The sequence below is a fragment of the Heloderma suspectum genome, chromosome 3, assembly GCF_057233095.1.
Source record: "Heloderma suspectum isolate Gila_16-S chromosome 3, 16-S_ref, whole genome shotgun sequence".
NCBI lineage: Eukaryota > Metazoa > Chordata > Lepidosauria > Squamata > Helodermatidae > Heloderma > Heloderma suspectum.
The window spans coordinates 212,691,094-212,754,848 of NC_139460.1; the positions used below are offsets into that span (position 1 = coordinate 212,691,094).

The 63,755-nt window shown below is 45.0% G+C and overlaps 1 protein-coding gene and 1 long non-coding RNA gene across 4 annotated transcripts; one reads left to right on the top strand and one right to left on the bottom strand.

Annotated features, from left to right (window-relative positions):
• Positions 1 to 9,119: 9,119 nt before the first annotated feature.
• Positions 9,120 to 30,030, bottom strand: LOC146350714 (uncharacterized). The gene is made up of 3 exons (XR_014788871.1): positions 29,913 to 30,030; positions 16,046 to 16,179; positions 9,120 to 10,165 (listed from the first exon to the last, which is right to left on the bottom strand). It is a non-coding gene; the product is annotated as an uncharacterized LOC146350714 (long non-coding RNA).
• A 4,503-nt stretch (positions 30,031 to 34,533) lies between these two features.
• On the top strand, positions 34,534 to 63,029 carry FAM241B (family with sequence similarity 241 member B). 3 transcript variants are annotated; one of them, XM_084845457.1, is made up of 4 exons: positions 34,534 to 34,592; positions 36,181 to 36,309; positions 39,543 to 39,782; positions 62,609 to 63,029. In XM_084845457.1, the coding sequence occupies exons 2-4, from the start codon at positions 36,217 to 36,219 to the stop codon at positions 62,729 to 62,731; spliced, it is 456 nt and encodes a 151-aa protein (XP_084701583.1). In that variant the 5' UTR covers positions 34,534 to 34,592; positions 36,181 to 36,216; the 3' UTR covers positions 62,732 to 63,029. The 3 variants fall into 3 exon arrangements, with proteins under 3 accessions (XP_084701583.1, XP_084701585.1, XP_084701584.1); XM_084845459.1 differs by lacking the exon at positions 62,609 to 63,029 and adding an exon at positions 35,388 to 35,512 and having other exon boundaries at positions 39,543 to 45,890; XM_084845458.1 differs by lacking the exon at positions 62,609 to 63,029 and having other exon boundaries at positions 39,543 to 45,890.
• The last annotated feature ends 726 nt before the right edge of the window (positions 63,030 to 63,755 follow it).

Here is a 63,755-nt window from a genome sequence, read left to right on the forward strand (position 1 = left end):
TAGTGATTATCACAGTTTCTTTCCCCCCATCCCTTTTTGATGTCGAATGAACAGGTGGCCATTTGGAGCACACCCATTTCTGGAGACTTACAGAATATCATGTCCCATGCAATACTTTAGGAAGAAGACAACTTTTCTCTCACCCCTCCCCACCAAAAAAGAGAGATTTGTTTCTGAAACCAGCAAACATTAAGTAATATCCTATAAAATAAAATACAAAATTTATTGGATCCAATCCAACTAAAGTTAGTTGTGACTAAAGGTTGTATTCAATATTAGTCATACTTACTGTAGAGCCCTTGAAATGCATGGGGCTTAAGACAAACATTGGATACAACCCTAAGTCCCTTTGCTTTCCATGGCATTTAATCACAATCAACTTTCACTGGGCTTGGAAACTACTGCTACAATTCTATACCTGTCTTCCCACATTTACCTACCTGGACATTAAGATAATAGTAGGCCTTTCTTCAGTTGCCCCTGCGGGTGGCTATAACAGAGAGGACCTTTTCAGTGGTGGCAATCCCTTTGTGGAATACTCTCCCTGGAGAGGCTCAATTGGCACCTGAGTTATAGTCTTTTCGGTGCCATGTGAAGACCACTTAATTCTCCCAGCATTTTAAGAGCTGTTTTCATTGCTTTTAGTACTCTGATCTGCTGCTGGTTTTAATTTGGTTTTATGATGCTGTAATGATCTTATCCTTTGCTGCTGGTTTTGTCTTGGTTTTGTTCTGCATTGCTTTTATGTTTTGTTTTTAATATTTGTACTGTAAGTTTTTAAGGTATTGTGCATCTCCCAGAGAACTTCGGTTATTGGGTGGTTTAAATGTACAGTAAATAATAAATAAATAACACTTACCCAGGCATAATTCCCATTGAATTCAATGGGGGGGTTTACTTCTGAATAGACAAGCATAGGTTTGCACTGTATATGTATAATATACCTGTTATATGTGCAGTCTATATGGGCCAGGATCTAGAGAGACTTATGTGGATGCACAATGCACTTATGACTGCATGCGGGTGTGTGTTTGGCTGATTTTTCTCCCATCAGCAGCCTCTCACACCTGATGGAGTGCTGCTCTGGAGGGTCCCCAAAATTTGAGGAGCTTGGGGGGGGGAACTTGAGGGGATGGCACTAGAAGGGGAAGCTGAAAAGGGGAACCAGTGCACATCTGGAACACCACACAATGGTACTTTGAATCCTGGCCATACTCTATAAATAGTAACAACATTGAATGCTTTCATTACAAAACAGTTTTGTGTCACTTTTCAATGATGCAAGGATTCATCACTTTACAAATCACGGTATGTTAAGTATTTAGGAATCCTTGGTGATTAATCACAGTATAGATCAGAAGCATCATATATCCCAACTTCTTGTAGACACACAGAGCTTCCCTGTCCACCAGGTTCCTCAGTCACATGAATGGAAACAATAGGTCTCCGCACTGTTATTTGCAAAGACATGCACATTCATACCTGCTCCCTCCAGTGATGTGAATGGAGAAGCTTATTCATACTGAAGCTTTATGCACATACTGGAGCACATTTGGAGGTCTGGGTTGGGGATGTAACCTAAAGGTTGTTATGGCACTGGTATAACTTGTAAGCTGTTGAAATTCTGGACATCCCAGGCTTAAAAAACCAAAACAAAACCACTCATTATTCCTTATGGAGAGATTCCCTTGAGAGACATCCCTGGCCTAGAGGAAGGGAACAGCCCCACTGTGTAGCAGTGTTGTACATCCCCAGTCCCACCTTCTCCCCTGGCACTGGCAAGCAATGGCAAACAAAAGGACAGGTTCTGCACATGGCCATCAAGTCAAATGCCTGTTTACCACTGCGAGCTGCCACAGGTAGGCAAACACCCTGCCTTCACAAGCAGGGCCATTGTATGCAATTGTGCTTCAATGCTCATGGGTCCCCATCCAGTTCTAGATGCCTGCAAAAAGGCTCTTGTGGGAGACTCATCTCCTGAGGTGGCAGATAGGGATGTGAATTCCCTTCACTCCCATTCCGTGGTTACCTGAGGCTAACAGGGGAAGCTAATGTAATTTGAGCAAGGAGAGCCATGTGGAACAGTCAAGTCAAAGCAGGCAAAGTTATATTAGGTAGGCAGAGTCCAGCCAAGGTAAGTGCATCAGACACAGTAAACTAGGGGCTTCTTCACACAGGGCTTTTATCCTGCTATTGAGATTGGTTACTCATGGAAGTTTGCAGGTCCTTTAGATGATATTGTCAGCCTCCAGGGAGTCTCCTGCACTAAATGATCTTCATTCCATCTTCAAAAAGATTGGAGATAATGAGCTACTAAATTACAGCACTTGAGTTCAGCTTGAGAAGAGCTACAATAAGAGGAGCTAGACCACAGCACCATCTAGTGGCTGCATAATGAAACATATGGAAAACTCGGGCAAGGGGGAAAAGAAGGGGGGAAAGCAGGGGAAAGGAAGTGCATATGAAGGGAGTCAGTTGTGATCCTGCATTTAAAATGGAAGTAGAAAGCCCTGTTTTAAATGTGGGATTTTAAGCTGGTGTAGAGATGCTCTAGGTAAAGACAGAAGCCCTCTTATGTAAAAGGCAGTTCCAACAGAAAACTCAGCATGAGCTTTGCTGGCTGGAGCTCCCTCCTACTAGAAACACAGGAAGATGTTGTCTCAGCAGCAAGCTGGAGCCAACTAAAGCCATGATTTGTAGTGTGGTTAGCTCCTCCCCCCTTTCTGGAGGAGTCTGGCTGGACTGTTAAAGGGTCCTCACCTGATTCTGTAGCCTCAGATTTCTGCAAGGCTGGGGAGATGGAGGTTCTTGGTGAGGGTTCCTCCTCTGACTGAGAAGATGATGGGAAGGCTGTGTCTCCTGGCTGTGGGGGCCCTGAATATGGGACTGACTGTCCTTCCCCGGGTAGAGCAGTCTGATCCTCGCCTTTGTCAGAGTCTTCCGTATCTTGCAAAGGCCGAGGGTTGGGAGACATGACACCTTCCATTTTGCAAGTTCAGGTGGGAATGTGGATCCACATCCCTTTCCTGTGACGCAAATGGGGTTGCATCACATGCCTTGTCTCCATGCGCTCATTGTAACATGAATGCACATCTGATTTACACATTTGGGAAATCGCACCTTCCACATGGGGGCTCTGTATGATTGTTAGATTATTGGATTTAGTTAGTGGCCGGACTCAAAGCATTGTTTTGTGCCTAACCGTTAATTTGACCCTTTTTCTCCGTGGTATTCCATTCTGTTGAAAGTATGGCCATTTGTAAAAGGCCTGTGTGGCACCCTCTCATATGAGCAAATTGGCTTTTGGAGACTGTGGGCTGAGTAGGTATGTGAAGGGTTTGGCCTGTGGTGATTGCTTAACCACATGTCTAGTCTTGTACTCAAAACCACCTTTTCTGTTGGCCTGAAGCAAATGTGACACACACAAAAAGAAACTAAAATATTCCATGAATTGTTGTATTAAGGGAAACACCTGTAGGGGACCCTCTGCAAGAAAGAGAAACCCAGAGGAGCCATGTTCTCACTGAAAGAGTTTCGCAGCGCTGAAAAAAACCTGTCTTTCTGTCATATCCCAGTCTCCAGGGTGCATCATGTTAGCACATTTGCATTGCAGCATCAATTTGTACAGGCCAATTCAAAGATCCAAAGTGGCCTCTTGAAATGGCTACAGATGTCAGCTTTTTGCCTATTGCAAGACACACATTTGCAGGAACCATCTTTCTGCGTATGTCATATCTGCCTCTGAATGGCTTGGGATGTGAGCTGTGTAAAGTGAGAGGGGCACAGAATAAGAGTTTGAAATGGCTGTTGGTCCTGGGGGAGAAGAAGGGAGAGAGCGGGGAGAAAGGGTCGGAGAGGAAAAAGAAAAGGCAGCAAGAGAGTGAAGAAGGGCAGCTGAGAAGGAAGTTCAGGACTACGCTCCACTTGGTCGTTTTGCCGTCTGTGACATGAGAAGTAATAAGAAATGGCAGATAGAGCAGGCCTCACCCAGGGAGGGAGAGGGAACCTCCTCAATGGAAGGAACTGGGAAATCAACTGTTGCTGGTCTAACAACAGTAACACTGAGTTTTGTAGTGGTCCAAAGCTAGAATTGTGCATATTTGGTTTATATTATGTTATGTTATATTTTATTAATTATATTATATTAAAGTTCTGTTTGTTATTTCATTCATAATGTTATTTAACTAAAATACTAAAGTAATACTGTTACATATTTAGTGGTTTGTCTCTGGAATGATTGCAAATCTGCCCCTCATCCTAATTCTAGAAGAAACTTGAGACATTACACATCCATTTGGAAATGGCCCCAAATGTAAGTTTGCTGCTGCTGCTGCAGCATGACCCCCCCCACACCGCTTATGAATTCCTGCTTGCTGGCTGAAAGCCAGTGCATGCTGCCATTTCAAGGGGTCACCACAATTCCAACAGTGGCGTGAATCCGTTCTGCATCACTGATCAATCTGCATTTGGCAGGTTTTTCATGGAGTTGGAGGAGTTGTGAGTTAACCTAAATCATCAGCGCCTGACTGCTTCCTGTTGCATAAAACTTGGCAAGGTTCCGCCTGATCCACATTCCCAACATGTCAAGTTCTGGGTGGCCTTAAATTCATATAGTTATATCTCAACTACTACTTCAAAAATGTACGATAACACTCTGTCCTGTCTCCTTTGCTTCTGAGGAATACCCATTGGCATAGCCCCATAAACACCATCACAGACACCAAGTATATATTTGCATATTTGTCTCTTTTCTCAGCATCTGTCCAGATGCCTTGATGAGAATGAACCTTTATGCAGAACCTGCAAATGCATACATTTGCAATTTAAAAAGTAAGGTTTCATCCTCCATGAAATAAAGGCCCCCCAACCCTTTTCACTGTAAAAACAAAACAAAACTAAGAATCAGGATTCTTTCACATGGCCAGAATTCAAAAGTCTCCTTCTCTCCAGCTATAATGACAATCCAAAGAGTTCCTGATAGGGTTTTAAAAGATGCTTATTCATTCACTGTCCACCAAGCATGAAAATCCTGCTCATTTGTTCCCATTCTTCGTGCAAACGACCTCACAGGATTCAGTTCACGCTAAAGCCAGTTGCTGAAAACTTGTCACTCACACTTTTAACTCCTTTTTGTTTGGGCTCTTTCTATTTTTTGTTCTTCTTGGTCTCCGCCTCCTCTGCAGCCCCACCTACTTCTGCAGTCACAAAGAGAAGTCTGGGAATTTTTTTAAAGCTGCCGTGCCCCCCTATTAAAACCTATACCATAAATACATACATATCTGAAAGGAAACTGCAAGTGTGTGCAGGATAGAAACTTCATCTCCTCTGGTCAGCAGCCTCTACTGTTGGGCTTGAAATCTGAGCAGATATGTCAAGAAGCTCCTGTCTCTCTTTGGGCATGAGTCAAGTGTCATCTTATTGAAATGGTTGGTGGGTCTTCCTTCCTGGGTAAACAGCAGTTTGCACTTCACAGTAGTTGCATCTAAATCAGCTATTTGGGTCAAGGGGTTGTTTACAAACTTTACAAACCACCACCCCCTTTGCATATTATATGCATGAAGTGGGCTCTGCAGGATTAAGGGCAGCAATGGGCAACATGCAGTCCATGGGCTGCATAGATCTCCATGATCTTTGCCCCCCACTGGCCCCACTGCCAAATTTGCTGCAGTAGCAGCAGCAAAAAATGTGTTAGTTTACTGCTGCAATTTGGCAGTGTGGGGGTGGCAAAAAAAGGGTTAAATTTATTTTAAACAAGGCATATGGGGAGTGCCTTGTTCACCACTTTTTTTTTGCAGCAACTTGTTCACCCCTGTTTTCTTATTTGCAGTGCCTTGTTCACCCCAAATTTCTTTTTTGCAGCCTCTTGTTCACCTGAATTTTGGCAGCAGATTCGGAAGCATGGCAGTAAGGGGCACAGGTCCGGGGGGGTAGAATTCCAGGGGGCAAGGTGGTCCCCTATCCCTGGACATTGCCCAGCCCTGATTAAAAGTCATGCTGCTGGCCCTTCCCCAACATCATGTACCTCCCACTCACTCCTGGAACATTGCTCATTGAGCATGGACATCTGAAGAGGGGAAGTCCACACATATAGAGCTCTGCATGTCCAGGCCTCTGTGTGCTCTAGAACTCTAATCATGCAGGCTTCCAGATCCTGCAGCAGCCTATGTACATGGGCTGCCCCTCTTCAGATGTTCACCCTCAACAGGCAGACATTGGGGTCAGGGCAGCACATGACTTTTCTTGTAATTGAATGGAACCCCCTTCATTCATATGAAAGGAGCTTCAAATCAATGTGATCCTCCATGCTCAAATTAAGCTTGGATAGTTTTTCCTTCCCCTAAAAGAGTTCAGACTTCTAATGGAGAATTAAGTTGCTATAACCATACAGCCCATACAGGTTTCATGGGGATCTCTCAGTTCAGGGGAGAGATCGCATTGCAGGATGTTTAATATCTTTCCTGACCCCTTTGAAGAGCTGAGGGAGCCGAGCTCAGGTTCAGATCTAAGGCACAGAACTGAGCCCTGAAATGTGCATACCAGATTTCATTCTGGTATCATCTCAATGTTCAAGAGAGAGATCAGATTGGATACAGACTTAGTCACAGTTACAGTAGACCCACTGAAATCAATGGGACTTCAGTTAATCATGACTGACTTAAATCTCAAAGCCAAACAGCTGAATTAAACCAACAGTGCAGTTAGGTAATGACTTAATAGTCTAAACAGCAGTGGAGGCGGTGGCTCCGATGTCAGTGGGGCATTGAATCTGCTCTGGGTTTCATCCAGAACCAGTCAGAACTCGAAAGGAGCTATCCAAGGTGCAAAGGATTTCTGTGCCTATCTTGGCATGGAGAAAGGGACATGGCTGGTGTTGGGAGGAGCAGCTGTTCCTCCCAGCACCAGCTAAGTCCCTGGCTTCAGACTCAGCAAGGATGCTGGAAAGAGAGGCTGATCCTCCCATCACCAGCTGAGTCCCCACCGCCTGCATCCCTCCTGTTATCTCTGAACTCAGATTGGATCATTGGAGATAACAGCAGGGATTACTCCAGTGGGTGGAGCTTGGAGGGCAACTCCCTTGCCCTGGGGAATCCAAGGAGGCTCCATGGGCCAGATGGAGAACTTCCATAGGCCAGATTCGGCCCATGGGCTGGAGGTTCCCCTCCCATGGAATAGAGGAAAGGGCTTTATATTTCAGGGTGAGGAACTTTGGTTACATGCCATGAGCTTGTCATTCTTTTGATAAAACAGATTCATGAAATCATTTTCCCCAAGCGGCCCTCAATATGCCACATGGCCTTTCCTGCTCAGTTCCTGACCTGCTTTGTAATTGTTATAAACTGAGCCATTTCAAATGCATTCACAAAGGTACCACTGTAGTCTTTTGTAATCATGTATGCTGGCCATCCCATCTTTGAGTCAAGCATTTGATCTTTCTCTTGTTTATAATAGAGAGAGTCATCAGCATGGCCATGAATTTTCCCCTCCAAGACAAATAGACACAACTTACAAGCACGCACACGCATTCACTCTCTCTCTCATTTCTTTTACCTGCCAGGTACTAATCCATCATCCACAAATTATTCTGTAAACCAGTGCTATCAGTCCAAGTTGCTTAGCAACAGCAGGTAGAGAGGGTGAAACATCACACTTCTGGTCTTGTTCAACCTTTTTTGCCCGGTCAGCAAATAGCCTGTCTTAATACAGAGCCCTGGTGTGCCTGGGTCAGGAGATTAATGTATGAAAAACAGGTGTTTTAAGCCAAGAGCTGGAAATGCCACTGATAATGTTTCAGCCTGAGATATGGTCACATCTGATTGTGCCCACCTGGAAAACTAGCCCGTCTTTGAGGATTGGGAAGTGGGGGTGGGAGTGGAGGGAGAGACAAAGCACATAAATTAGCTTTGGCTGCCAGCTCTTTGATCTACCTGGCCTTACTCTGTATTTCTAGATCTCCACACACACAACCCTCACCTGATGTACAGTCAGCTCGTGTTCATGTTGAGCATAATAGTGGGAAAAAAGAACAACGCAGGAAGAAAAGTCATCAAAAGAATAAATAATAGTTGAGCAGATTTTCCTGAGCAAGGAATGGGTGCTCTCTGGGTAAAATCCCTTAGAATACACTGGTGAAAATGGATGTCTGGCTAAAAGCATTTGTAATATTGTGCTGCCTAAGTTCTGGTACAAATAATTTGAGATGAGTCCTGATCTTAGCATCACCTTGTATAAATCTCTCCCATTACATCCTAGCTTGGATCCCATTTTGGGAGCGTGCCTATTCTCAGGATCCCATCAGCTGGTGAGAACATCTGGATTTTCTCTGGTTCCATAAGAAACAAAGGAATGGATGTGCTTCATTGGTTTATATGGGGCAAGGAAAAAGAGGCCAGTAACTGCATTGAATGTCACTGGGATGCATTGGGAAAACTTGGTCCAGGGCCATACATCCCCATCTTGGCTGTCTGGAAAATGGCCCCAAGACCCATGATACAGTTCTGAAGACAGCAGGTTTAACTCTGAACATTGCCTGGATGGGAGATCACCTGGGAACCATGTTAAAAGCCACTGTAATTTCTTTAGGAGGAGGTCAGGGTACAAGTGAAATGAATAGATAGATTGACAGATGCATGAATAAATAAATAACTACAAACCTGAGCTCAAATAATATCAGAATTTCAGCACCCCAAACAGCTTGTGAGCCCTCACGGCCTCCTTAGGTCACAAGGCTGCAGTGACAGTAGAAGTAACAATGGGCCAAAGTCTTATTCAATGCAGATCTGACAGGTACAGCAGCCCTGGGAGTCTGTAGACCAGGGATCGGCAACTTAGTGTCCTCTCCAGATGTTTTGGATGACAACTCGCATAAGCCCCAGCCAGCAAGGCCCATAGACAGGAACTGTGGAAGATGTAGTCCAAACCATCTGGAGGACACAAGTTCCTAGCACCCTTCCTTCAGCCACTGTGTTTCTTGCTCCTCTGTCCCTTATGTTCCCTATGTCCTGGGATCGCATCCGAAACCACACGCTGCTCCACACAGCTCCTCCTGTCTTGAAGGTCTGTGTGGGGCTTTATTGGACTAAATGGATAAATTCCCTTTCTGCACAGACTACAACGATTCTGGCAGCTTCTTTGACCCTGGTTATTTATTTATTTGCTTGCTTGCTTGCTTGCTTGCTTGCTTGCATTTCTATACCACCCCATAGCCGAAGCTCTCTGGGCAGTTTACAGAAGTTAAAACATTAAATTCAATATAAAAAGTTTAAAAGCCATTTACAAAAAAGCACATAAAAGCACACAGACAATATACACAAACAACATATAACTAAAAACAACACTGAACTATCAGTCCTAACTAAAGACACATCCAGGACTGATTAAAACTCATCATGTGCTGCCAAATGCCTGGGAAAAGACATACGTCTTAAGCTGGTGCTGAAAAGATAATAATGTTGGTGCCAGGTGGACCTCATCAGGGAACTTGTTCCACTGACGGGGAGCCACCACTGAGAAGGCCTTCTCCCTTGTTGCTGCCTTCCAAGCTTCCCTTGGAGGAGGCACTTGGAGGAGAACCTTGGATGCTGAATGTAGTGTATGGGTAGGTTTGTTTTGGGAGAGGCGTGCCATCAGGTATTGTAGTCCCAAGCCGTGTAGGGCTTTAGGTTAAAACCAGCACCTTGAATTGAGCTTGGAAGCATATAGGCAGCCAGTGCAAGAGGGCCAGAGTTTGGATCTTTTGGTCCCCATTATCAATCTGGCTGCTGCACTTCATATGACCTGCAGCTTCCAAACCATCTTCAAAGGCAACCCCACGTAGAGTGCATTGCAGTCATCTAACTTGGATGTTACCAGAGCATAGACAACTGAAGCCAGGTTATCCCTGTCCAGATAGGGGCATAGCTGGATCCAAAGTTGGTAGAAGGCACTCCGTGCCACTGAGGCCACCTGAGCCTCAAGTGACAAAGATGGTTCCAAGAAGACCCCCAAGCTTCAGACCTGCTCCTTCAGCGGGAGTGCAACCCCATCCAGAACAGGTTGAACACCCTCCATCCAGTCAACAGAACCACCCACCAACAGCTCAGTCTTGTCTGGATTGAGTTTCAGTTATTAGCCTTCATCCAGTCCATTGTCGCAGCCAGGCACTGATTCAGCGCATCCACAGCCTCACCTGAAGAAAATGAAAAGGAGAAATAGAGCTGCATACTGATAACAACACACTCCAAAACTCCAGAAGACTGCACTCAGCAGTTTCATGTAGATGCTGGATAGCATGGGGAACAAAACTGACCCTGGTGGAAGCCCATTTTGGAGAATCCATGGGGCTGAGCAGTGTTCCCCAAGCACCACCTTCTGGAGCTGATCCTCCAAGTAGGAGCGAAACCACTGCAATGCAGTGCCTCCCACTCCCAGCTCAGAGAGCCGTCCCAGAAGGATACCACGGTTGATGGTATCGACAGCTGCCCAGGGATCAAGGAGAATCAACAGGGTCAACTAGTTTAGATGTTTGTGAACATTTTGTCCCAGCTCAACCAATCAGTCAGACATTTCATGACCTCAAGCACAATGCAATATACATGGAATATATATTGGAGCTGGGTCTTCCTCTCACTCATGTGCTAGTTAAATCTAGTGCATCTTAACGTAAATGCAATATTTAGATTTCATTTCTGTCAAGCTCACCTCATGATGTATAGCCCTAGGGCTGCGTTTCAGTTTTCTGATGCAAGGATGCCTCTTAAAATTGTGCTGTAGGCAAATGACTTTGAATACATCCTTACTCAAGATTATTTAGGGCATGCTGGCTGGGGATGGTGGGAGCTGTAGTCCAACACAACTGGAGGGCACCAGGTTGGGGAAGGCTGATTGCAGGTCATAGATGCATGTGTGTTAGAGCCACTGAAGCATCTATGTTTTCACTGAGCGAAGGGAGCCAGGCTGGCAGGGGTGCAAGATCGATGCCCCAAAAGCCTTTGCTTCACACAGTCTGAAAGCATACCCTGGGAGGCCTGTAAGGGTTAACAATGGTACTTCCATTGAAAGCAGCAAGGGCACATCTCCCCCTCCCTCCCCAAAGCCCTCATACAAACAAGCCAAGAAAAAGGTCGATTTAGACCTTAATGCAAGGCAGAGGGGCAGAGGGCTCAGCATCTGACCTTGAGGCTCTGGTAATGATTTAACAAGACATTCGTAAACCTGTCGCATGGGTGTGTGTGTGTGTGTGTGTGTGTGTGTATGAGGTTCTTGTTCCCTGTTGCAGGGCAGCTCCAGCCAAGCACTTTGGGGTGGGGGGAGAGGCAGAAGGGCAAACCTTCACCATGTACTTGCAGTCTCCTCTGTCCTGCTCCGTGTCCCTCCACCTGGCCTCTCTTCAGCCATCTGCTGTGGCTGGCTGGTTCTATTGATCAAATGCCACTCAATAGCTCATCTTCCCCCAGCTAGACCAGGCAAAGCCAAGGTTTCAACCTCATTGTCCATTGATAAGACCACGGGGGCTGCTGCCTTTAAATTTATCACTCACTACTCCTTAAAAAAAACAACAACTAAGCATTCTTCATGAGTTTCCCCGTTCTTTCTCTCCATTTTAATGCACGGGTATTTCATCATTTGGCATAATGACTTTCAAACACAATTCTCTTTTCTCTGGTCATTCTAGGTCTGCCCCATCATTCCCTGAATGAATGATGGCCGTCCGCCTCCCTCCCCTCCCCTATGGCCATTTTGCCGCAAGTTATTTCTTGTAACTCGTTGCCTACCTATCCCATCTCACTAGCAATTGCTTTTCTGTTTTGGAAAGTATAACTGCTTCTGAAAACAAAACACATTTTCTCTTCTAAAAGAACTAAAGATATCTGATTATTTCAAACTGATACATCATTTTCCACAGAGGCATCAAAGCAGTGAACATAAAATGCAACTGCATCAAAACAACAATCAATGCAACAATCAAAAGAACACAATACAAAATGAATCAGCAGTAAAAACCGCGCACCCTACTGTGTGCTACAAACCATAGCTGGCTGGATCACATGTTATGGAAAGCTGGTGTGAAGAGATGAGTTTTAAGAAGACGTCTGAACCTCAGAACTGTGGGGGCCTGTCTGATGTCCACTGGTAAAGCGTTCCAGAGGGTGGGTGGTGCAACACGAAATGCTCCACTGCAAGGCCTCCTTAGGTGAAACTCAGGAACATGTAACAGAAGGGCTCTCCCTGATGATCGCAGAGACCGGGCAGCGACATAAGGGGTGAGGTGCTCCCTAAGGTGACCTGGTCCCAAGCTGTTTATGGCTTTATATGTTAACAACACACCTTAAACTTGGCCCGGGAGCTTATTGGTAGCCAGTGCAGTTCTTTTAGCAAGGGTGTAGCTTACGGTTGGAAAGAGGCCCAGTTAGCAACCTCGCTTACTGTACAGAACATACTGTGAAATAAATGACCCTGTGCCTGCAGGACAACGCCCATGTGGAAATTGTGTTTACTGTAACAATACTCTTGCTCTACTCCATGGGAATTATTTTGTTGCTGGACTCAGTTCTATCACCAATGTTTGTTTTTCTATATAATCTTAATATGCTAGGAGAATTTGTTGTAAGGCTTAGAACTGGATGGCAACTATATGCTGCTGATAAGTGATTTTTATTCCCCTCTCAGACCCAGTCAGTGGAGGTTGATGGCTCTGGTTTTGGTAGGGCTGTGAACCCATTCCAGGTTCCAGCCAGAACCAGCCAGAAATCTAAAGGAGCTATCCAAGGTGCTGAACCATAGCCCCAATATAGGTTCAGCACCTTGGACAGCTCATTTAGAGTTCTGGCTGGTTTTGACTGAAACCCAGAATAGATTTACAGCCCCACCGAAATCAGAACCACCAGCCTCCCCTGGATCCAGTAGTGGTGGAGGTTCTATGAACAAGTGCATAGAGGCCATCCTGGGCTAGATGGCAGCAAATGGAAGCTGAACCTAGAGATCAGTGTTGTAGTGGAGCCAGGGCTCACAGGGGCAGTGCTGGGACATTTCAATTAGCAGGAATGGTGCAATTGTCTGCCACCCCCTCAGGCTTTCCTGTCCCCTCTGAACTTACCTGCAAGCCTCACAGTACTTTGGGAGAAATGGATTTTCCCAGCAACAATATATTGTTGTGAGCTATCCCTGTTGCAATGCGAAGTATTTTGCAGTGGCTTAATTTTGAATGGGTAATTAAGACCCATTTGGTTTACATGAGACCTGCTCCTGGCAGAGATGAAAAGGGCTAGAACTGGTTTGTGATGTGGATCAATACAACTGCCTGCCTTTTTTGGACTCTCCTTGGGGGCGTGGCTATGGGGACTGTCATGATGAGTGCCTGCACTTCATAACTGAGCACTACACCACTGCTAGAGATGATGGGTGGTGTGTGTGTGTTCAATGTAGTCTAGGAGCAGGATGTTTGCCTGCTCTAGAAGGAGTTACTTTCCCCCTTGCTACAGGAGAACAACATTCCATTGTCATTTTGTTTGTTCCATCCTGGGTGCCTCAGTTCAAACCAGTTTTCATTTTGTTTGAATGTAGTTAAGAAGACCTGGCTGCACGGGGCAAATCACACGGCAAGTTCCCACTGTAACCCTCTTGTTATGATGGACAAGGGAGGAGCCCCACCTGTTGTGCAGAGTGTGGGGTGTCCAGAGATTGTGAAATACTAAATCTTCCTCCAACTCTAATCTAATCAAACCATAGGGTGGCCAGGTATCCTCCGTTACAAAGCACAGTCCTCTATTTGAAGGGCTGCCAGAGGACTGTACTCTATTTTGAAGGCATCCTCTATGTGAAGGGCTGTCCAGTCCAAGTCCGGTTGAATGATAAGGGGCCATCCGAAGGAAGAGCCGGGCCTTGGAGCTGCCCATCAACAGCACCTGGGCCGCATCCTGAGCCAGGCATACAGCTCACCTGGTCACAGTCTTCCACACTATGGTGAGATGGACTGTACTGCTATTTAAATTGTAATAATTATTTCTAAATTTTCTTCTTCACATATAAGTTAGTATATGGAAATTTTTATGCAAATTAGGGTGCATATTTAGACAGAATAAAGTCCAACAGCTCTCAGCATCCCTCCAGCCAGCCATGCTGGGAATTGTAGGACTTTTTCCTGCCTTAACATGCATAGGATCGCACTCTTAGTATCCCCTTCTTTGGTGATACATGGCCTTTTTTTTTTTTTTTTGGCACTTCACAAGTGGCCAGCCTACTGTAGCACTTCTTAATTGGCTGTAGGAAATCTGAGATTTCAAGCACCTCCTTCCAGAAGTACTTCACACTATACTACAAGCCTCTCTTTGTTAAGCAGTCATTTCTTCTCTTGGAAGTCACCCTTCCAGGACCAAAATTCCTATACACACTGCAAGCTTCTCCATGCAAGCCTATGATTACCCTCACACACCAGAACCCCCCTCAGTTCCCTCTCTCCTTGGAACCTCCCAAAGACCTTGCTTCCCCTACACCTCTCCTTTCCCCTCCCTGAAGTATGGGAACTCCTGGCTGGTCATCCGCCTTCCACCTTGGATCAGTGCTCCCTTCTCTGATGATTGGACAGAACATAAGGAAGGATCAGCAGGAAGGATCTTTCACTCTCTTTAAATCTATTTTCCTGCTTTTCTAGACTCTACTGCAAATTTCTTCTCCCTTCACCTTCTCCTCAGAAGCTGAAGTTACACTGCCACAACACTCACCCACAACCCCTCCTTCTCTTTTCTCCCCATTCTAGAGAAGCCTTCAGTAGGTAATCAAACGCTATTCTGTTTTATTTCCTCAATAAAAGTTCATTTCTGAAAAGCTTTGATCTCATTGCTGTTGCTTCCTTGATGACCTTATGTGAACACTCTACTGCCTTGACCAAACTATTCCAGTTAGGCATGCTTGGCTCCCTTGTGCGTTGGCTAGAGTGCTAGTTTCTGGTCCAGCTCTACCAGACAGACAGCAGCCTGTCTCCCAGCAGAATAGAGCCAGGGTCACCATGTGAAATGGTCCCCCTGACACACCTTTGAGCTTAATGTCCCCACAATCTTTTGTGTTTTGGAAGGGCTTATATTCCCCAAACATGGGGACGTGCTCTGCAGGAGAGTTTTAGAGATGTATCTCCTGAGCAAGTGTGGTAACCTCCTGAACGAGCAGCCCAGGCATGCAATTTGGAGGGTAATGCTAGACTTGGCTTTACTCCTGGATGTGCACAGTATGGCTATAGATAGGGGCACCTTTTATCTGCTTGGTCTGTGACACCAATGGCAACCTCTCCTTGAGGACTGGGATCTGGCCATTGCCAAACATGTCTTCTCTGATAAGGCAATATGCTCTATGTGGGACCATCCTGGAAATGCCAACAGGGCACCTGTACCATGCTGACATATGTTCAGGCTACAGTTCTGTACACATTTACCTTGAAGTAAGCCCCAGCCCTCTGAAATCAGTAGAACTTACTTTTGAGTAAAGAAAAATACTTAGAATTGTGCTGTCAGAGTGTTACTTATGTTCCCTGTTACGTACCAAAAATTATAACCTTGTATGAACATACGTAACAGACTAGTTAGTAGCTATCTTCTGTATCTATTGCTCTAGCTATGCTTGATTTGTTAGGGCAAATTTTCTAGAGTTGCTCTTCTATGAGTGATAAACAGGGTGATTTGGGCAAATGTTAAATATTTACCGATATTTGTTTCAGCTCTAGTCTTAGTTTGTGATTGCAGCAAAAAGAGTAATAGCCCCAGTGTTGAATCAAAGCTTCTGACCAGCCTCTACACCCAACTTCGAAGTCAGCCAATTCTGAGCTAATTTCATTTATTTTTTCCCCATTTATTTCATTTCTATACTGCCCAATAGCCAAAGCTCTCTGGCTCACAAAAATGACAACCCAAAAACACATCACAAAAACATAATATAAAATCTTTAACATACAAAATTTAAAAACAATTCAAAACAGCTATAAAAACAGGTACAATAAGATACCGAGACCTGATAAAAACAACTGACATTAAAACCCTCATCACATGCCGTGAAATGCCTAGGAGTAGAGGAAAGTCTTAACCTGGTGCTGAAAAGATGACAATTTTAGTGCCAAGGGCACCTCAGTCTTGTCTGAATTGAGCTTCAGTTTAGCCTCATCCAGTTCATTGTCACAGTCAGGCATCGATTTGGGCATTGGCACATCCAGAGCCTCACCTGATGAAGATGAAAAGGAGAAATTAGAGCTGTGTGTTGTCACGATACTAATGACAACATGGTTCAAATCTCCTGAAGATCGCACTCAGCAGTTTCATGTAGATATTAAATAGCATGGGGGACAAAACTGAACTCTGTGAAACCCCACACTGGAGAATCTATGTAGGAGGCTGAGCAATATTCCCCAAGCACCAGCTTCTGGAGTGGACCCTCCAAGTAGGAGTGAAACCACTGCAGTGCAGTGCCTCCTACTCCCAATGGACACAATCACCCCAGAACTCCTGGCTGGTCATAACCTAGAAGGGGCAATATCCCAGCTCACAATCAATGTCCTGAGTATGTACTCCCAGAAAACTACATACCTTGCCATTTGGATGAGCAGCCAAATAGCCTGAAAGTGCTCCTTACCAATGGCCCTGCTAGCTGAGGATGATGGAAACTGTAATCCAACACATCTGGAGGTCATCAGGTTGGGGAAGACTACCTTAGCGGACTATCTACTCTAACTGATTGACTTGGACTGTTCTCATGGCCAGTGAGTCCCATCCTAAATAGCTACTGCAGCACATCAAGTGAAAAACAAAGAAACAAACCTCTTCACCCTATACATTTCTGTAGATTACACAAAACAGTAGGCGAGTTTGATGACAGACTTCCCATGCTCCTACTGTGGAAGTGAATCCACTAAGAAATTGTCCTCAATATGGTCATTAACCTGTCTATTAAGTCTTCTAGGTTATGAGCAGATGTTTCTCCATCTTCCACAATAGACTCTGGCCTCCTTCCATGTTTATACAAGTGTCAAGTGAGGCAGATTCCTGCTGGCCTCATCACTAGCCAAGGTTTCTGAAAACAGAACTAGATGTTATGTGGGCAAACACATGTTTGTTGGTTAATGGTGATGAGGGGGCAGTAGGCATTTGCAGAGAAAAGACTTGCCAATTCTCCTTGGAACCTTTCTGCACTTGCCAATTCCCCTTGGAACCTTTCCCTGCTTGCCCATTCCCCCACCCCGCTCCACACACATACATTAGGTCAGGGGTGGGCAGAAGTCCAGAATACCTGGAGATCTAACTTCTGCCCACCCCTGGCCTAATGTATGTGTGTGGAGCGGGGTGGGGGAATGGGCAAGCAGGGAAAGGTTCCAAGGGGAATTGGCAAGTGCAGAAAGGTTCCAAGGAGAATTGGCAAGTCTTTTCTCTGCAAATGCCTACTGCCCCCTCATCACCATTAACCAACAAACATGTGTTTGCCCGCATAACATCTAGTTCTGTTCTCAGAAACCTTGCCCATTCCCCCACCCTGCTCCACACACATACATTAGGCCAGGGGTGGGCAGAAGTTAGATCTCCAGGTATTCTGGACTTCAACTTCCATAAGCCCCAGCCAGCATGGCCAATGGTCAGGAATACCAGAAGTCCAAAACATCTGGAGATCTACTTTCTGCCTACCCCTGCATTAGGCAGAGAGAGGTGACTGGCTCAGGCAACAAGTAATGGAAGGGCAGCAAGTTGTTGATTATTTCATCTATTATTATTGTGTTTATACTGCCATGTAATGGTAGAGATGCTCATGGGATTTGCTGCCTCGGGTGTCAAAATAAATGGACAGGTCTTGGGTACTATGCACCTTAACTAGGGGCACCATTTGCTGCTTCATCTCAGCCAGCAAACAGTTTTGGAGTGTCCCTGCACATAGATTCATCTGCTGAGGAGCCCTTCTGCATTCAAGAATTCTCTACATAACACACTGAAGGTTGTCTACTTTTTTCTGGTAATGCCCCTGTGATTTTAACAGCAGTGAGACAGAGAGAGAAATTAGCAGCAGCATTTCCCATTGCTGATCCTTCATTTTGGGAGAAACTGATTTTGTTGAATTTTTGCCTTGCCTATGTATATGCATAGATTCTGGGGCTGTTCACACAGAAAGGCAGCAAATAGTGAATTAATTAACTCATGATTTGCTGCTGTATGTATGCTGGGTGTGTTCTATAGCCTTTTTGAATATTCAACCCCCAATCGGGCCAGTTGGGGGTTGCTATGTGACATTTGAACCTGGACGTTATAGATTAATCATCGGTTAAACAATCCTCAGTTAACATAACTACTAATTATAGGTTAACTGTGGGTTATTTAACCAATGATTAAACTATAGTGTTTGGGTTCAGATGTCATGTAGCAACTTTAAATTGGTCTAATTGGGGGTTGAATATTCAAAATGGGTGCAGAACATGCCCAGTGCACATACAACAGCAAATTGTGGGTTAATTAATCCACAATTTGCCACTGTTATGTGTGAACCAGGTCTATGACTTGCTCTTAGGTAATCCGTGGCAGCCATGAATATGGTTGGCAGCTGAAATGGCCTGGCTTCCTCCTGTGCACTATCTTGATCTGTAGAAAATCTTTTCATGGCATGAAGACAAGCGTTGCCATCACCTGATTCTGTCTGCAGATGGAGCTGCTATTAAATGTACAGGAACAAGGGCTGGTTAAAAAGCTGGCAACCCTAGCCATGAATGTCGGCTCTAATTCAGTGACGATGCAGAAATGGGACTTGGTGGTGCCAGACAACCAGAGGAAGAAGGGGAGTAAATTTAGAGGTGTATGAATACAGCTGGCTATGTAGGACAGGAGCACAGAAGAGCTGCGGCACTGAACCAGTGGCTGTAAGAACAGCAGTCACGGCTTTTGCCTAGCTGATGTGTCAGACACGTCCATAGAGTGTAGTGACTAATTGGAACTGAAAGGGAAGCAGGATAGTCTCAGGAAGGGGCACGTTGCAGGCGCTAACTTGGCCATCTACTTTCTAACCTTTTGACCTTAGAGATGCTGTTTGGGAATCAAAGTTCATTCATTGGGTTAAAGAAGAAGAAAATGGTCCTTTCTCTCTCCCCCCGCTTCATTTTCTTTTATGCCCCCTTCACCACTGCCCTTCATGGGGAAACCCTTGTTCAGCACTACCAGAAAAGGAGAGTTCAATTAGCTCAGTCAATCGTCAGGGGAAGAAAGGGGCACAATGTGTGGGCCTCATTCGGGGCCTGCAGTGGCTTTGAAGACACGATTTGCTCAGCCTGGGCAGAACCAAACAGATGCTAATTCACCTGCAGAGTGCGGCGTGGGCTGAGTAAATGCTTCTCTCCGAAAGCAGCGGATGGTTGACCAGGCTTGTCTGAATTGACAGAGTGACTACCCACCCCCGGGTGTGTGAGAGAGTGCTAGAAATCCATTCATTTCTCCTTCTCTCAGTTTCTCTCTCTCCCTTTTTCTTTCTGGCTTTCTTTTTCATTATGTTGAATGATGATGATACAGTCACTCTTCCTTTTCACCCTTCTTTGTTGACGAGAAAGGAAAAAGATGGCAGCCAAAAGAATACTGAGAAACCCTGGTTGACCAGAAACTCTCACAGAGCATTTGTGGCTCAGGACAAGATCTTAGGTCAGACTCTGCCCAGCCAGGTTTCTTATTCCCCTCAGTCTTTCCCTCACACCTGCTGAAGTGTAAATTTGGCCTAGTTCACCCAGAGTAGATGGGAGAATAGACCTGTTCTTTGACACTGCCACTTTTGTGGGCAGATGAGGGACTGCATCATGAATGTTGCTCTAGATTTAAACTCACACACAAGTCACTGCACACAGACAACTAGATGCCATGGATAAAAGGTCCATCTTTGCCTGGTATGTTAGTTCTGTTTGTGCACAGGCAAAGCTGGCCCTACCATTAGGCAAAGTGAGGTAGCTGCCTCCTGAGCTCTCCCAACATGGATAGGTTCAGGCTGCTCAAGTAATTCCCCTTGGGTAAATGGAGTAAAAGGGGAACACTGTGTGTGTTTGTGCATGTGTGTGCACGCGAAGCATTCATAACTCCATAGGAGATAAATGCACCTTACAGAAAACATTTATCTCTGGCCCTGCCTTAGTTCTTTGGGTTGGGGGGGCTCATATCTTTGGCCTTATGGGAAGAGGAGACAGACTGCATAGTAGTATGAATTATATTTGCACTTTCTAGTGATCTAAAATAAAATGCTCCTTTAAAGTCTGTTCTGTGTGAGTCTACATGCCCTCTCCAGTGAGGAGAAAATTACTGGGTCTCAGAGCCCATGTCCAGAGGGTCTATAATTCTTCATGTGCACCTAGTTTTCTGATCAGAAAACTGAAATTCTGATTTGAGTAAATGACTGTAAATGCACATAATTTAGAAACATTGTTCTAGAATAGTTGTCTGTGCATGTGTTTTTTAAAGGAAAAAGCAGAATACAGATTCTCATCTGAGATTAGCATAGTTGAGAGGAAGGCCTAGATGAGGCACAGAGAACAAGAGGCATGCAAGGCATGGACTGTGGTCTATGGCCAGGCATACAGTATTGCAGAATGAACACTTCTTAGGCCCTCTTCACTGGAACTCATCCAAATGCCTTTTCTGTTTCTCAAAGTCTGTAGAAGAGCCCGGTGAGATATTTCAAGTTTTTCTTTACAAATATAAAATACAGAGATTTGCTTCCCCCCTCTTTTTTTTTTTTTTTAATAATGTAGATGCTATAATTTGTCTGCTCTTCCAGCATCCACTATACATAGTGGTAGCTGTATTCCTTCCTCCCTCCTTTTAGCAGAAAGTCATCTATGTAAACAATGGTTCCCCTAACACCCTGGGAACCATTTTCTGCCCATGTCAGGGAAATTGTCTGTCCTGTTTCCCAACCCCACTCTGGGTGTAGCAAAGTCCAGCTGGCTCTTCTAATGCTTTTCATCATTCACCTTTTGCTCATTATCACAGGTGTGTGTGTTGTGTGTGCTGTGTGTGTGTGTGTGTGTGTGTGAGTGAGAGTCCTGTTCCACTGTGGATTTGGTAATCCCTTGTAGGCAATGTGACATGAGGCCAAATGGCAACTGAAGCAGTTCTGGGGTAGAGCAGGTTCAGAACCCCCAACAGAACTAGAGGCACTGACTTAGGGGCTGTGGGCTCAGATTCAGTACCATGGATAGCAATCCTACAGCTAAAGTACTGACAACTTGCCCTAGCACTGGCTTAGAGCAGCGGACAGGGTTTTGTAGCTAGGCTAGGAGACTCCTTCTGGGAGCGCCACCTTCTCAAGTGCTGCATCTCTTTCTCTCTCTCTCTCTCTCTCTGTGTGCGCGCGTGTGTGTGTAAGGGCCAGTGTCTTTTCCCACAGTTGCTGGCTTCTTCTGGATGGTGAGAGTCCGGGGAGTGAGGAATTGGAGAATGCTCCCCGGGGCATCCCTACTCCCTGGAGGGGTCCATGGTCCACTCCTTGGAGTCAGAGGACAGAGGCATTTCTTGGGGATTGAGTGGCCAGGGTCCAGGATCTAAGGTGGAGGGTCCCATTTGTGAAGGACTGGGAATTGGTTCTGATGACTCCTCAGAACTGCTGGTGCTGGAAAACTCAGTCCCAGATGACTTTCAGTTCTGGACCATAACAGAGAAGGGGGGTGGGGGGAGAGATGCTTGTAACTGCTCAGACCCCTGAAACAGAGCCCCCCCCCCAATGTCCTATGTAGAGGAATGTGCTAGAAACAGTGTCTATCACTTTAAGAGAAGGAAGCTCTCGGAGACAGAGGTGGGGACTAGAGGGAATAGGATCCAGGAGTTCCAGGCTAAGACAGATGACTGCAATTTGTTCCATAAAGTTATGTTGATATTTACAGTATTGAATAAAGCACATTCATCTATCCTAACTTGCAACTCCCTGATCATTTTCTTCTATCCCTCACTTCCTGACAGTGAGAGCTTCCTTTTTTAATGTGAGAGACACACTTTCTAGTACGTATCTCTACATAGGACACTACAAGAAAGGGAGGAGGGGTGCTCTCTCTCTCTCTCTCTCTCTCTCTGCTCTACCATTAAAGGAGGAATACAAACATACCATTGTCTACACCAACCCTCCTACATTTTTGTACCCATCTGTTCATGGTAGGTATAGACCCAAGGAAGTGGTATCCTCTGCAATTAGATATGGGTAAAGAGGGAACTGTTTAACAGAGAAAGAAATTCTCCAAGGGCAATCATAATAGCCAGTCAACCAACCAGCACCTCTTCTTTTCCTCCCCCCACTCTCTCTTTGGTTTCCTTTTACTTGATATGAATGAACTTGGTAAAAATCTCAAGCTGAGAATTATTAAGCGCTAATTAAGGAGTAACAATTGAAAGCAAGAACCCACTTCTGAAGCTTTCGGTCTAACCTTCTGCATTTTTAAAGGGCTCATTCTCCATAGTTGTAAAGATCTTGGATGACACCCAGCCTGGAGTGCTACCTGAGAGAAAACAAATTTCAAGCCACATGCTTTTGTGTCTGTTAAGTTTCCATTTGGAGCAACTGTGTTCACTTCTGGGAATCGAAATTTGAAGGCAGCTGTGATAAACTGGAAGGAATTCAGAGCAGTTGTGGTTTCACATTGTACAATATTTATCTGAGGGAAGGGGGGGCCAACTGGCAGCCCATGGGCTGGATGCAGCCCCCCAAAACAACTTGATCTGGCCCAGGTGGTCCTACCAAATTAAAGTATAGTAAAAAAAAAAAAAGGAAAAAAAGTCCACAATTTCCTTGATAAAGAAAAAGAAAACTGTTTTCAAATTTTAGGAAATAGAGATATATCCCACACCTTAATATCACACCTCTCTTTTGTATTATGTCAATAAACATGTAAGAACATAAGAAGATCCACATTGGATTAGAACAAAGGCCTAGTTCATCGATCTGTTCCCTCAGCAGCTGACCAGATGCCTCTGGGAAGTCCACAAGGAGGACATGAGGACAATAATATCCCCCTGCTATTGTTCCCCAGCAACTGGTATGCAGAGGCATCCAGCCTTTGATACACGAAGTAGCATATAGCCATCAGGGCCAGAGGCCATTGATAACCTTATCCTCCAAGAATTTGTCCAATCCCCTTTTAAAGCTGTCCAAGTTGGTATCCATCACTACATCTTGTGGTAGCTTATTTCAAAGTTTAACTATGCACAGTGGGAAAAAGTACTTCCTTATTATCTCTCCTGAATCTCCCACCATTCAACTTCATTTACATCTGTATGTGATAGTCTACCTGAGCACAAGTGTTCCATGGTGACCTGACCCAGCAGCAATCTGGATACTGAATGATTCAGAAGAAAAAGGGTCAGCTGAGTCTTGAGGGCTAATAGCACAGATCGAAGAGGCACTGGATTTGGGGTCCTGACACTGAGCTTAAGCCCAGCAACCAGGGATCTCTTAAGCCAGATGCTCCTAAGCCAGGACCTCAAAAGACTTCAGACCCCTAGCCTGGTACTACCAAGGGGCCAGTAGTCTCAACTGGAGGCACCTCACACCCCACTGAGACAGCGAGTCACCACAGGCACCAATGCCGAGTGAGAGGAAGTCGAGAAGGGATAGAATGCCAAGGTTCAGATCAACAGGGCCATCTATCCTGGCAATGTGTCCTGACATTAGCCAATACACACATCTGATCTTTGACATGGTAAAGTCAATGGGTTGGCCTTCTCAGTGGATTTCAGCACTCTGAGGTAGTCGACGCATATCCAATATACATTTAAGGTGCAATCCTATGGACGGTGCCCTCGCCGCTCAGAAGCTCCTGAACCCTGGGGCTTCCAAGATTCCTATGCCCCTGCTGAGCTGAAGTCAGCAGCGGGGAGGAGTGGTGGAGACTGTCTTCACCTTTCGTCCTGTCTTTCCTGATTTTTTGCTAGACAGGCTTTTCAGCCCGTCTAGTGAGGGTGCTTCTGAGTGGGAGGGAAGGAGGCTGGAGGAAGCTCAGGATAACTATCCAGTCCCCTCCCCTCCCCGCCCACCAGAATGCCCCCTTTCTTCCTCCTCTTTAGTCGCTTTTCTGACCTCAGAGAAGCAGCTGGTGTGGTTCTTTCTGCACCGATTGCTAGGGGGAGGGGTCTGGGGTTGGATCACAAACTCCCCCTTCCAAGGGCTTTCCTGAACCATCCTATGGTCCCTTGGATGCTCGTCCACAGACCATAGGATCGCTCTCTTAGAGATATACAATTTCCAGAAATTTTGAAGCCATGGGGGGAAAAAAAGGTTTTTCCAGAAAAATGGAAATGTTGGGGAAAATATGCAATATTTATTTCTTTTAGTAGCCTTTACAGATCTAAAGTCACTTTGTTACTTTAGGAACATCAAATACATTATGTATAACTTGGTTTGCTCATACCATTATCATGAAAACTAAAAGCATTTAGAATTTAACTAATGTTGTTAATTTGTAATCATTGTCTGAATAAACTATACTTTTCAATATGCCAAACGCGATTTTATGAGTGAGCCAGGTTATAGATAATACATTTTAGGAACTTCAGCATAAACATCTGAATTATCCTAGAAGCCAGAAGAGGGAGGAAGAGCTGTAGGCAGCAGAAGGCTAGTGTACAGCATCTGCTCCTGTTTGAGAGCAATTAGTTGGGGTGCAGTTTAGGGAACTCTGGCCTGAAGGAAAAGATCTTGAGCTCTTATTTTGCTGGGAAGACTCTCTTACTTATTAGGAATGGTAATTAAGAATATTTAAGGAACCTTTCAACAATCTCCACCTGTTATTTGAAAAGTGACATTTTAGTCTTTTTTTGGTAAATAATTCCCCTTAACAAACATCTTAATTTTTGTTTGTTTATGTCTCTTGTGGTGGAGTCAATCCCATGTCTATACAATAGGAACCAGGCTACTGAGTTTCTTTTAGGTATAGAGGGGTTATTTTGGTAGCCGTGGTTAAAGATTTTATAGCTGAAGCAGCATTCTCTAATGGTGAGGTCTAATTGGGGACTTTATTAAAAACGATGGCAGTGAATTCCATGCCTCACAGTTTTTTTTTTTTTTTTTAAGAAACATAGATGGGATAACCCACATGTGGTTCCACAGCATGCAGAGGCAGTTGTGGGATAACATACAGTGTTTCTCTCACATGTGGGTTTAAGGACTACATTCATTGACTGCTACATCTAACCAGAACAAGCCCAGAAACAGAGGACTCAAACTGTCAAGAATGCACATTTTCTTCACATATTATGATATGGTGACTCTAGCTACATATTGGGAAACTGAGCCTGACCGGAGAATCCCTAAATGTCTGTTAGTAAAAGATACATTAGATCAATAATTTTAATAAGGAATAGAGGGAATAACTATACTGGGAAACTTACAGAGAAGATGAAAAAACATTTTCCCCATGGCTTCAAAATGTTCAGACACTTTATGTTTCTAGTCTTCCTACAAATGTCATAGTTTTTGGACACCATTTTGGAGGAGTAAAAGCCAAAAATAAAAAATATTTATTTTATTTGTTACATTTATATCTTGCCTGTCTTCCAAGGAGCCTAAAGTGGCATACATGATCCTCCTCCTCTCCATTTTATCCTTACAACAACCTTGTGAGGTAGGTCAGGCTGAGAGTCAGTGACTGGCCCAAAGTCACCCAGTGAGCTTCATGGCCAAGTGGGGGACAGGAACCCTGGTCTTCCACGTCCCAGTCCAACATCTGACCACTACCATACTGGCTCTCAAACAACTTGTTTTAAACACTGTATTCATCATTCTAAAAGAAAAGATTTCATAATCCAAAATTGTTCAATTTTCCCATTTTTTCAGAAAAAAAGCAAACGAAGTTCCTTGGGGGAAAAAACATGTCCTTTCTCTCTCTCTCTCTCCCGCCATCCTGGTTTTTCACCTGGGCCTTCTAACTACAGTTACTGAAATGTTTGTTCGTTAAGTATTTGATGTAAAGTTTATGAATATTATATTATGTTTATGCACTGAATTGTTATTGTTTTCCTATTCAGTTGAAATGGTATTCATTTTTTTGGTATTTTTTGTATTATTGTCTTTGTTTTGGTATGTTGTTGCTAGTTGGAGCTTCCTTTTTGGAAGGAAAGGTGGGGTACAAACATTAAATTAAAGGACATGGTGGAGCAGGGGAGGAAGAATCTTGATCAAATCACTTTTCAGAGATTTTCCTGGACATAACACCTGTGGAAGCATTCACCAGACTGGTTTAGGATGTCCAAATAACTCATCTTGGACTTAACCACATACAAAAAAACCCTTTGAATTAGCCTTTAGATGCTTCAGAAGAAGAATAGAAGATGTCATAAGGCAATATGAGAATGATTCATTAACTGTTGTTATTCTATTCCTTGCTGGCTGTGGGGAGGGAATAATGTGACAAATGAATAAACACCATCTTGAATTAATAACAGATGGATCCCAGAACTGTTTTATTCCAATGCATTCTCTCTCCCTTTTAGAGATCACATTTAGCTCCCCGCAGAACCTGGTTCTGAAAAAAATCCAAACCTACCCCAAACTGAGCCTTAAAAATGGGGGCCCCCAATCCAGCAGAAGCTAGACATGCTTAAAGTTCCATTGACATCAATGGGCCCTAAATTAGTTGTGACTGGTTTCAATGGGATGAAAATGCAATGAATATTCTCAAAACTGGAGCCATTGTTTTGTAGATACCCAGATAAAGAAATGAATAAATACCTTCCCTTTCTGCCCATTTTTCATGTGCCATATATTCCTTCTGCTTTTCATGTTGTTTTATAGAATTTTGTCTACATTTCATGTTATAATACGATTGTGCCTTTCCATTTGTCTGTCCTGGACTGGAGAGAAAATTTGTGGAAGTCTTTAGGAACAACTGTTCCATGAAATATCATGCAGCCCCTAAGTCTGTGCAAGGTTTTATGTGAACAGGTGCTGAGATACTGCAGGGATAAAGAGCTGGTGTTTGAGATGTTATTATAATCACTTTAGTTATTGGTCTTCAGTGGCCTAGAAATCCTTCACATTGTGGATCCAAGTTTGTCTTTCCAATATAGTGAGGGAATTTTCCTTCAGGTTCTCTTCTTAAAAGCATGACCCTTGGCATCTGTCTGGCTTTAAATCCAGTGTTGTTGTAGCTGGCGGTCTTCACTATAGGCTGTTTCCCCTTCTGCCGGAACGCTGCCCACATTGTATCTGTCCAGTACACTATAGGCACAGAGACCCCTCCCAGACTTTGGTTTGGAGAGCGGTTCCATGCCTCTTCACCCTCCCTGCACACACTCTCCAAGTTGAATGGCCTATTAGGGAGCCCCTTTGTGAGGTAATTGGATTTCTCCCCTTGTTAGTTTGCAATGAAAATGTCATCTAGATGGAGGGAGGCGCCCATTCATCTCGAATTAAATTCAGTCATCTCTTCGGTGAGCTGTGAAACTATTCATGCGGCAGCAAGCAGCTGCAACAGGAGGTGCCCTTGACAATACCTCAAAGCTGCTCTCCAAGCAAAGCCCACTTCATTCCTGTCAAGTCAGATCCCAAGAAATGACAGCCTGCCTCATATTCAGTATGGGAGTCCTATCATGATTGCCACATTTTTCATTGATTCTGACTGTACGCCAATGGGGGCTGAGAGAAATCTCACCTCTGCCATGAATTCACTAGATGATGGCCTTACACAAGTGATATCTCGGGCTCCACACCTCCCGTCTACTATATGGGAATAATAATACTGTCTTACCTTATAGGGTTGTTATAAGGTTTACAATGAGATAATGTATGTGAGGAACTGTGATCAGTCTAAAGTACTTTATAAATGCTAAATATGATGTACAATATGCCTGCCTATTGTTGACGGGGCCCCTTTTGGTGCAACAGCTTTTCTTAGTTTGGGGTAGGGAAACTTTTTGGGCTGTGGGCGCATCTGGAAATTTGAGAAATGCCCTGGGCACTGCCACAAAATGGCTGCCATGGGAGGCATGACAAAGACCATGTGTTCTGCCCCAAAGACTGAGCATAAGGCAGAGGTGAGGTCTGAGCCTCAACACACTAAACAACTCTTTGTGCCCACAGGTTTCAACGCTGACAGAAACCTATTCTACAACAATCCTAGCTGCCAGTAAGAAAAAATATCTGTTTGTTTTTTTAAAGGGGGAGGGGTGGGCACCAAGAAAGGTGTCCAGGGGCACATTGGTGCCCATGGGCACCATGTTGCCTACCCCTGCCTTAGTTTATAGGGTATCACCTGTGTATCACTCCCATGATGAAAATCATAATGTCAGAAGGACTAACCCCATTATCTACTGATCGTCATACTGAATGTATCCCCCTACTTCCTGAGTTCTGAACACCCTGCATTGTACTCTAGGTATTATTATTATTATTATTATTATTATTATTATTAAATTTGGTTTTGTCAAGAAATCAGTTTTCTTTGTGAGATTTAGTTGCCTGTAAAAACTCCATTTTGTGAAGATGGGCCTGCATGCACTTGTTAAACCACCTGCGTGCGTTATCTTATGCTGCTCTGGTCTCTGGGCCTTTCAAGGCCAGAGCAGAACTCCTGCTAATTAGACAGAATGTTTTCAGCTAGGCAGCTGTGAGAACTTTCCACACCCCTCCCCAAAAGCCTGAAGAAATTATTCAGCCAGCTAGTGACTGGCTAAGGAGGCTCACCTCTGAAAAATTATTCAGCCAGCTAGTGACTGGCTCACCTTACACTTGTCAAAGGCTTTTGAATATAAAACAAGGGGGGCTAGAGCTGTTTTTTTTAATCTTTGGTTTCATCTTCATTTTGCTTTTGGCTTGTGACTCTTAGAATCACAGTCTGGGGCCCTGTCCTGTTTGAAGACCTGTGCTTAGGTAAAGTAAAGGGCAGGTCTAGGTAACTTTTGTTATTTTCTGCCTGAAGTATTGTTTCCAAATGTACTCTGGTTCTTACATGCCTGTTATACCCATTTTCCCCTTCCCCACTGTAAATAAACTTAACACTTACTTCAAGTGTTGTGTGTAGTTCCTTTCAAGTAAGCCTTAGTATTAAATTCAGAGCCTTCTACTTTTTTTTGCTACTGTTTAAGGTTTCAGGACTGGACTGCCAGCTTTCACAAGCCCTAGGGCTGTCCTGCAAGATCTGAGAGTTCCTTGGCTCAGACCGAGGTAGACTTAAGGAGTGGCGGCAGCCTAGTTGGGTAATTGTTTTTCCCTGCCTACACTGCTGGGAATGAGAGCAACCCCCTCCCTCCCTTCACAGCTTTATACCCCCCACCTCCACCAAAAACGTGGCACTCAAGGCAGCTAACAGTAAGAACTGATGAATCCCCATCTCTTTAGTGAACACTAAGGGGAAAGGGGCTTTCACATCCTCTGCACCCCAATATAAACTGGTGTAATAACCATTTCCTCTCCTTATTTCTTTTCTTCTGTGAATAGGGGTAAGGTGAGAGGGAGGGGAAGCTAGGGTTCTTGAACAGAGAATTCTCAACTTCCTCACCAAACTATAGCCCCCTTCAGAAGTTATTCGCCCCACGTATTCAAAGAACGCATGGAAGTGGGGGAACTGGGCTGCATGTGCCCCCTGTCTCTCTGCTGGCTCCACTCCTGAGCACCACGTGCCAAGTTGCAGGGTCTGAAGAAGGAATCTTTACTCGTTCAGCTGAATGTGCTTCCTGTAATTAGGTACCCTGCTCTATTGGAGTATTTGATGGTGGGGAGGATTCTAAATGTGATCAGCCAAAGGCATGAAGATCCTCTCCTTCAGACCTTCCCACGCACCGTGTGAAGGCGAGAAGTGCAGCCTGTAGGGATGGGGTTGGTAAATAAGATATTCAGTATGCCTAACCCTCTGTCCTTCCACTCGTTCTTTGAACATATGGGGGAATAACTTCTGGGCCAATCTACACTTACGGGTTTTTCCGCTTCCAATGAGGTTTCACCGCCCGTCTTTCACATTACGCAGTACCTGCCTTGAACTGGAACTGGAATTTCCTGCTTCCATGCTCCTGCTTTCAGTACCCTGATATCCCGGTATTTCCCCTTAATGTGCTCTGATTTTCTGCCTTCGCTACCGTATCTGGTCATAGTCCCCTCCCCCGCCTGTCCATACACGGCGGTGTTTGTACTTCCCTCCTGTCCAATCACAGCTCTTGACAGCCCCATGTCGTCTTCCTGCTACTGATCGCATAGCTTCCTCAGCACTCAAATGTTTTCTCAGCAACAAGCAAAGGGCTGGATGTGTGCGCACTTGTCTGATCTTGGAAGCTAAGCAGGGTTGGCCCTGGTGAGTAGTTGGATGGGTCACTGCCTGAGAATCAGGCTTCCTGCCCTGAGCAGAGGGTTGTTCTATCACTTCAAATGAAACTAAGTTTTACCCCCTTCTATCCCCTTCTTCAGCTTTAAAAAAAAAAATTAAGGCGTTATCTTTGAAGAATCGTGGCTTCTCCGTGATTTTTTTTTTTTTCTAAATCAGGCATGATCTTAGAAGATTTGAAGATTCTTACGTAGCCTATCATGGCAAAAGACAGGGACGCAAATGGCATAGCGGCTGCCATTTGCATCCCTGCCTTTTGCTGTGATAGGCTACATAGATACTTACGTAGCCTATCACGGCTTGGCGGGGATGCAAATGGCGGCCACTACGATGGCTGCCATTTGCGGCCGCAGCAGCCCAGAAGAAGACCCGGAGCTGCCGCCAGGTAGGTCCGTTCCGGGGATTTTGGGGGGTGGTGGGGGTGGGGTAGACCGTTCCGCCACAGACTCCAGTGAGGCTGGATTCTTTAGAATCCGTGGCAGAATTCTCCAACATCCCTAATCTGAAGGCTCCTGAGAGCTCCCCCCACCCAATTTCATTGCATCCCCGCAATCTGCTGCAGAGCTATTGCTCCCACTCAATTTTCCCTCATGTGTGAACTTTTGCCTATTTCTTCCACACACACCCTTCCTCCTTCTCCCTGCTCACAATGAGAAGCTCCCGTGGTGGGATGTGGGAGAGGGCCTTCTCTGCTGTGGCACCCCAGTTGTGGAATGCCCTCCCCTTAGAGGCCCAATTAGCACAGACGTTGGTCTCATTTCGGCACCAAGTAAAAACATGGCTTTTTACCAAAGTCTTTGAGGGTGAAATGCATTCCCTAAAGTAGTACACTGTTTTAACTGTTTTATTGTTTTAGATTTTAATTGGTATTAGCTTGTTTAATGGTTTAATATGTTTTTAGCTGTTTAAATTATTGTTTTATATTGCTTAAATTGATTTTATCTGTACGCCACCCTGATATTGTAATGATATAGGACAGGATACAAATATTTTAAATAAAATAAGCTCCCATAACACCCCCCCCCCAACCGCCATAAAGCCATAAAGCAGAGAATGGACATAACTGAGAAACTACAGACACAACATTAACAGAGCATCTGAGAAGTGAAAGAGTGCTTTAGGGAGAGTTACTGAAGTTAGCCTTTAACCCTTTCACTGCAGGAGAGGAAGATTTATTTCTTACTTCTGAGTAAACATGCCCAGAAAACGGGGGGGATATGTTAAAGATAAAAAGCAGGCTACGTATGGTGAACGAGTGTCTCCAGTACTATGGTAATGTGTGGTGTTGCTGCCACACTCCTGGGGATTTTCTCATTGGGAAAAACAACTTCCATTGGGGAAATAAGAGGGAATGAGGCATCCTGCCCCCTTGACAATGTCACTGTGAGGTCACACAGGCACACCCAGGATTTAATGCGGGGGTGAGGGGGATGGCACACTGTGGTAAAACCGCTAGGGAGCTGCTTTCAGTAAAAAAAAGTCAAAAATACAGCTTTTCAAGAGGGAAATGGCTGGTTGGCAGCGGATTGGAGATATCATCTGTAGTGAAGGACCTCAGACTGCTCTAACTTCGCACTAAATCGCTCCTGAAGGCAGTTGGCCACTGTGTGAACAGAATGCTGGACTAGATAGACCCTGGCTCAGATCCAGCATGGCTCTTATATTCTTATGACTCTTTAAATGCTAGCAAATAGCACCCATGGAGAGGAAGGTGGATTGAACCCCCCCCCTCCCCCACTGTCTTCCAGGTGAAAACCATGCCCCCACTGAAGCTACTGTTTGTCCCATTAGGGGAAATTTTGTGTGTGTGTGTATCTGTTTATTTAATTTATATCCAGCCTTTTCACTCAAAATGGCATTCGAGGCAGCAAACAATTATGTCCAGATTAAAAACAAAATCTTAATAACATAAAGACAAATAAATTAAAAACACAATAAAAGAAATAAACAGCACCAACCAGTTAACCCTCCTTTCAGAAACAGAATAAAACCTGCCTGATAAAAAAAAAGTATTTGCCTGCCAGCAGAAGGACAACAGAGAGGGGGCCAACCTATCCTCCCTGGCCAGGGAGTTCCAGAGCCTGGGAGCCACCACCAAGAAAGCCCTCTTTCACATTCCCTCCAAATGTGCCCCGGATGATGACAGTACCAAGAGAAAGGCTTCCCCTGAAAATTTTAAAACCTGGGCAGGCTCATATGGAAGAAGGCTGTCTTTCAGGTAGCATGGCCTCATGCCATATGTGTACATTCACTATACATACATGTTCCCCTTAATGGGCAGCTTGCGGTGCAGAGCAGGGTGGGCGGCGGCGGTGGTGGTGGGGGAGAAATAGCAATATGGGAAAGTGTTAAAAATGTCTCCCTCAGAGCCAGGGTCCTAATCTGAATTGCCTTCTCCCCACAGCTGCTAACAGTTAAAGAGATGGGAGATCTGATGGTGGAGATCCATCCCCTTGTCTAGTTAGGCCTTCAGGCTGCCATGAAGGACATACCAGTACCTTACCTTACCTGAAGGATTGCCTTCTCCCATACATACCAGGATTTTAAGATAATCTTTTGAGGCTCCTCTTTGGTTATCCATACCAAACGGGATGAGGCAGGTGGCTACTAGAGAAAGAGCCTTTTCAGTTGTGTTGCCTCAGTTTTGGAATGCCCTTCCCAGAGAGGCTCACCTGGTGCCTATGCTGTGGTCCTCCCCCCCCCCCGATTTTTCATTCTTAAAATCCTTTCCTGCTTTTTAGAACTTGCACAAATGCTACTGCTGAGTTGTTTTTGGTTGTACTCTTATTCTATGCATTTTTTTGTTTTATCTTGTTTTAAGATTTTATATTTGTTTGACTTCTTTTTACGCTCTTAATTTTTTATTGTAAACTTCTCAGAGAACTTTGGTTATTGGGCAATGTATAAAGAATAAACAAAACCTTACTACCTTGCTGAACACTGACAGAACCTACTACTATACTTGGGGACTAGAATACAATCCAGGGATTAATTTTAAATTCTCCAAAACCGGGTTGAAAATGGAATCCCCAAAAGATTTTCCCAACAGACCAAAATATGTCTTTACTCTTTAGCATTCTGGTCAGCTTTAGAAGTGAGTTGAATGGGTGACGGAAAGTGCTTTGCAGTGTCCCTTTAACGATTGTTTGTTTCTGAGGCAGTGGGAGGGAAAAGGATTAATGTTGCAGTCCAAAACTTAGAGCCTGCTTTCCCTTGGTTTTAAGACCCCCTGCCATGAGAAAAGAAGGCAGTCATCTTTTAAAAGGATTAGTTCTGTCACTCTGGTGCACAATGTGGACCTACAGCATGTCTTTGTCAAAACTTATTTTGGATCTTGTTTTGCTTTCTCCGAAAGAGGAGAGATAAGTTAAAGGAGACCCCAAGAGACAGCCTACATCAGTGTCAAGCTCCAGAAAGCATGAACATAGTTTAGGCTTCAGCTGAGTGAACAAGACATTTGCTGGAACTGAGAAAATGTGTCATGTCCTCATGTCAATACATGCATTTAATGTTGCTTCCTGTACATCTCATGTGTACTCACATACACTTCAAAATTGCCTAAACTGGAGTGAAATTCCTTTACCAGCAATTGAGAAAAAATATTGAGGACTCCCTGCCAGGGCTTCATTTCATCCAGATTTCAGCAGAGCTTTGCTCTTGAACAGGCCTGCACACCAGGCCTGCTGATCAGGATGAATGCAGCCCACCAGCCTATAATCTCCAGGAGGGTGGGGGTGCCCACCTGAGACTGCAAAAAGGTATGTGCGACAAGGAACTGGCAAGCACTAACTCAGAGTTGGTGGACTGTGTTTGGCTTATTATGGTTCCTCTCTTCAGAGAAGGAGAATGGTCTCTTCCTTCCAGTAGGGGCTGCTGGCCCCCATTTCAGTGGGGCTGTGAATCTGCTCTGGGTTTGTCAGAACCAGGCAGAACTGACCTATCCGAGGTGCTGAACCCAATCCCTAAAATAGGTCTGGCACTTTGGATAGCTCCTTCAGAGCTCTGACTGAACCCCAGAGCGGATTCCCGGCCCCACTGAAATCGGGGTCACCCGCCTCTAACTGCTTCCGTCTGTCTTTGAGCACCGCTGCCAACGCACGCTGCTCTTACGCCGAGCATTCTGCAGTTCAGCCTAGCGCCTCAAGAGGGGGTTGCTCCAGCCTCGCAAAGCGTCTGGCTGGGAGGATAACCCGCCTTGCTTCCCGTCTCTCCCCGACTTCCCCTCGCGTCACTTCCGGTGATGACGGCCTGAAGGGAACTGTGGACGTGACACAGGCAGAGGAAAGAGGCGAAGTTCGACGTCAGCGGCGAAGGAGCTCCCAGAAGGGGAAAAGCGGTGAGCCAGTTTGGGCCCCTCTGGCCTTTGGCAGGGAAAGCTCGGCTGGAAAGCCAGCTGTCGACCATTAAGAGAAAGCAAACCCCTTGAAGCGAGCGAAGTGTGTGCTACGGGGGAGCAAGTCGCTTAACTTGTAGAGAAGCCTTCCCCGACGGGGTGCCCTCCAGACGTGTCGGACTGCAACTCCCATCATCCCCAGCCCAAGGGCGCCCCGTTGGGGAAGGCTGATGTAGAGTGAAAGGCAGGATTTATTTGAACCAGATGTGCTTAGAGAAGCTGCTCCAGAGGGTCAACCTGGGAGGAAGTGAAATAAGTGTGCCATTGAGCATCTGCAGAGTGCCCCTCCCGTATTGCGTGTGACCGCAGTCAACTCCCGCAGCCTCCCAGGCTGGGAGGTGTCTCTCTTCTCCCGCTGCCTCCACCTTGCAAGGTTGAGCATTCTATGACACCTCACATTTCCAGACTTGCTCTTCGGTGTCTGAACTCTGAGCAGTCAGTCTGACAATCATAGTACTAAATACTTTAATACAGTGTTACCTGGATGATCAAAGTGCTTTAAGCTTTCTCGGTATCCCATAAGGTAGTTCTTAATGGCAGATGGAGAGCCGGGGCAAAGAGATAGTGGCTTGTCTAAAGCCACCTAGGGAATTCATGCTGTAGATGAGATTTGAACTGGGGGCTTCCTTGTTTGTGGCTTAGTACCTCATAATGTATTAATATTGTCTGAATGTATTTGAGAGGAGTTGGATGTGCATCCCGCTCCTGAAGTATTGATGGCACTTCCTTGGTTTTCAGTCTGTGCTTACTCCCCGTGCCCAACTTCACTGCAATGTCAGACAGTATACGATGCCAGCCTGGGGCTCCCCTGCACTACATTGTATCTGCTTTTATGGATATATTTCCCAGGTTTGATCTTAGAGGTAAGCTGGGAGGTTGAAATTTCTATGCAGATGCAGCACTGGATCTGTCAGTTGTGATTCTTTTATCTTTCAGTGAAGGAGAAATAAACTGGCTTCTTCACTTTTCAGTCTAAGTTAGCTATTAGGCTGCAGCCATTTGTTGATTAATCAATTGGGTTAAACCAGGGGCGGGGAACCCATGGCCCTGCAGATGGTGTTGGACTCCAGGTCCCATCAGCACCAGCCACCATGACCAGTGGTCAAGGCTGATGGGAGTTGGAAGCCAACAACATCTGGAGGACAATAGGTCCCCCGCTCCTGGATTAAACTGTTAGGGCACAATCCTATGCATGTTTAGACAGAAAAAAGTCCTACAATTCCCATATTTCTGGGAGTTGTAGGACTGTTTTTCTGTCTAAACATGCATAGGATTGCACCCTTAGAAACCTTTCGATTCACTAGAAAGGTGCTGTGATTAACTGTTTAGGAGATTTGTATAAAATACAATACAAATATATAAACATTGGAGGTGATGGCCAGCATCGTGGAAGAGGTATTCTCTCTCAGCCAGAGTAAAAAGGTTGGCTTCATGTGCATGGAGGTGGTATGTCTCAGCTCATCTCGCATATGCCTCTATCCCCAGGGGAGCAGTTAGTCTTGTTCATCCCTCTTTCTCCTGTATGTTACAGGTGTGGCAAGGCAAACACTATACATCTGAAAGAAGAATGGTTCGGATTTTGGCCAATGGAGATATTGTACAAGACGATGACCCTCGAGTGAGACAAAGCACTCAGAATAGGGAGAACTCATCTCGACTGGTGAGGAAAGACATAAACGTTTTGTTTTGCAATGGCTTAGAATGATTATGCGAGGAACTTGAAAGGCTTCAATATTTCTGCCATGAATGGATGCTTAATTATGCAGTTTGGCTGATCTCTCCAGACGGGACTATTTTCAGTTCCAATGTATGCATCATTAAGAAGAACATAAGGAGAGTCATAGGAACATAGGAAGCTGCCTTATATCGAGTCAGACCATTGGTCCATCTAGTCCAGTATTGTCAACACTTGATTGGCAGCGGCTTTCTAGGGTTTCAGACAGGAGTCTTTCCCAGCCCTACCTGGAGATGCTGGCGATAGAACCTAGGACCTTCTGCCTGGATGTGTTCTGCCACTGAGCTATGTCTGCCACATGTGTTCTGCCAATGTCTGCCAATGTGTTCTGCCACTGAGCTGGTCTGGGTCAGACGAGCACTCTGCCTAGTCCAGCATCCTATATTTCATCAGATGCCTTTGAGAAGCTCACAAGTAAGACATGAGGGCAGTGGCCTTCTCCTGCTGTTTCCCAGCGACTGCGCTATACAAGCATGCTGCCTTTGAGCATTGCTTTTTGAATAATGCAAGCACAAAGTCTGTGTACAAATCATCCAGTGTTGCATGTTTTGTTCATTGTTTTTTCGTTGCTTGTTTTTTCATAGTCCATCGCTGCATGTTTTTCAAGCATACACAGTGAAATACGCTTGTACATCATCCCATGTGACTCACTTGCATTTTAAATATCTTCCTGTACTGAAGTCCTTCTTGAAGGAAAAGCATGAAGTGTGAAGCACCCTTAGTGTTGCATTGTAGAACACAGAGAGCAGGGTTTCGCATGGATTACATTTTTTTTTAGAAGTTGAGGAAAAATAAGCAGAACATTCTGTTAGGCAGCTTATAATAAGTTAATGGTGCAGTCTTGTACTTGTCAACTCTGAAGTATGCCCCATTGAGTTCAGTGCAATTTAATCCTAGGCAAGTGAGTATAGGATTGCAGCCTTAGACTTCTTTGATTCTATACTGCTTTTAATGAGTGATTAGTGGCTGCTGCTTTATTGGTTTCTTCTTGCTGGTGCTGCTGTGCAAACTGTTTTTCTTTTTGTGTTTGTATTACAGTTTGAATATTTTAAGACAGAAGCAGTATATAAAAACTTTAAATGTCTTCCCACTGGAAAATGATGCACCATTTGCAATGGGAAAATTTTAATGTGTTCTGTTGGATATATAATTGCCATATAACAATATTTTCGTATAGCCCTTCCAACTGTTAAAGTGTCAAAGTGCTTCACGTGCTTTATCTAACTGTAATCCTTACAACAAAAGTTGGTATTATTATCCCTCACATTGCAGATGGGGATGGAGGATGAGAGAGAGTGGCTCGCCTAAAGCCACCCAGTGAGTTCATAGCTCAGTTTCTTAGCACTATGCTACCCGAGCTCTTAGTCTGTGGGGTTTGGAACCAAGATACATCCCATGAAAATTTGGGGCAGCACAAATTGGGGCTTGTTCCAGCATGCCTGTTCGTCATGATTGCTACATTAAGTGATAACTAACATGTATAAGTGGACAATCAGAGATATGAAAGTACAGTCGCCTCAGATATAATGCTTTTCAGTGGAGTGAATTCACACATTCAACTGTATGTGTTTGCATGTGTGAATCAGACCTTGGACAGACCACCATTAATCTCTCCATTCCTTATCTCTAAAAGGGACACAAGGATGGTGATGACATTAGCTTGCTTACCTTACGTGGATGCTGCTAAGCAGGGGTGGGGAATGTGATGCCCTTCTGATGTTGATTGCAACTCCCATCAGCCCCATCCACCATGTAAGGGGTTATGGAAGTTGTAGTTTCACATCTGGAGGCCCACACTTTCCTCATCCCTGCTGTAAAGATTAGTGAAAAGATTGCATGGTACTTTGGGCACGTGAAGGCTACATATTCTGGGGTGAACACTACTACACTTATTCCTGTGCATATTTACTCTCAAATAAGTCCCACTGAGTTTAGTTGGGCTTACTCCTGAGTAAGTGTGTATGGGATTGAAGCCTCAGGCATTACTATCTTATCACATACTTCTGACTATGTAGGTGTGCATTCCAGGGAGTTAGATGCCAAAACTCTAGCTGTCATAGGAAGGAATACTGGCTTTTTTAAAAAAAAGGTAGATTGTTTTTACATGTTTTTACTTTATTTTACTTTATTTTCATATTTTTCTGTTTTGTATTTGAATGCCATACATTAGCTGCATTGAGCTATTTTTAAGGATAAAATGGGGTGTACATACTTTTAGGGCACAATCCTATGCAGGTTTAGACAGGAAAAAAGTCCTACAACTCCCAGCGTTCTGGGAATTGCAGGACTTTTTTTCTGTCTAAACATGCATAGGATTATGCTTAAATGCTGGCTATGGAATGTGCTGCATAGAGTTGTGTAGGTTTTGCATTGTTCTCTCCCAGATCTACCTCCATGGTAGTTGCAACGTTTAGGCTTTTAAGTTTAAAAAAAAAAACAGTGAATGAGACTGGACATGATGGAGGTGTATTATACTCATGATGTAGAGAAAGTGAATAGAGAAGTTTTTCTACCTCTCTCATTATACTAGAACTTACGGTCATTCTGTGAAGCTGAATGGTGGGAGATTCAGGACAGATAAAAGGAAATACTTCTCACAGTGCATAGTTAAACTATGGAATTCAGTACCACAAGATGTGGTGATGGTCACTTTCTTAAAAGTCTTTAAAAGGGGATTAGATAAAGTCATGGAAGATAAGACTGTCAATGGATATTGGCATTATGGCTATATATTACATCCAATATCAAAGGTAGTATGCCTCTGAATACCAGTTGCTGGGGCACATGAGTGAGAGGGCGCTATTGCATTCATGTCCTACTTGTGGGCTTCTCATAGGCATCTGGTTGGCCGCTGTGGAAAAAAGGATCCTGGATGAGATAGGCCTCTGGTCTGATTCAGCATGGCTTTTCTTAAGTTATCTAGGAACTGCTCTTAGATTCTATGAATGACCTAAATCAGCCCTCCAAATGTGTTGGACTACAGCTGTGCTGTCTGCGGCATTCTGGGAGCTGTAGTCCAACATGTCTATAGAGCACCAGGTTGGAGAAGGCTGGCCTAAATGGCTGCATTTCTGGCTTTTACTTTTTACATCTCTGTTTCCATCAAATAGGTACAACATCGTGAGGTTCACTTGCTTTCTCTGGATTTTTCTTCACAGGGTTTTTTCAACACAAGGACTAATGCAGGCCATGCTCCACAACAACAGCAACAACAGCCGTACCACCAGCAGCAGCAGGGCGCAAGGCCAGGGGAACGCTCGCCATTTTCAGACATCAATCAACAGCTAGTGAACATGGGATTCCCCACCTGGAACATTGGCAACCAGGTGGTGGAGCCAGTCATGTCCATCCTGTTGCTGTTCCTCCTCATGATGGTGGGCGTGCGTGGCCTCCTTTTGGTAGGCCTCATCTACATTGTCTCCCACTTAAGCCAGCGATGACAGGAACTTTGGTACAGGCCATGATTGCTACCTGGTGGATAGAGAACCAAATTTTCTTGTCGGATGTGTCAGTGTGTGTTGGAGAGTGCGTTTGTGTGTTTGGGTCATGTGTCCCCGTTGTGTGTGCGCGCGCGCATGCTTGTTTATGAACACTTCTTACCTGAGAACCTTTGTAAACAGAATTCATAGGGAACAGAAATGAGCAACTGAGAATGTAGTAATGGAGCAGTCATTTACTACAGCATCTGAAGGCTCCCCATGAGGGGACCCCACCATTGCAATTTCGCCCCATTCCAGCAAACTGTCAGGGAGTTATAGCCCCCCCTTTTTCCTTCTCTGGACAACTTTCCATGAAGAAGCAAACTGGTGGTGGTGGGTTGCGCAATTGTGCTTTAGCGCTAAAGCGCTATAGTGAACAGAAGTGGCTCTGCGTGCAATGTCTGGGGGAGGCGAAATGCGCAACTCTGCTGTATCACAAAAGCGTTATAGTGCTTTAGCGATTTTGAGACAATAAAGGCTTCATGCCAGCAATGGGTATGGGGGTGGCTTTTGCACAATTTTGCTTTAGAGCTGAAGCACTATAGCTTTAGCTCTATAGTGAATAGAAGTGGCTCTGCCAGCAATGTGTGTGTGTGTGAGAGAGAAAGGCGCAACTCCCCTTTATTGTTGTTGATTTTGGACAATAAAGGTGTATATGCTAGCAGTGGCTATGGGGAGAAATACGGAATTGAGTGTTTTGTCCTGCTGCAAAACCCCAAGGGTTTGTGCCACCCCCTTTTTGTTGCACTCAGGATTGTCCCTTCTGTGGGGTAATTATGCAGGGTTTTGATGGTGCGTTCTGGTGCCTCCTGACTAGGGGAGGCTGTGTGTGAAGTTTGGTCCCAATCCTGCAAACCTCTAGTGCTATAGAGCCACCAGCCCGTTGGGGTGGTGCTGGAAGTGCTGAATTAAGCCCCTGTACTTCACCCCACACTTCTGACCTCTCATTGGGATATTGTGGAAGATTAAAACAGGCTGCTTGCCATGTTGTCCATGGGTGAAAGAGTGCCACTGCTCAGGCGGGAGGACTGCAGCGGGACAGGGGGTGGGGATATGACTCTGTTTACACACAGTAGCTTAGTAAGCTACTTACAGTAGCTTATTAGCCTGGTCGTGTGGCGGGGCGTCGTGGGCTATATCAAAAATAAGCTACTGTGAGTTATTAAGCCACCATGGCTTAAAGTGATGTCTGAACATGACCAGTATTTCTTACGAGATAGCTAAGCAGATATCAGAAGGGCTCTGGAAAGAAGCTAGCTTGCTAGCAGTGGAAGGTTTAAAAGAAAGGCATAGGCAACACCTATTACTTTGAAAAAGTCTACGTGGATCTTCTAAAATGGGCAGGAGTTTGAAGACTGATTGAACACTAAGCTTTCTTATTCATGCCAGTCACAGGATTGACATACCATGTCAAAACTGATGGAGGCTTTGATTCATGTGTAAGAATATAGATTGTAGAACCCCACTAGCCCAGTTCACACTGCTGGTGTGAACTGCTCCCAATCCTGCACACATTGGGAGCTTAAGGGGGCACACGCTGGGGTTGTGGCTAAGCAGTGTTTGTGAGCAAGAGCCATTTTGAGAACTGCTGCCTTCATGTGGGACGTGTCCATGTGGCCCCTTTCATTTGTGCAGTCCCCATGGTGGGGGCTTGGCTCTTCTAGATGGTGCCTCTGTGTGAATGCTGTTCAGTGATGACTCTTGAGATGGTCATATGGGGGCTGCCTTAAGCGTGAACCAATCTATTGTCTCATAATGCCCTTTGTGTATGTGTGTTGCAGTGGGGGAACACTGACTGAGTCTGTGCAGTGGACACACGTAAAATGATTCTTGTTTCTACTAAACAAGTTGAATGGAATTGACGCTACGTTTCTGCATCCCAGTATAACTTGATGGAAGCACTGCCACAAACTGCTTCCTCTGCTAGTGCTGGGACTCCTCCTAGAACAGTGTGGAGGAACAGAATTCGGACAAGGAGAAAGTATTTGTAACCACCTCCCCCAACACTTTGTAATACTAATTGCAAACTGATCCTTAATACATCCCCCTTTTCTTTCCAAACAGGCTGTAGCCTACATTTCTTTCTGTTTCTTTCTTTGTTTGATCTTTGTCTAATAATTTTTATGTATTTATGTATTTCATTTCTATACCTCCCAATAGCCGAAGCTCTCTGGGCGGTTCACAAAAATTAAAACCAAACAACACACAGTAAAACAATTTAAAATATATAGAACATTAAAACCACAATATAACAATGCAACCACAATAAAACCTAGCAGCAGTGCAGGAGTTTAAAATACAGATTTAAAACAGCAAAGATAAAAATTTAGAAAGCTAAAATGCTAAAATGCCTGGGAAAATAAAAAGGTCTTCACCTGGCGCCGAAAGGAATACAGTGTAGATGCCAGGCGAACCTCGCTAGGGAGCTCATTCCAGAGCCGGGGTGCCACAGCAGAAAAAGCCCTCCTCCTAGTAGCCACCCGCCTCACTTCCTTTGGCAGGGACTCACGGAGAAGGGCCGCTGACGATGATCTTAAGGTCTGGGCAGGCACATATGGGAGGAGGCGATCCTTCAGGTAACCTGGCCCCAAGCCGTTAAGGGCTTTGAATGTTAACACCAGCACTTGAATCGGGCCCGGAAATGGACTGGCAGCCAGTGCAGCTGGAAAAGTACTGGCGTAATATGAGCTCGCAGACCAGTCCCTGTTAACAATCTTGCTGCCCTATTTTGGACCAGCTGAAGTTTCCGGATCGTTTTCAAAGGCAGCCCCACGTATAACGCATTGCAGTAATCCAGACGAGAAGTTATCAGAGCATGGATAACTGTAGCTAGGCTCTTTCTGTCCAGATAAGGGCGTAGTTGGTATACCAGCCTAAGCTGATAAAAAGTGCCCTGTGCCACTGAGTTCACCTGTGCCTCAAGTGACAGTTCTGGATCCAAGAGCACCCCCAAACTACGAACCTGATGCAACCCCCTCCAGAACAGGTTGAATATCACCTAGCCCGGCAGACGAACCACCCACTAACAGTACCTCCATCTTGTCTGGATTGAGTTTCAGTTTATTGGCCCTCATCCAGTCCGTTACCGTGCCCAGGCACTGATTCAGAACAGCCACTGCCTCACCTGGTTTTGATGAGAAAGAGAGGTAGAGCTGGGTGTCATCTGCATATTGATGGCACCTCAGCCACACCTCTGGATAACCTCCCCCAGCAGTTTCATGTAGATGTTAAACAGCATGGGGGATAAAATAGAGCCCTGTGGAACCCCGTGGCACAATTGCCATGGCACAGACCAATAATCCCCCAGCACCACCTTCTGGAATCGGCCATCCAAGTAGGAGCGGAACCACTGTAGTGCAGTGCCTCCAAGTCCTAACCCAGACAACCTATCCAGAAGGATACCATGGTCGATGGTATCGAAAGCCGCTGAGAGGTCCAGGAGAAGCAACAGGGTCGCACTCCCCCTGTCCCTCTCCCGGCAGAGGTCATCCCACAGGGTGACCAAGGCAGTTTCCGTTCCAAAACCAGGCCTGAATCCCCATTGAAATGGATCTAGATAATCCGTTTCATTCAACAGTGCCTGGAGCTGTCCTACAACCACCCGCTCAAGCACCTTGCCCAGGAAGGGGATGTTGGCCACTGGCCTATAATTGTTAACCTCCTCTGGGTCCAGGTTAGGCTTTTTCAGGAGTGGTTTAATTACCGCCTCTTTTAAAGTGGCAGGCACCACTCCCTCTCTCAAGGAGGAATTTACAACCTCCTGGACCCAGCCAGACATCCCCTCCTTGTTTGATTTAATAAGCCATGAAGGGCAAGGGTCAATTACACAAGTGGTTGATCGGACTTGGCCAAGCACCTTGTCCGCATCCTCAGGCCTCAGTAACTGAAACTCATCCAATATAATGAACATTGCGGGCTTAAACAACACCCACCTCACAGGGTTGTTGTTGTGAGGATAAAATGGAGAGGAGGAGGATAATGTCAGCCGCCTTGGGTTCCTTGCAAGAGGAAAAAAGGCGGGGTATAAATGCAATAAATAAATAAATAAAAATAAATGCTTTGGCCTGTCTCAAGAAAGAAATCTGAGTAGGGCAGGGGTGCAAGTTCCAAATGAGTCACAGGGTTCCATCCATATTTCTTCACCAAAAATGTCAACTGCAACTTAAGTTGGTGAATATCAGTTCCACAGACTCCTCTTTTGTCCCATCACTCACTGCAACTGATCACTTCTGAGAGTAAATCCCAAGCAGGGATTCATACATGCAGGGGAGAAAGGAGACTTTGAAAGAGGATACGCTGTCAGAGTCTAGCTACTGATGTCTACCTTCCTCATATCCTCAATGCAAGGGATCATTGGCTTGCTTCAAGTGCATGGAAGCGATTCAGGGTTGGTCCTTTGCAACAGTGGATTGACCTGTGAATAAATAGGCCAGCCTGCCATTTGTCATTTCTTGGCTTCGAAAATGGTTTAATTGTGTGCAGTAAGAATACTGTGGGATAAGAACATAGGAAGCTGCCTTATACCACGTCACACTATGGTCTCTCTAGCTTGGTATTGTCTCCACCAGGTTAGGCAACCTGGTGCCCTCCAGATGGTTTGGACTACAACTCCCATAATCTTTTATCCTTGGCCATGTTGGCTGGGGCTGATGGAAGTTGGAGTTTAAAACATCTGGAGGGAATCAGGTTGCCTTATGTTTGACATCCCCGGTGTAGGGTGTTCAATTTCTTGCTCCTTTAACATAAATATTTTTATGTAATTGTAAAAAGTACAGTGAAACGTCACTTCTGGCTTTTCAGTCACTTATGTGAATGGTCCTAGGGCTCGAGACATCAATGAGCAGGCAATAGTAGTGGTCGGGATCTAATTTTAAACAGCCACTCTGCTAGCTCTGTGTTTCTTGAACAGCAGCCACCAATGTTCGTGATATGGCATGCATGGGTACAGGGGTGGTGGTGGTGGTGGTATTTGTCCAAAGTACCCCCCCCCCAAAAAAAAAAACCCTTATTGAGCATGACTGTGCTCTTGGTCAGTAAGATCAGCATCTCTGATAGCAAAATGCTGATGGTATCTCCCACATGGTTCCCCAAATAGCATTGATGGTGGAGCACAGTAGTGTGGTGGTTTCAAGGGTGCTCATGTGGGACACTAACCTGAGGCTGAGTTTTTGTCAACCGCAAGCCCTCAGAATTGATCCATAACTGTGGCATTGAAAATGAACGCTGAAAAATTGTATATATGGATATGATAACCAAACACCATATCAAAGAAAACAGAACGATGGTAACACACCATTGGCCAGATTACTAAAATAAGGTACAGAACGGAAATTACTCCTAGCTAAAATAATTGCACAACACTTCCGTATGGCTGTAATCTGTTCCACAATTTATCTAAACAAATGGCTGCCAGTTCTCCAAGGAGTCCTTGCCTGTTTTTAAGACCATCCCATAATAATTAACTTGCGCATAAGGACCCTTTGCCAGATTTTTCTGTAGAAGGAAGAGGCTGTTCAGAAAGTTTAAGCTCTCAGGAAACTGAATTCTGCACCCACTACTCCATTCTGTGGTCTTACAGAATTTCACTCTATACAGTACCGTTCATAGGCAAGCCTGTGTGAATTCAGTGTAGTATCCAACGGGGTGCAATCGCTAATGCAAATAACGTTGCACTATCATAAACTAGTGCAATGCTAATAGTGTTAGCTGGTGCGCTGAATTCTTGGAGAAATCAGTGCATTTGATCCAAGAGGCTGATCAAGTCCACAGTTGCTTAGTTTCAGTAATGCTGCTGTACCAGGCGCTCTCAGACTTTTCACGAACCCTGGAGAGAGAAGTTTGAAGGCCTATGGTGAAATGTTAAGTCTATCCGTGCTGAAGAGCAGAACAATGTGTGAGCTAGTAGCTTATGGAACACATCTGTAGCAGGTTCTGCGGTCCATGAGGCTGCAAAATCCATATTGTGGCTGAGGTTTTGTGAGCTGTTGGCTCAGACATTATGTTGCACATGAATAAAATGATGGGAAAAACCTGACCCCGCGGTTATCAGCGATGTCTTTCCATTGCTGTTCTTGCCACGTGGCTTCTATGCATTTGCATCCATGAATGGTCTGGATTTCTGGAAGAAACCCCTGTCAAAGGTGGTCCTTCAGTGCTGGGAGTCCCTATTGTGATTTCAAGTGACAGAACTAATCCTGTTAGCAACTTGTTCTCACATTTACCATAGAAGTGATGCTCCCTACAACAAGAGAACAATGAGGGTGTTCTGCCAGGGTGTGTTAATCTTCAGGCCTAATCTCCTAAATAACTCTGTTCCCATGGCAGGTTGAATTTGAGGCAAGGCTTCTTGGACTGTAGGCTGATGCACCCTTTACACTACAAGGTCATTTGCCTCATAAACTGATGTTTGGAAAACATTGGCAATGGGCCATTCTTGGTCTGGCAGGTGATGGGCCAAAGGCCCTCAGAATGACATCTTCACAAGTCTCCTTGACACATCTCCTTATTCTTGTAAGCTGCTCTGATTTAGCTGTTCAGGGGTCAGATGCCACCCATCAAAGGGCTGGATTTGGCAGCCAGCTGGTTGCTGCTGCAGAGTGTGAAATGGAGCTGTGTGTGCTTGTAAGCATGTGAGAATCCACGATGGACTTGACCCAGGGTGTCACAACTGGCCATGCCTCCCTGATGTGCCTACAGTGTGTTTATGAGCATGCATTTCATCTTCATGCTTCCAAGTTGATTACTCCTCCAAGCACTGGCACAGCCTTCCCCAACCCAGTGCCCTCCAGATGTCTTGGAATATGCTGCTTGGGGGGTCACGGGAGTTGTCATTCAACACATCTGGAGGGTGCCAAGTTGGGAAAGGCTGCACTTACAGGCTACACTGTCTATTAACCCTTACTGCTTAAGTTGATTTGGCCCAAAATTTGAGGATCTAGTGCAGGGATGGGGAATCTCTAGGTGGATTAGCTCTTCTTGGAGGAATCCCACCTGGTCCCTGGTGGTCTCTCCTAGGCTCCACCCCCACTCTGTTGATTGCAGAGGGAGGAGCTCCTCTCCCTCCTAAGCCAGTATGGAAACAGCACATTTCAGGCAAAGGGCCCCTGATCCAGATCATGATTCTGGCAATGAGGATTAGGTAAGCCCCCTACCATGGTCCCAATCTGGATTGGTCTCCACCCTACCCAGCCTGAAATTTGCATTGATGGGAAAAACCTCCCGTTGGAGCAAGTGGGAGGCTTTTTTTCAGAATGCAAATTGAACTTGCCTGTATCCAAGTCCCAGTCGCCTCTGGCCCCAGACTTGTGGTTAAATACAAGGCTGTCTTACCAGATTTCAACTGATATTGTGGAAGGGCAGCACTGAAACTTTAAAAGCAAACAGTTGCTTTTATTCTGGGGCAAATGCCAACTTATGCAGCAGCCATGCAGCACAAAGTCCACATGGTCCTGTCTCCGGTGCAAAGCACACATGGAAGGGGCAGTTTGCATCAGAAATGGGGTGGGAAGGGAAGGGGATGTTTAATCCTCTGGACAATCAAATTTCCCCTGAAAACTACCCCATCTACTTTTACCCACCTGGGGTTCTAGACCTGTCCAGAATACTGGCCAGGGGTCAGGTGATTCAGGGGGAAAGTGGCTGGAGCAGAAGGGTAAAGCTGAGGGTGCTGAGATTCCGGGAGCTTCCTGAGGCTGCTGACACCGGGCCTGCTGATGTTGCTCACTCAGCTAGGCCCCAGCCTCGGTTTCACGAGGTTGCCCAGGTCAAATCTCAGCACCCTCATTCACATTTGCCAAAATGCTTGGGACACCGAGGTTTAGATTTCCTGAGTACCATGTGCTGCTTTGGGCCCGTCGGGGCCGGTCCTTCCATTATGTAGAGTGAAGCGGCTGACTCAGGCAGATGATACTGGGCACTGAGGTGGTGGTAGCAGCACCTCACCATTCCCTTTGTGCCCCTAACCTAGCCCCCCCTGCCTCCCCAGCTAATCTGCAGCCCTTAGGTGCGGTGAAAGACACTGATCTGTTGCCAGTATGAAAGCAAGACTCCGCTGATAATCCAGTTGGATTGAGTACATGGAGAGTAGGCACCATCTTGTCCTGTGCCTCAGGCAGCCAAGCATCTTGGGTTGGCCATGCCTGTGGGCAACCCCAGGAGCAAACCAGTCCCATGGGAGGGGGAGCTGGGCCTGGAGAGCAGCTTTGGGGTCTTGTCAAGGGCGCCTCCCAGTCCAGCTGCTTGCTGCCGCATGAATAGTTTCACAGCTCACCAAAGAGATGACGGAATTTAATTTGAGATGAATGGGCGCCTCCCTCCATCTAGGTGACATTTTCATTGCAAACTAACAAGGGGAGAAATCCAATTACCTCACAAAGGGGCTCCCTAATAGGCCATTCAGAGCAGCGTGGGGGAGGGGCTTGGATTTTATTATTTATTTTTTTTAGCAGTTGGTTGCAGCCGGAGTCCGGACAGGCTGTCCATCCATCAGCTGCACAAAGCCAGGCCTGGGGAAGGAGGGAGGGAAACACTCAGCCCAGCTTTGTATGTGCGGGCTAAAAGAGAGCATAATTTGAGAAGTTCAAGGGATGCCAGAGAGGGAGTGAACTGGCTGGTTGGAGGTTTAAAGTGCCCCTTCCAACTGGCTGGTTTGCATGAATGTGTCTTTACACTTGAGCCTCAATATTGATTAAACATGGCTTTGTGAGTCCTAAAGAAGTGCTGGTGTTGGGAAGCCAGGATGGGAGAGGCGCAGAGTGTTGTCACAGGTGATGTGAAGAATGCATTTTAAGGCCCCTGTTGTGCGTGTGTGTTTTAAAAAGTACAAACTGTCATTTTTAATTAAAATGACAGTTTTTATGTGGCTATTAAAGGTGGAACCAGACACCCCCTCACAGAGACAGAGAGACTGCCACATCTTTTTCTCCCTCTTCCCTTCCCACCCCTGTAACATTGAGTAAAACAAGGTGTGTTGATGTTATGTCATTGCATTACATTAAGAGTGTATATACCGTAGGAAGCAGGAGCAGTTGAGTGGCGGCATGTTATGCTGTTTGTTTTGCTAGACCAGGGGTAGGCAAATATGGTGCCCAGGGGCACCAATGTGCCCCCAGACACCTTTCTTGATGTCCACCAAGATGCACTACCTGCCCCCCTTTATAAAAAAATTAACACATTTCCTTACCGGTAGCTGGGATTGCTGTGAAATAGAAAATAATAGATGTGTTAAGAAGCTCCCCCAAACTGAATGGACTGTGGGTTAGTCACACCAAATTGGTATAGCATCACCATGTGGAGGTGCAGGATATTAAAAATGTCGTTTCAAGGTCTTTCGAGAAAATGATGCCTCTCCTTCACTTTGCTTTGAAATGTCACCTTGCATTTCTCACTTTGGGCCCCACTGGGCCAAATGAAATAGCGGTGTTGTTTGGCAGAACACTGCAGGAGCGTAACAATACCTAGCATCTCTATTTCTTTAGGCTGACGGAAGTACTTCACTTCCATTATGCCTCAGTAATGCTTATAACAACCCCACAAGGGAGATGAACATCATCATCATCTCCATATTGCAGATGGGAAACTGAGGCTGGGTTTAAGTAGCTTGCCTATGGCTCCCTAGTGACTTCACAGCAGAGGTAAAATTCAAAGCAGGGCATTTGCAGCATTTATCCAAATCTTTTTGTATGCTTACTTGGAAGTAACTCCCACTATATTGGGAGTAAGCCCCATTGATTCTAATGAGTCATCTGAGTAGACATGGATAGGATTGTAACATTTAGGCTATATAGCTTAAGCATGAATACAGCCTAGAACAGAAGCAAAGTTTGGAGTGTGTGTGAGTCCCAAGTGAGTTCTGTTTGCAAATCTTCAGTTATTGTTCTTTTAGATTTCCCCTCAGCATTTTCCATGTGATGGCATTTTCTTTTTGCTTCTCTTTCTCTAACTTGTAAAAACATTGAATTTGAAATGTTTCAGGATAGACAAAAGGAAGTACAAGTTCCTGGGATTCACCGCCACAAGATGTTGTGAATGTGATGGCCACCAACTTGGATGGCTTTAAAAGGGGATTAGGCAAATTTATGGAGGCTAAGGCTACTAGTTAGAAGGGCTTTATACTATTTCCAGAATTGGAGGCAGTATACTTCTGAATATTGGTTGCTAAGAAGCAGAGACATCACCTTGCCGACAAAGGTCCGTTTAATCAAAGCTATGGTTTTCCCAGTAGTAACGTATGGCTGTGTGAGAGCTGGACTATAAGGAAGGCTGAGTGCCAAAGAATTGATGCTTTCGAACTGTGGTGCTGGAGAAGACTCTTACGAGTCCCCTGGACTGCAAGGAGGACAAATCAGTCAATCCTAAAGGAAATCAACCCTGAGTGCTCATTGGAAGGACAGATACTGAAGCTGAAGCTCAAATATTTTGGCCACCTAATGAGAAGAGAAAACTCTCTGGAAAAGACCGTGATGCTGGGAAAGACTGAAGGCAAAAGGAGAAGGGGACGGCAGAGGATGAGATGGCTAGATAGCATCACTGATGCAATGAATATGGACTTGAGCACACTCCGGGAGAGAGCGCAGGACAGGAAGGCCTGGCGTGCTATGGTCCATGGGGTCACGAAGAGTCGGACACGACTGAACAACAACAAATCCAATAGCAGGAGACTGCTATTGGATTCATGTCCTGCTTGTGGGATTCCCATAGACACTGGCTGGCCGCTGTGGGAGGCCTGGCATTGGACTAGATAAATCTTCAATTTGATGCATTAGGGCTCTTACATTCTTATGTTAAGGTGATTAGCATTACTGCAGCAAGACTTAAGAATTTGTTTTTTTTAAAGGTATTCCTTGAAGCTGAATTTCAAAAGTGACATTTTAAGACGTTTCAAAATTTCAACTCTGAAATGTTGAGCTGGGTGAAATGTCACTTCACTCCTAATGTAGTCCCTTGGGGGAAAAAAAGTCTTTCTTTCTTCCAGCCCTCCACATGTCTTGTTCTGTTCCTGTTCTTAATCTATACCTGACTGACCCTTGCTACTCCCTTCTCTTCCTTCTCTTTCATGCTCTGCTAATCCTGCAATAAATCCCATATGTTTACATTACTTTCCTGATACCAGTTACAAAATTCCCTCTGCTGCCATCATTACAATGGCAGACATTTAAAAGTCAAATGTAAACTGAGCAATGAGAAGTCTGATTTCTGCATAAAGGCTTCTGCTGAAACACCTGGCACGTACTTTGTTTTCAGCTAATGAAAGATCTTAGCTACATCTTGGAATTGATCTGAAAAGTTTGCTAAGTCAAATCCGAGGTTGAAGCTTCTCTCTGTGTGTACTTTTATTTATTATACAAATAAAGAAAAATGGTAATGTATCATTTATAGCAGCTGGCGGAGTGCGTTCTGATCTTTATATGTTTGCCCTTGCTGTGGCCCTGTAGGGCAGCACTTGTTTGGTTTTGTTTTCATTTAATACATGGCAGACTGAAATTGAACAGCCATGTCCATGTCACTGGGCTGTTTGGATGTTCCTACAAGAAGCCACTGTGGCTTCTCCCCCCCACCACCATGTGCAATTGTCATTTGCATAACTCCCATGATGCAGCACGTCGTCCGAACCAGGGGTGGCAAGGGTGTCTTCATACCCACCCTACAACCCCTACTGCAAGTCGTGGGTTGTAGGGTGGGTACAAAGCCCACCCTGCCGCACACTGGGTTCAGCCAACACACAACCCGTGCAGCACTGCGGGGAATTATGCAAATGGCGGTCGCAGGAGCTTGGGGGGAGAAACCCCAGTGGCTTCTTTTACCAACATGATCATCCGAACCCAGTCACTGAGTCCATGGCTAAAGTGAACCCCAGTCTCTAAAGGTGAACTTCACCCTTACCCATTAACTAACATAATTTAAGATACATGTGATGCTTTATCAAGAACTGCAGGGGAAGGAAATTCTCCAGAGTCAGTATCTTCTTTCAGAATAGGTGGGGGGTGGGGGGGGAGAAATGCAAGGGAAGCTGTACAGCAGCGTTTTGTATCCATGGAAATGCATCTCTGGCATCCCTTCCCAGGGGCAGAGTGCTCCTATAGTCAGCACCGGTATGGGTGCTGGTGTAACATGGGTGCCACCAGATGATGCTTTCATTGTGCAATCGCCCTGGCTCATTCATGGAATTTTACAGGGCGTACAGATGTTGTTGTCATCTTCCATTTGTAACCCGTGTTTTCCCAACAGCTTCTTCTGTCTCTTATGTCAGAAAATCAGTTGAAGGAAAGATGGAATATCTGCCTAATGCCTTTTGATTGGAGTCACCCCATCTGGAAGCATCCTTAGTCACGATCCTCTGTGCTCTTAGCATCAAAGTAGAAAGCAGAAGAATTGCATTAGAAAGCAAAGCAACACCAACAGCCAGTTCCGTCCTCTACCACCCACCTGTTGTGATGATGCTAGCTGACGAATCCCCCACATTGGCTATGCCTGGAAGCTACCAGTCAGCACAAGCAGATGGTTGAAATGCCAGCACCACTTCCCTGGGGGGCTTGAATCACTTGGCAGTCCAAACTCAGCCGGCAGTAGCAGTCCTCAAACAACCCATTTATTTATTTATTTTATTTTATTTTATTTACAGCATCTATATACTGCGCAGAGTGGTAGGTGGCAGTATTGCAACTGAAACTTTCCCCATGACCTGAGTTCGATCCCAGCAGAAGCTGAGTCCCAGGTAGCCGGCTTAGGCTGACTCAGCCTTCCATCCTTCCGAGGTCGGCAAAATGAGTACCCAGCTTGCTGGGGGAAAGGTAGTCACGACTGGGGAAGGCAATGGCAAACTACCACGCTACAGTCTGCCATGAAAACGCCAGCGAAAGCAGCGTCCCTCTAGGAGTCAGCAATGACTCAGTGCTTGCACAGGAGGAACCTTTCCACATCTAAACAGATTCCAGAGCAGTGAACAATAAAAGATAAAAATAATGAAACTCCATATTAAATGTTTTAAAAACACAAATACCAGTAAAGACTGTGGCTGGTCAACTGTGGAAGGCTTCTTGAAATAAAGATGTTTTCAGCAGGTGCTGAAAACAACACAACATTGGTGCCTGCCTAACCGCCAGAGGCAGGGAGTTCCACAGAACTTTTCACAGAGAAGATTCCAGATGTAGAAGGAAGGATGGCCATTTGTAGAACCCACAAGCCACACCCCCAAGGGAGGGGCCTGAGTCCTATTGCCATACCAAGGATTCAATGCAGCAACATTTAGAACAGTGCACACAACGCACTTGGATTGGTATCTGTATGAGGGGAGAAGACTTTTTGCAAGAGACAAGGAAGGGGGAATACATGGAGGTGGTGGAATGCACATGACAACAGCAGATTCAAGAGTTTACACTGTGTGCTGTTAGTGGCTTGGGGAAGAGCAATGCAATGGGAAAAAGGATGCGGGGCTGAGTCCCACTTCTGTGAGCTGTGTGTGTGGACGGCTTCCAGATGGGGGGCTCCTAGCGCTGCTGATTTGACAGCTTTCCCATCTTTTTCTCCTTAAGAGATTTTCCATGGTAAGAGAAAATACAGAAGAAGAAGCAGGGAAAACGGGAGGGTTATGAGTGGAAAACGATGTTGTGTAGAGCTCCCATAAAATTCTGTGAATGATGCAGGCAGTAGAGGCTGGTGGCTCCAATTTCGGTGGGGCTGTGAATCCTTTCTGGGTTTCAGTCAAAACCGGCCAGAACTCTAAAGGAGCTATCCAAGGTGCTGAACCCTACCTCCCAAATAGGTTCAGCACCTTGGGCAGTTCCTTTAGAATTCTGGCTGGTTCTGACTGAAACCCAAAATGGATTCACCATCCCCCCAAAATTGGGGCTACCAGCCTCCACTGGATGCAGAGCAATTGCACCTGAAAGTCTCCTCTGGCAGCACTCCTGGTCTCCATGAGAAAATGCTTGCCTTTGGCATGCCCTGCAAGATGGAAAGGGTAGAGGCAGCAGGACCAGAACCCTAGACTTCCCACTCCAGAAATCACATCAGCTCACTGCCACAGGAGCAGAGAGGATAAGGGCACATGATGGGCCCTTTGTAGTCTCCCAGGGGATTAGCGCATGACAAATACATGAAACCTGGGGCTCCCAGACATACAGGCTAAGCTGCAGGGACTCTGCATCACGTGCTAGCTGAGTAGAAAAATATGAAGGCTTATCGTGCAAGAGGGCCTATGTTTCATCGCTAGCTGCAGACTGCCAGGAGAATAGCCTGGGAAGAGCCAAAGGCTCACCAGAGAGAGTGCATGTGATGGCCAAATTGGAATGACCGATGCATGGACCAGGGGATTCTGGTAATTATTTGGTCAAGAATGCCTTCCATTTTACCCAAATCCTTTCTTCTAGCAGGATACTTGTGGGCTTCCAGAAGTTTGGGCCTACAACTCCCATAATCCCTAGCCAGCATAGCCAGTGGCAAGGGAAGCTGGGAGATGTAGGCCAAATCATCTGGAGGACCAGAAGTTGCCCACCGCTGCTTTATACTCTCAAGCAATCCCTCCCCCAATGTCCATTTGGTTGATTGCCAGTATTTGCTGGTTGTTTTCCCAGTGTAGCATCTCATCCACCTCCATGTAATGGCAGCAATACTGCCTAGTTTGTTACACCAGCAGAAAACAAATCCAACAATCTCCCAACCAACATGAACTGATATAACAAAATTATATCCCTTTCGGATGTGGATGGGCAAACGTGTATTTTCCTGTTGCTACCACTAGATGTCACTGGCTTACTAGTTGCTGACTCCTGTGCCACTGGCTGCTGGCTAATGGCTAAGAGAAGCACAAAACTTCATAGCAAGTCAAGTCATCTGGATGGAGGAACCCATTACATTTGGAAATGTGAAAGGTGTTTGTCATTTAATGCAGTCCTGTACGGAATAAGCCTTTGACTCAGGCTATATTCTGATGGGTGAAGCCAGTTTTGTTCTACCCTCTCCATGAGCAGAAGGAGGAGATGGAACAATTAAGAAGAAGCCCACTGCGAGAGATGGCTTGCCCTGGGGGTTGGCGTACAAATCATCAAGCACAGACATGTACATTACACACTTTTTGGTCCCTGAATCAAAAGACTGTCACTGAAAAGTGAAGATGATTTTTTCTACAGAATCAACTACAGGGGTGGAAAAACCTTTTCAGCTGGAAGGCCAAATTCAATTTTGGAGAAGATTTGGGGGCTGCATTCAAGTGGTGGGTGGGCCCAAACCCCCCAAATACACAAAAATATAGCATATTTAAGCTCAAAGCTCTTACTACCATTAACTAAGGTTTAGGGACTTTTGTACTTGAGGCTTTTAACCCATTCCTTTACTGAGGCTTTGCTTCCAGATTCTTTGTAGGATTAAGCTTGGCTCCTTTACACGTGTTTTCTCCCCCTGGGTTTTTCTTTCTCTGCCTTTTTATATGTTCCATTATGGAAGCAATAGGTGGTACTATCGTATAGTGGAATTGCGCACATACATGCAAGTTCTATAATGCCATTCAGAAAAAATACCAGACTTTCCTCATTAGGAAAAACACCACAATAATGGTTGCAAAGCATGGGAGAGGTCCTGGAGGATGACAGTGTCATGCACTGACATTGCACCCCACATAAAGGACCCACAAACTACATGAATGAGGAACCAGGTGCACACAATAAAAGCCTGCTGTAGGAAGGCTCTAAGAGAGGCATTTCAACCTTTAGAATGGCGGAAAAACTGCAAAAGTTGGGAAACCACCAAGCAATTGGTAGCTGGGTGAAAGTGGGTGGGGCCAGGGGAAGGGGTGTGGCTATCTGGGGAAACTCCAGTGGGCTGGTTTGGCCCACAGGCTGAAGGTTCCCTACCCCTGCTCCAGGGTATAGCTGTAGTTGTACACTGATAATCTGATGGACTGTCAACCTCCACATCGTGGTATCCTCCAGATGTTTTGGACTATAGACCCTATCATCCTTGACCAGTGGCCAAGCTGGCTGAGGCTGATGGGAGCTGTAGTCCAAAACATTTGGAGGGCACCAGGTGGGGGAAGGCTGCTGTAAACAGTCCTACAGATGCACCTTATTGCCTGCCTGTTACAGTTTTGTGCCATAGAGAAATGTAACGTTCAGCCTATCCTCTTGGGTTTCTTGGTATTTGTAAGGGGTGGTTGTTATATTGCACAGAGGCAAGAATCCCTGCCCCCCCAACCCAACAAAATTTGTGCAAGTGACCTCCCTGAATTATCTTTCTAATGGATGCCGATGTTCTTGAAGTTTGAATGCAAGGGTGTCTGCAGTGGGGGTGGGGATGGGGTGGTGGCACAAAGGGCAGTTGCCTTCCCACCCCCCAAGTCTTTAGCCCTTGTATAACCCAAGGTATGAAGCAAAATGTGCAGGCAGTTTTCTGCCCATTCATTTTGTGAGAAACTACCCTGCTCCCACCTTTCAGTGTTTTGTTTTTAGCCAATTAATGAATCATAGCTATGATTGTAATTTAGGAATGCAGAGCTAGCCATATAGATGAAAAGGAATCTAGCATGGCACAACAGTTGTCTGGGGAAGGAACTTTCTGGTTAATTTTTAAACCCACCCAGCTTTTTTGTTGTCTTCCCTTGTAGAGAAGTTATTACTGCCCCATAGAAAACAATCCAGAAATCCAGGATTTTAGTGTAACTGGGATTGGGCAGTAGAGTGCCTGGCCAAAAACAAAAGCTAGCAGCAAAGTTAATCTTTCTAAATCAGTTTTTACTTTGTTAAAAACATGTGGGACCCACCCCTCTTAGTAAACATTAAGGGCACAATCCTATGTATGTTTAGACAGAAAAAGTCTCAAAACTCCCAGCATTCCCCAGCCAGTATGGGTGGCTGGGAAATGCAGAGAGTTGTAGGACTTTTTTCTGTCTACACATGCATAGGATTGCACCCTAAAAGGATTACCCCACCAATGCAGATTAAGTCTACCATTATTATACCTGAATTGTGGGGGGCAAGGCTGTTTATCAGAAAGTATGGCTTATGCCAGACCTGCAGAGTAGCTCTATGTTGTTAGAACATTTTGCCAGGGCGAGGGGGGGTGGGATAGAACAGCGCATAATAAGACAATCCGGCACTGTAGTCCATAGTTGTTATCCTGTCTCCTGACATTTTTCAAAAAGGGGAATGCAATCAGGAAGGACTGTGAAGTAGGGGGAACCTTCCGGGGGGGCGGGGGTTGCTTGCAAAAATAGCTTGAAGAGAAAGTGTTAATCATCCATCCCCCAGGGCTTCTGCTGCTATCAATTTTGGAGAGAGAAAATAGTAAAGCAACCTGAAGAAAGTATGAAAAAAGTCAATATGAAATGCTTGTTTTATGCATTTAGATTTCTATGTATGTGTGTTATATTATTATTATTATTATTATTAATAATAATAATAATAATAATAAAAATTTCTAGGTTGCCTTTCAGGGCAGGAGACCTCCCAAGGTAGTGTACAACAATACAGTCCATATAATAAAAAAGATGCAGTAATAAAAACAGCAAATGTTTCAAGAAACAACAAGCACCAGCATAAACAGAACTTGCAACAAAATTACAGTTACAACCCAGTCTGACAAAACATAATCAGGGGAAGGCCAGAGTAAATAAGTCTTCAGGGCCTTCCTAAACTGTGTGTGCATCCGTGCATGCGTGTATACTTTGACAGACACACCGGAAAAATTCCTGCAGATGCCTGTGTTTGAGCCCAATCCTTACAAGATCCAATATGGCCGACTCCAGATGGCTCATAGCAATAAAACTGAATACTACATATGTGTAATCAGGGTCTCCCCTGTAATCAGAGGGCTGAGTGACTGAAGTCCATGAAGTCACAGTGGTGAAAAACAAAGGCATCAATATTGTACCCAATGATTTCTTTGTAACTGTGGATCAGCTTGTAAAAGTTGCTCCTCTTTCTACTCTCTAGCTGCAATCCTATACCCATGTACTTGAGAGTAAGCTCCATTGAACTCAATGGGACTTATGTCTGAGTAGACATGCATAGGGTTGTGTGATTAAGGATCAATCCAATGCTCTTGTGTTTGCTGGCATGAAAAGGGTAGGGTCATGCGGAACTCTCTGCCAAGCAGGATTTAATTTGCCATCTTTAATAAGTAAGGGCAGGAAATAAGAAAGGAGAAGTTAACCCTAAAAAAAGAGTCCCAGTGGGCAGTTCTTAGCATCACAAAGCATCAGTGTTGTTTTGAGAAGGCCAACATACTGTTTCATTTATTCCCCTTTTTCTTGGCACGACACAGCCCTGGACTATATGAGAGAACTACGATCTCATGCCCAAATCCTTCCATTCCCACATCTGCGGATGCTAAGGCTAAAGGAGAAAACAGTAGAGAGGTGGTGGAAGCACTCTCACTGCATTCAGTCCGGATACACCTATTCCTCTGCAGGGTCAAGTTCCAAACCAACAACAATACCCCCCCCGAGCCCCCGTTTCTGCAGGTTTGCAGTAGAAGCCAGCTATGCATAGTGCTGATTGGCTAGTTCTCATACTGTCACCAAGAAATCTCTCTGGAGCAATCATGCCCTTAAAAAAAATGGATGCTTTTTCATCAATAAGGCAATGAATGGAAAAATGCACAAGTGTTTATTTACATATTTATTTCATTTTTATACCGCCCAATAGTCAAAGCTGTCTGGGTGGTTCACAAAATTAAAACCACAAAAATACAACAGAAATATAATATAATATAATATATAATAGATTAAAAAATAACGAAAGTGGACAACCTGCCTGAAGCACGGGAACAGCTGGAGGGGACACTGACAGAGCCACCAGAATGTCTACCTGTCATAGCATTAGTGAGGCTGGGCTGAAATCACAGCCGAGGGATGGGGTGCAAGCTCTCTTTTTCTATTATCAGACTGTTTTCACTCTCATTCAAAGTAGTATTGAATGTCTAAGGAACCTCTCTTTCTGTTCTGCAAATCCCAGTATGGACAGTTGCTGGATTAACATCCACCTAATTTTGCAAGTGATCTGTGATCCAGAATTCTTCTTGGGACTCAATGCCTTTCCCCCCTGTAACAAGGCCAGGATGATTTTGGAGGCCCTAATAATGAAAGGTGGAGATAATTAGGAGCAGAGCTGTTTGGGTGCTTTTTGGTTTGGTTTTGCTCAGTTGTCTTAAGAAAAATGCACTTCTCTTTCAGCACATTGTATCTTTGTTAGAAAGACAAATCCATGATAATTTTGGCATAGCTCACTGGGTGACTTTGGGCCAGTCACTGACACACAACCTGACCTATCTCACAGGGTTGTTGTGAAGATAAAATGGAGAGGAGGACCATGTAAGCTGCCTTAGGTTCCTTGCAAGAGGGAAAAGGCAGGATATAAATGTGATGATGATGATAATACCTAGAGACATTTTAAATAAATACATGAAGACTGTACTCCTATACAGACTTATCTGTGAGTAAGTCCCATTGAACTTGATATATCTTACTTCATGAATAGGATTGCACTGTAAATAAATAAAATCTGTTTCTGTATTCTGTTGGTGGGCTGTCTGGATTATTGCAGAGGAGCTAGAAGGGCTGCTTGTTGACTGCCTTTCTGCCTTGTCTAAATGATACCCTGGCTTCTGACACAAGGTTCCTGGCAGTAGAGGCTGGTGGCTCCGATTTTGGTGGGCTGTGCATCCTTGTTGGGTTTCAGTCAGACCAACCAGAGCTCTAAAGGAATTATCCAAGCTGCTGAACCATAGTGCCAAGATAGGTTCAGCACCTTGGATAGCTCCTTTAGAGTTCTGGCTGGTTTTGACTGAAATCTGGAATGGATTCACAGCCCAATTGAAATCGGAGCCACCAGCCTCCACTGGTTCATGGGTATTACCAATCCCCATTCTCATAGGATTGACCTGCTAGGCCAACCTTCCCCAACCTGGAGTCGTGCTGAGTGGTGGATGCTTGGAGTTGTAGTCCAACATGCTTGGAGGGCACCAGGTTGGGGAAGTCTGTGCTAGGCCTATGAGGACACTTCCCATATCTGCATTGTCCAAAACTGCCTGGTGAAACACGTCAGTTTAGGAATGAGCCAGCTGTACATAATGTTCCATTAAGTGGGCTTTTCAGCTGGAAGACATACAAGCACCACTCATGGGACAAACGTAGAGTACAACCCACATCCCAGGGAAATAAATGGCAAAATTTCCAGTAGTTTAAGTGGGTCTGGGTTAGTCTATAAATACACAGCTAAGATGGCTGGTACAGCTCCAGGAGATGTGTTACTCGAGGTGCATATTTATTTCACAAATGGTGATAAAAAATCTACTTTTCACTGAAGATGTAATTTGAAGAACTATGCATATATCAAGACAGGTAGAAGTAATTATTGTCTGTGTCTCAAAAACAATTCATAAAACCCCCCAGATTCATTTATATTATACTACAGTATAATATAAAAAGCAAGGGCATATTCCAGCCAAAATTAAGCACTTCTAAGTAGTGTTGGACAAGCTCCCTTTGGCTCACATTGGATTGGCTCAGAAATAAGCAGAACTGTTTCCTAAAAAATCAGGAAATAGCTTGGCTCATTTGTAAGCTGATCTGAATGTGGATAAAGTCTGCCCCCATTCCTCAAGGTTCCAAACTACCTTCCTCCTAACCACCTAACAGTCCCCCAAACTCCTCTACGTTCCTTCTTGCACCACTTACTGGCCCAGTTCAGACATAATGCTAAATCATGCTTTACTGCTACATGAAAGAGCCTTGAATTTGTGTGCTCCCCGCTCCGCTCCCCTTCCCTGTGGCACAGCCATGAGAAGGAGAGTGGAAGCATCTGCTTCTTGTTGTTAACTAACCACAGTTTATTGTTACATCTAAAAAGGAAAACATTATGGTTAGTTTAAACTATAGTTTATTGAAGCAACTCTAGATCAAGCCACTGTTTAAACTAACCAGAGTTTCCAGTTTAGATGTAATGATAAACATTGGCTACTTTAAACCAGAAAGCAGATGCTTCTCATCTCCTTAGGACAATGCCAGAGTAGGAGAGAGGAAGGGGGAGTGTGTGAGCCTGAGGCTTGTGGATGCTAATTCACATAAGGCTAAACCATAGTTTAGTATTATGTCTCAAGTAGGTAATTGAGCTGCCTCGGCAGCAGTGCTGGCAGCAAGCCAAAGCAAGTGGGGAGAGAGAAGGGAAGGAGATCTCTCTTCCGTCCTGCCTTTGGCATATTGCACAGCAGCGGGCCAAGTGATAAGCAGCCCCTGGCAAATATAGTTTTCTCCAGGGTTACTGACATTGCAGTAGCCTTTGGGAAAGCTACATTTCCCAGGGACTACTTGCAGCCTGGCATGCTGCGTAGCGGCCTCCCAGGTGCCAGAAAGGGGATGGGGAGAGACCTTGGTCTCCCTCCCTGTCTCCCTTTTTGCTGCTGGCTTGCTGTTGCCACTGGAAGAAGAATAGCCCAGTAATGGGGGTGGGAAGGAATGGGGGGGACACTTGGAGAATCCACGGTAAGTGGAGCAAGGGGGCTGGGTGGGGCAGAGGGAAGGGTTTAGGGGCTGCCTGGATGGAAGGGTATTAGTAGGGATATTCCATTTGTAGGATTCCAAAGAAGGGGAGTTCTTTTCCAGCTTGGATTAAAATCCGAGCCAAAGAAGAATTTGAGAGTTGAAATGTTTGCTATGCATTTGAGCCCAGAAATCTGAGCCTTGATGGCATCACCATTTTCCATCCATTTCCTTGGGAGAATTAATTGCAATATCTCACCTTGGAATCCACGCAATTCCATAGCGTGGCTGGCTGGGGCATGCTGGGAACCAAAGGAATTTTCTGTCTAAATGTGCATAGGATTGTGCCCTAGGTATCAACATACACAATTTTCCAGGAAGGAGAGGCAGAAGGTCCTGTTAGAAACATTAGAAAAGAGGCAGAAAAGCAGGATGTGGCAACGAATATTTCATACTTTGATACTTCTTAGAAAGTCTAAAGCTGCTCTAAGTAACAGTACCTTACTCATAAACTGGGAATTATTATAGTGGCCTGCAGTTAGGGCTAGATTAACCTATTCCTTGTCTCTCTTATCACCATTGTAGTACCTTATCACGGCAGGGTGTCCTTGCTGTTGCAGCTGTACCAGTTACAACATTGGATCAAGCAGAATAGAGGTGCATTGATGAAAGGATCTTGTGGTTCATCTGATAAGCCAGACTTGGTGCCCCCAGACATGTTGGACTAACTCCCCACTATGGCCATGCTGGCTGGGAATGATGGGAGTTGTAGTCAGACACACCTGTAGAGCACCAGGTTGGGGAAGGGTGTTATAAGGGGTGTGCCAGCACAGTGTGTTATCGGATTAGACTGGTATCCATTCCCTTGCTTTATATCAAATCAAAAATCACTGCATTGTCCAATTATTGTAAGACTGTCAAATTTTGCTCTGAGCTGGAAGGAAAAGAGGAAAAGAAACTGATGTTCCATTGTACAGGGGAATCATTAAAAGTCAACAGCATAGCTGGTGAAACTTAATGTAGGTTTTAGATGTTATTCAGGTTTTATCCTACAGAGTGCTATTTGTTAGACAGGTTAGGATTTCTCTTTCTCATTCTTTCCTTTTGTTATCCAAATTAAAATATGATTTGTATTTGACAACATCCCTCTTGATATCAGACAGTATAATTTTCTACCTGTATTTATGGCTGGCTGCAAAACAATTTTCAGAGCAACTTGGGACTTCATCACTGCTGCTGCTGCTACTGGTTTCACAAATGAAGTCATCTTTTTTTGCAGCAAGAGGGCCACAGACAGCAAGAGGCTAAGCACAAATTACATTTCCCAGGATCCCTTGCAAACAAGATGAATCCCTCGGATGATACCAGAAATTCTGCACCTCAATTCATCACGACGAAATGAATTTCCACAGGGGATGAGAAATCTGGAAAATTGGTTATACTCTCAGCTCTTTCCCATGTAAGTGCCTTTGTAGACTGAAGAGTGAATATCAGGTGCAGTGTCGTACCGGAGGTGTTGACAGGGCACCCACTGCTTGATAGTTTGACTTTGAACCTGTATTTCAATGTGTTTTAGGTATAAGTATTGTATAAAGGGAACTTCTTAAACTATTCTACTCTGTAAAAATCTACCGGAATGTGTTATATTTAAAACCAAGAGCAGTTTGTTTGGGGAGAGTCAATAAAGAAGTTACTTGCTTAGGATGGAGACGTTATTAGTTGTGACAAAGGGACTGGATACGGTTTAAAATGCAGAATAAGTATGATGGGGTCGGGAAGAGAAGGAGATGTCAGACAGGAACTTTAAGGCTGTATTCCTATACATACTTACCTGAGAGTAATCCCCACTGAACTCAGTGGGAGTTTGGGACCCTTGTCTTAGAGCAGGTCTGGCCAACTGGTGGCTCTCCAGACGTTTTGGCCTACAAATCCCATGAGTTCCCTAGCCCTGCCTTAGAGTGATGAGGTGTCCCACTATCAGCCATAAAGTAGATCAATGTGGTGCCCTCCAGACGTTTTGGCCTACAACCCCCATCAGCCCCATGGGTGATGGTTGGGATGATGGGAGTTGTAGTCCAACAACATCTAGAGGGCCCCAGCTTGGGGAAGATTGACACAGACTTTCTTGTTAGCTGCTTCAGAGGGTTGCTTGTCCCAACCTGTACCACCTCACCGCTCAGTGCATGATGGTCCGTGAGTTAATATTGCTACAGCTTTCCCTGGGCATTTGTTCTTTTGCTCTTTTCTGGCTTTCAGTTCTGTCTCCTCTCTGCCATGGAAGTATAAATGTTTTCCATGAGGCAAAGAACTGGGTCAGAAATCCCATTCATTTCCTGTCACAGTGAACCATTCCCATCGACACCAGGCAGTGCATTTTTATTCTATACTAGTGAACAGACCTTGCTTTGCATGGGTTGGAATAGCCC

Excerpts from the sequence above, each read along its gene's own strand:
- FAM241B (XM_084845457.1), top strand. The coding sequence starts at position 36,217 with ATGGTTCGGATTTTGGCCAATGGAGATATTGTACAAGACGATGACCCT. Across the intron at positions 36,310-39,542 it reads GGGAGAACTCATCTCGACTG|GGTTTTTTCAACACAAGGAC; the intron begins GTGAGGAAAGAC and ends TTTTCTTCACAG. Across the intron at positions 39,783-62,608 it reads GCGTGCGTGGCCTCCTTTTG|CAAGAGGGCCACAGACAGCA; the intron begins GTAGGCCTCATC and ends CTTTTTTTGCAG.